At 39.6% G+C, this 71,109-nt stretch overlaps 6 protein-coding genes across 11 annotated transcripts; 4 read left to right on the forward strand and 2 right to left on the reverse strand.

Moving 5' to 3' along the window:
• Positions 1-15,576: 15,576 nt before the first annotated feature.
• LOC147177055 (chromodomain Y-like protein 2) lies at positions 15,577-32,627 on the forward strand. The gene is made up of 7 exons (XM_086071290.1): positions 15,577-15,879; positions 21,060-21,630; positions 25,654-25,871; positions 27,729-27,901; positions 29,359-29,569; positions 29,665-29,808; positions 29,885-32,627. Exons 1-7 carry the CDS (start codon positions 15,856-15,858, stop codon positions 30,041-30,043), a joined length of 1,500 nt encoding a protein of 499 aa, XP_085927416.1. The 5' UTR covers positions 15,577-15,855; the 3' UTR covers positions 30,044-32,627.
• Positions 32,628-35,545: 2,918 nt separating this feature from the next.
• cmc2 (C-x(9)-C motif containing 2) lies at positions 35,546-37,246 on the reverse strand. Its single transcript, XM_086071291.1, has 4 exons — positions 36,995-37,246; positions 36,666-36,778; positions 36,514-36,585; positions 35,546-36,428 (listed from the first exon to the last, which is right to left on the reverse strand). The coding sequence occupies exons 2-4, from the start codon at positions 36,744-36,746 to the stop codon at positions 36,318-36,320; spliced, it is 264 nt and encodes an 87-aa protein (XP_085927417.1). The 5' UTR covers positions 36,747-36,778; positions 36,995-37,246; the 3' UTR covers positions 35,546-36,317.
• A 628-nt stretch (positions 37,247-37,874) lies between these two features.
• cenpn (centromere protein N) lies at positions 37,875-43,615 on the forward strand. Its single transcript, XM_086071625.1, has 10 exons — positions 37,875-38,166; positions 39,294-39,339; positions 39,429-39,488; positions 40,224-40,297; positions 40,403-40,576; positions 40,656-40,757; positions 40,964-41,018; positions 41,133-41,242; positions 42,370-42,493; positions 43,384-43,615. The coding sequence occupies exons 1-10, from the start codon at positions 37,996-37,998 to the stop codon at positions 43,503-43,505; spliced, it is 1,038 nt and encodes a 345-aa protein (XP_085927751.1). The 5' UTR covers positions 37,875-37,995; the 3' UTR covers positions 43,506-43,615.
• An 834-nt stretch (positions 43,616-44,449) lies between these two features.
• Positions 44,450-52,726, forward strand: atmin (ATM interactor). Of its 3 annotated transcripts, none has more exons than XM_086071562.1 (4): positions 44,450-44,754; positions 47,096-47,221; positions 48,981-49,180; positions 49,254-52,726. In XM_086071562.1, exons 1-4 carry the CDS (start codon positions 44,521-44,523, stop codon positions 51,025-51,027), a joined length of 2,334 nt encoding a protein of 777 aa, XP_085927688.1. In that variant the 5' UTR covers positions 44,450-44,520; the 3' UTR covers positions 51,028-52,726. The 3 variants fall into 3 exon arrangements, with proteins under 3 accessions (XP_085927688.1, XP_085927686.1, XP_085927687.1); XM_086071560.1 differs by lacking the exon at positions 44,450-44,754 and adding an exon at positions 44,767-45,403; XM_086071561.1 differs by lacking the exon at positions 44,450-44,754 and adding an exon at positions 44,767-45,315.
• A 244-nt stretch (positions 52,727-52,970) lies between these two features.
• LOC147177059 (uncharacterized) lies at positions 52,971-59,529 on the reverse strand. 4 transcript variants are annotated; one of them, XM_086071565.1, is made up of 4 exons: positions 58,164-59,529; positions 57,805-58,064; positions 53,795-53,974; positions 52,971-53,700 (listed from the first exon to the last, which is right to left on the reverse strand). In XM_086071565.1, exons 3-4 carry the CDS (start codon positions 53,960-53,962, stop codon positions 53,263-53,265), a joined length of 606 nt encoding a protein of 201 aa, XP_085927691.1. In that variant the 5' UTR covers positions 53,963-53,974; positions 57,805-58,064; positions 58,164-59,529; the 3' UTR covers positions 52,971-53,262. The 4 variants fall into 4 exon arrangements, with proteins under 4 accessions (XP_085927691.1, XP_085927692.1, XP_085927694.1 ...); XM_086071566.1 differs by having other exon boundaries at positions 57,805-59,529; XM_086071568.1 differs by lacking the exons at positions 57,805-58,064; positions 58,164-59,529 and adding an exon at positions 54,690-57,784.
• LOC147177060 (protein phosphatase 1 regulatory subunit 3E) lies at positions 58,041-59,620 on the forward strand. The gene has a single exon (XM_086071564.1). It carries the CDS (start codon positions 58,602-58,604, stop codon positions 59,523-59,525), a length of 924 nt encoding a protein of 307 aa, XP_085927690.1. The 5' UTR covers positions 58,041-58,601; the 3' UTR covers positions 59,526-59,620.
• Positions 59,621-71,109: the final 11,489 nt, after the last annotated feature.

Consider the following 71,109-nt stretch of genomic DNA (forward strand, 5'->3'; position numbering starts at 1 on the left):
TAATTGGTTCCACAGCGAACCATAACACACACCCCACCTAAGTCTGCCCGCCCTGATTTTTTTTTTTTTTACAGGACTCTTTAACGAGTGTTTTGCAAACAAAATAAAGGGGTTGATAAGAGGTCGGGTAGGCAATTGATGTGGTTACTAAGTGGTTAATTTGCATTCTTTGAGAATATTCAACAAGGGGAGATGGTGGGTAATTTGGACAGTGCTTAGGGAATTATGGTCATAAATGAAAACATAAACTCAGAAACACTTTTATTAAAGGTTGGGTGTTTGGCTACATTTGGCATATGTTACAGTTTAGGTTTTTACTTGGTTCATATATGCCAAAATATTAGCTATTAAAAGTTTTAAAAATGTTGTATCTTAAATTATGTTCATGAATGCAGAGAAACAAAACATTCCATGGAAAAAAAAAATTGGGGGGGGGGGGTATAAATAATAATAATAATAAATAATTTTGTTAATTAATCTTGTTGACTGGAAAAGGTGAAAAGCATCTGAGTTGATAATTTAGTGATATGATTTGCTGCAGGGCGGGATTTCACTGCAAAATACAAGTATACAACATATTAAGCCATGCACTGCTTGGATAAAAACTTCCTTGGCGCTCTTAAGATAAAATTAAGATGAAGTTGCTGAGCCTCCCATATGTAGCTGAATCTCAAGAAAATCAAAACCATCTATTAGTGTAGCAGCCACTCAACTTATCAAACTCATCCTGCCGCCTCGCCATTACATGATTCAAGCCAAAGCACACTGTCAGTCTACACAAAGAGATCAGATCCATCAATCAAGGATCTATAGCAGAAATGAAGCAACATTTGCTGCCCCAGCTGGCCGCCAAATTATTATTGGAGCTTTTGCCTTGTGGGTAGGTGCTCGACTTTCAGTGCACTTTGCATTATTTTGAACAGCCCTAACTTGAATGGATTCACACTATGCATTTTTTTCACTATTTAAAACCAATTATTTTATTTTTTTAAGAGCTCAGTATTGTTCATTCGGTAATATCATCATCATTGCTCTCTTTTTTTTTAATTATTATTATTATTTTGTATGTGGGTGAGTATGTGTATGTGCGTGCGTGCGTGTTAGTGTGTGTGTATTCGTTAGTTCACCAAAAACCTATTAAAAAATCCCATACCGTTCACCTAAACACCGCCGTCAGGAGACCCGAGGAAGGACCAAAGAAAAGAAAAGAAAGTGAAATCCAGCACCGACCAGACACCACCCACCGAGCCACCAACCAGAGTTCTTCACCAACCCCAGAAACATCTAAATTCCAACAAATCAGGGAGACCTCAAGAGACCAAAGGAGAGACTGAGGAAAGGAAGGAAGGACAGACGAAGCAGAGTGAGATCCACAGACACCAGCCTCCACCGATTCAACGACCAGAGGAAGAAGCAGATTGTGTCTGAGTTTCGATAGATGCTGGTGTGGTGGATCTGGCATGCATGAAAATCTCCACCAAAGAGGGGAGCCGTCGACCCCTGCCAGGACAGAGCAAGCGCAACACCTCAGGGCCCCCCAGGCCGCGGCAGCGCCAAAGGACGACCCCCGGGCCCCGCCGGGGCCACCGGCCGGAGAGCAAACCCAGGAGCAGGAGCGCCCCTCACCCAAATTGAACATGATAAGCCTGTTGCAAAATGCTGCCCCTCTTTTTTGTCTGTTTCTCACTGATCTCACTGGTGATTCTTTGCTCCGCTTGTCATTTGAAGAGCCAACAGCTAAATCCCTGTCAGAAGTGAATGAGTGATTCCTACACAGACTCCCGTCCCCTGTGGCAAATTTCCTAAAACATAAATATAATTCAGGAGATAATTCTCATCCGATGTCTCCCTGGGGGAAAATTATGCTATAATATCATTAGTTGCAAGCATGAAAGTGCAGTCGGTAGTCTGGTTTTAAAAATGTAGCATGATATGTTGATGTAAATGATTGATAGTAGCGTGTGCCCGCTTCTTTTTCATAGTTTTACATCATATCAAATTAGAGCATGCAAAGCGTTCTGAAGGTACACCGGCAGGGTAAGTAAATTATTGACAGACACTATGAAAGCATAGAACCGCTAATGCGGAGTAAACATTTCTGACTGGCTAATAGGTTTGAACATATTTGCAAATAAACATATTTAAATGTGTTCAAACGTATTTGCAAGCACATCCGAACGTACTTCTAGGCTAAATGCTAAAAACTTTTTTTTTACCATAATGCCACAGCTTACTGACATGCACATGTGCAATTTTTTTAATGCTTTTATTTTTATAGCATTTGAACTACATTTTATCAATACGTCCAAAAATTCAGAAAAGTAAACATTGTTAATGCATAACTTTTAGGATTTATTATTGTGTCTGCAGTGCATGATTGCCATTAGGCATTTTTCCCATAATGCAACTGGGTATGCGCATGCACATGTTAACACTCTGCTGCATTGTGGGAAAATGCTATGTTTTTAGCATGTAGCCTACTAGTCACAACATTTGCAAATACGTTTGAATGTATTTAAATATGTTTAATCGTATTTGCAAATACAGTCAAACATATTTTAAACACATTCAAACATATTTGCAAATACGTTCAAACGTACTTAAATAAGTGTCAACGTATTTACAAATGTTTTCGATCCTAGGCTTTTTGCCAGTCAAAAATATTTACTGACGCTTCCGTACTGCATATGTACTGTATATGTGTTCTCTCCAGTGGCCTGGAATTAAACTTCCCAACTGGAGGAGGAGCCTGTTGGGGAAAAAAAAAAAGTTATTCCTAAACGCTACTTTAAAAGAGAACATGGGGACAAGTTAGAAAGTGGCGTAACGGGACATTCGAAGCAAAAGACAAAACGGTCACATTACGACGTACAGTACAGCCTCGTTCCAGCCGCAACCTCTGAGATTTGGTAATTTTGGAGCCACTTGTGTATTGTTTAATCAGCAGCGTTATCATCACCACTAGTCCTCCTCCCCTCCACAGCAAAAGTGCTGAAGCAGGTGAATTACTAGGCAGAACTTCACGGTCCTCTGGTGCATCTGTCAATTGTGCTACTCGGCTGAATCCACAACCCCTCGGTAACCTTTTATGACCACCTCGACCGCAATATTGCCCCTAAAAATACATGTACCTTGCAAACGCAGCTCTGCCATCGGTATTTATTTTGGATGCCTCATATATTGAACCCTAATTCTGGAATTAATTATGTTTATTGCTTTTGCATGGCTGTGATGTGAGACCATGTTGGTGGTTGGCGAATCATTCAGGGCAATAGCCGCATCTAATGGGGCTATAATGCAGGCTTGATTGGCTCTATCTGTTGAGGGAAATGATGGCCCCCTCCGCGGCCCCTCAGGCCACCGCCTCAGGTTTATTTCGGAGAATGCGTTGCATCATTTCCGCTTGTTTTGCATCGCCGACCTACAGGATGATGTCTTTATTGCTGCTGATTTGACAACCCAGATTATATCATGTGTTCTGATCCTTAAAATCATCCCCCTGCTTCTAATGGAGGAAAAATGGACAGTTATCTTGTAATTCATGTATGCATGTGACTAGTGTATTACAAAACTACTCAGGCAGACATGATCAGGGGGAAAAGGCAGCAAAATCCCCACTGTGTAAAGTGATGTTCCATCGACAGTGCACTTAACCCTCGAGCAGTGTAGATAAACATGAAATGGCTCCTTTATTTCATTTTGTTTTATTCCTTTATTCGTGCGCCGCTCTCAGAGGAGCGCTGGCATCGATTGCTGATTTAATGAAAGCGGTCGGCCCTTCCTCTCCGCCATTCCTCACTCAGGTCTGCTTAAAATGCCTCCGTTAATCAGATTTCTGTTAAAAGCCGTAAATAGAATCAGAGCGTGGTGGTGAGACAAATTCGCTCTCACTGTTCTTCACGGTCTTCATTCTGTTTTCTTTTGTGTGTGTGTGTGGGGGTGCGTGTGTGTGTGTGGGGGGGGGGGGGGGGGGGCGTGTGTGTGCATTTGTGCGTGTGCGTGTGTTTATAGTGGGATTCCCCTTTTAAAAGTAACAATAGAAATTAAATGAATAGCCATTTACAGTATCCTGAGGGATACTCTTTCAACTTTGTGTATCAGACAGTGTGTTGTTGTTTGTTTATTTTGGGACATGCTGAATTAAATGTGGCATACACTCCAGTTAATATGTAATAGATTTGTATTTAGAATAATTATGTATAAAATCTCTGGATTTTTGATATCACACTCTAAAACCAGTTGGGTCAAAAAATAAACCAACTATGGGTAAAAAAATGGACTTTGAGTCAAGAAATGGGTCTTTTAGTGTAAAACAACTCTTAAATATTGGTCAGATCCTTTACTTGGGTCAAAAAATATGGTAATTTTGTATAAAGCAACCTCAAAAGTTGGGTCAAATTTTGATCCATAACTTTTGACCCAATTGTTTTTAGAGTGCACTTTTTTTTCAGACTGATACCAGAACGAGTACTCAACTCTTGAATAGTCACCGATAAAAAAATATATATATTTAAAAGGCATTTTCCCTTCAAATTAGATTAAATTAAAACCCGTATTATTCTTATTTCCTGATACCTTTAAATAATATAGCCCAATACTGATACCTACTATCCCTAATATTATCAATTTAGTAGCACTCACATTAATGCTCAATTTTAAGCAACTTAATACGTATTACTGCCTATACAGTATAATCAAATACTGCGCTGTGTCATAAATTCTGCCTTTAAAAAGATAATAACGCTCAGCAGTGTCTGCCACTGTCAGAGAGGTATTTAACAACATATTTAACAATGATTGTGGCTCCAGTATTCACTGGTATAAAATTGCACAATATATTTCTATTGTTTACATTCAAGCATAATTTATGCAAAATAATGTAATTAAATTTTTAGATAAGGCAGTGTTTTGTTTCCAGTACATAAGCAGCTCTTCCTTTTTTTTTTATATATATATATATAGGACTAATCATCACATCTTTTCTGATGAATAGCCAGGCAAAATGACCATGCACTACATTACAAAAACTCTTAATTAGCAAGCGCTTCCTCAATCAAGTATCTAAATTACATTTGTACAGTCCAGTGATTACTGACCAAGGCGGCTTCTTAAGCTGCATAGAATAGGCAAGGCCAATAAATGGTCCCATCGAATGAGTGACCACTCAGTGAATGAATCATGTCCTAATAATTAAATTGTATGGCATAGTAGAGTGTTAAGTTTAGTGGATGAGCATTGAGCTGCTCTGACTTCTCAATTGGCTTTTAAAGAAATTAAGGGATGGATCTGGACAATAATTACTCTTTGCCGGATCATTTATTCCATCCAACGCCACCACTCTTCTTCTTTTGCCTCTTCCGGAGCCACTACAGACTTTAATCACTTTGAAACACTCACATTGTGTCTGAACCAGCCATTCACTCAGTAACTTGATAACGTCAGCAACAACAAATGCAACGGTTCTGTTTGTTTCTTTATTGTATATCGCCGCTGTCCTGTGAAAAACACTTATGGCCATTTTTGTCATTTTTTAAAAACATTTTTTTATGTTTATGAGATGAAACTGGATGCAGACATACAGAAAATGTCAAATAAATAAATAATGGACATAAGTGTTTTTTTCACAGGACAGCGACGATAATATAGTCTATTATAGTACTTAAAATGTCAAAATAGTTTTCATTGTTTGTTGGCAGGATAGCGCAAAACCTACTTAATTGATCTCCACAGAAGTCTATACAGTGGTGCAGGGCATGAGCCAAGGAAAGAACATTACATTTTGGTGAGGATCCAGGAGTGTCTCAGTAAATAATACATTCATCTTAATTAGAAAATTCCACATGCACATCTTTACTCTTTTGCTTTTCTAACAATTTCTGCATTTACAATTTGGATTGATTTTATGGAATCTCTCTGGTCAATCAGTCCCCCAAAGAAGACTACCTTCTTTGTTGAGTGCAGATTTTTCCCAAGCACTCTGCAGTCCAAAATTACTCATAAATACTGCTTGGGAGAAGAAGAAAAAAAAACAGTGCCTTCCACTCCTCAATACAGTACATATCATCAAAAATTAGACTTCCCCAAGTCAAGCAGCCTTATGATAGACGAGCACCTCTTTGCACGAGGCCGCCGTATTGTGCATGCTGTGAAGTTTATTTTATAGTGTCCATGATAGATGTTGTTTAGAGCGATTTAAGCGGCCCTTATGCTGGTGTCAGCATCTGACCCCTCCGCAGTGATAAAGCTATCAGTAAGAGAGAGCCCAACCAGAAGTGAAATATGGAGGGAGGGACAAGCGTGCCAGATAATCTCCTGCATACTGGGCACACGCCAATTGTGGGACGGGAAAGCATTCGCTCTTATCTGCATAAAACTTGGGGAGTCAGGGGGGTGGGGATAGGGTGGAGGGAGCAGTTAAATATCCTCTAGAGATGTATTAAAAGGAGGTGTACAGTATTTAAAAAAAAAGACTAAGCACAAACCAAGTCCTCAACATTGCCAGCTGATGTTTAAGACAGAATGTTTGTTGTACCGATTCAATAATAGCAAATGTAGCATAGCTATCGGTGCTCACAAAAGTTACCTCATAAATAAGGATGTTCAATTCCACTTTTTTCACCGACACCAGTATGTGTACTGTACTCAACTATAGAGTAGTTACTGATACCAAGTACACACCACTAGTACTTTGATGCACATAATTTCCCCCCCCCCCCAAAAAATGACAGATCATTTTAAAGAAAGATCTATATATCCCATTATAGCCTCTTTTTTTTTTAATTGGATGAAATTAATGGCAATTTTCTATTCTTCTAATTTGCCGCTCCTGATCATAAATCAATCATCCTTGCTCATTAGCTTAGAAAATATATATAGTGCTACCCGAAAAAGACTGTACATACATTAAATACAGACCATAATATTGAATGTAACATGTTCATATTGTACACAGAAAATATGGTATATATTTTTAATAAAGAGCATGATGGTGAATGTAAATTGGGAACAATATGACCTGAAGTAAAACAATTAATAGCAATCAAAGCAATGACAGTAATTGATCATATTAAAAATGCGTATCAATTACACCAGGAATTTTTTAATGATTCATTTTACCAAATATTAAAAGATGTAAATAGATCTATTAATCTTCAGACCTCACTTTTTGTGTTAACCAGTGATGCATAGATCATCCTGACAAACAAAAATTTGTTTCATTTCAGATCAATATAAGAATTGGTTGGCACAAAACAATTAAAACATTTTTCTGATAGGAAAGCAACTGTACACACCATGTAACATATACTGTCAAATGTAGAAATAAGTCGACTACTTTAAAATTAGGTTTATTTTTCTCCCAAAATGTACCCTTATACTCACAGTAGATACGATTTGAGCAGAGGATGTCCAAAACTGTAAAGGCTATATAAGCGCAAGGGGTCTTACAAACCCAGCGGGACACAAAGGCTACCAACTCAATCTCTCCTGCAAGATCTATAATACAGACACTGCCCCAAATGAGTTGTTGGTGCTGTTGTGTGAAATTGAGACTTATTGGTTGTAATCAGGAAATGCGACAGGCCAGCTTCTCCTTAGGGGGCAGGTCACCTCTAATCCCCTACACTCTTCCTCTACTCATACTTTTGTGTTTTATTTCACATTTCTGTTCGCCCCCCACAAGACTTGTCATTTGTCAACCAACTGAATGATCACTGAATACACTGGTCGACCAAATCTCCTGCCACCTGACATTATTGCGTGTCTTTATCACAACCATCAATACTGTTGGGCAATATACAGTATCAAGATAACCTTAGATTTTGCCTACATATCTGTAACACACATTACATACTGTAATTCAGGAATGGACCACTTAGCATTTTACACTATGCATTTTAGGTTCTTGTAAAGAAAAAAAATGCAGTTATTTTTGTACTTTCTGGACCCTTTTTGACATGCAATGCTTAACTTTGACCTAATGTTGCCCATCCTTGCCGTAACTGTAGTAGTTGAATGGCAGCTTTACTTTGCTTAGCATTATGAGGCATTGATTTACTAGCCTCTCTCGTCTATGAATCATTTCAATCACACTCACCCCATGCCTATCAAGCTTCATCAATATGTTTCACAGAAAGAAGAGCACAGGTGGGAAATCAAAAGATCTTTCAAATGGAAAATAAGGTCTTGATACTACTGATTATTAGAATGTAGCAGAATATTGTACCATACGTACAAAAAAGAATGAAGAATTCCACAGTATATATATATATATATTAGGGGTGTTAGAAAAAATCGATTCGGCAATATATCGCGATATTACAGCGCGCAATTCTCTAATCGATTCAATATGCGGCTGAATCGATTTTTAAACATACTTTTTTATGGGAATATTCAACAAAACGTCTTACTTAGGGTTAGGATTTACACATTAAGCATGGAAGAATGTTATATTATTGGAACATTAAGCCTTAATATTTGATTTCAGTGCTGTTCAAGCATGAAACAGACTGCAACCTGAATTTTCAGATAAATACATTTTCATACAAATCTTACAGTGTACATGTACAAGTTTACTGATTAGTATTTTCTAAATTTGACTTTAAAAAAATCGCAATAATCAATTTATAGATTCGTATCGGTATCAAATCGAATCGTGACCTATGAATCGTGATACGAATTGAATCGGCAGGTACTAGGCAATTCACACCCCTAATATATATATATATATATATATATATATATAAATGCTACATCGGCTACATGCTAGTAAAATAACCCATAAGTGTATTGGTCTGAAATTATAGACAAGCACAAGTGCCAAGACATAGAAATGAACCCAATAATTCAATGTGTGTTGAAACAAGAGTTGCTCGTTCATGACTGTTTAAGATTTCCAGAGTTATTTCAATTGACTTCAAACACACTGAAATAATCTCCAGTGACAGAACAAGTCAGCAAACACGCAGTGTGTGTTGCTTAGAAAGGCCATTTTAAACATGGGAGGGAGGTGTCAGTCTCACCACAGGCCTCCTCAATGTCAGAGGATCACTGCACTGGAGGAAGTCACTGTTGACACACTAATTGTAGCTGAATTATTCATATGTACTTGCACCTTTAAAATGAGCTCAATGTGGCAAGTTGAACTCCAGACTAACTCGTGAGGATCATTTTCTTTTATTATTATTGGACAATAATGACTTATTCCTATTCAAGTCACATTTTCAGAGACAGTTGGTGCAATTAGGCTGTCAAGACTACAGAATACTGATTAAAAACAAAAACAATTTGAATTCAACTAAAAGGGAAGTGATCAGCATAGAAAGCCCTATTACTTGGCCAGGATAATGTAGTGTGCAGTTGTGTGAGGGTGAAGGATTGTCATAATATTTACAGTACTTTTGTGCCCTCTACTGGACAGGGAGTTAGGTTAAAGCTTGGCCTGCTCCTCGAGCGGCGCACTTATCGCTTTCTCTCTTCTATTTTGAGTGTTTCATTAAATTACAATTGATACTAAATGTAAATATTATTAAATTGGATTATTTGACTTTATGGCCTGTGAACTCTGGATGCGGATGAGGCTGAACAACACCAGCATGTGGATTTCCATTGAGCAAATCAGGGTGCCTTTGCAAGAAATCTGCTTGTCGATCTGTATTGTGCATGGATGGAAATAAATAACTATGGCAAATAGTTGTCCCCTCTTCGTTATATCAATATTGGACTATCTTTGAACTGAAAGGCCAGCAAGGAGGCTTATGAGTCCAGTGTTTCATAAGACAACGTTGCCATCTAGTGAAAGGAACTGCAATTTCCTCAGCCAGTCAGTCACCTGTGATCAAAAGGGCTCTGCATTGGGGGCTGAGATCAATCACCATTAGAAAAAAATACTTATGTTTGAGATTTGTCATATTCTCAAACGTTTCCTGCTCTCCTGAAAAGTGATGATATTGAAGGTACAGGGATTTACCAGTCACTGCTGTAATGTAATGTAATACTTTTAAAGGGACTATTTTCAAAAACTGTGTATATGTATTTTTGGGTCAAGATAATGAAACTAGCTTATATCAATTTGTTGTGGAGAAATCAGTAAATAACTATTCTACAAAAACCTCCATTTCCTCTGCAATATGGAGTCAGCGGCGGAACCGGACACAATTTGTCCATCAAAGTCACTGTACGTAGGCTACATCACTTATTGCATACATATAATTCAATGTGTTTTTATGTGAGGGTTGCTAGTTCATTAACATGTTCTACTATGTCTGTTTAAGTAAGAGTTACAGAATGGAAGAAATTCCAATTGACTTGTAACAAAAATAAATCATCTGAAGTGACAGAAAGGGTCAGTAAACATACAGAATGTGTGCGTTTGTTCAAAAGCCCAATTTAAACATGAGGGAGGAGTCAGTCTCACCACAGGCCTCCTCAATGTCAGAGGATCACTGCACTGGAGGAAGTCACAGTTCACACACTAATTATAGCTGAATTATTCATACGTACTGGTCTGGTACTTGCACCTTTAAAATGAGCTCAATGTGGCAAAAAACTGAAGACAAACAAGTGAGGATCCTTTTTTGATTGAAAAATCACCTATTCGGATCACATTTTTAGAGACAGTGCAATTAGGCTGTCAATATCGATCAATAGGAAAGTGATCAGCATAGAACACGCTGCTACTTTGCCAGGGTAATGTAGTGTGTTACTGTAGTTTTGTAAGGTTGAAGGATTCTTATAATACTTTGTGCTTGAGTTCCCTCTACTGGAGAGTAAGTCGAACTTGGCCTGCTGCTCTTCCAGTGATGTAACTGACACTTTTGGCTCCAATTTTGGGTATATATTTGTTTATGTTACTCAAAAATGTTTGTCATGTCTAGTCTTCTCTCTGAATTTTTGACAACACAACAGCATGCCCAAAATGTGATCAAGGTACTTAACGCACCCGCCCTTAACTGGCAGCTTTCGACTGGGCCGTGTGTGCGTGCATGGATGTTTCCCCCAGGTGGATGCCCACTTGACCATTCTCCTCTTCATGCCCCAGCTTGTATTACTTATAATTTAGGCCTTACAAACAGAGTAAGGATAATAACGGATTCCTATATATTAGGGGTGTCAAAATTTGTGTGTTAGTTTTGAGTTAATTTAAAGTTCCTTTATTGCCACAAATTTTTAACGCGCAATTAATGACCGCCCCTTACTTGGACACTCGATAACATGGCACAGTTTGCACAATCCTCACCTCAAGTATCAATTGCTCGGGACAATTTGCCACATCTGAACACTCCCTTATCAGCATTAGACTACGACTTTCCTTCTTTACACGCCGATGTAAATTACACATCACCTTGTTGTCAAAGCAGGAGACTTGATGTGGTCTAATTCCTCCTGTGAAGGGGGAAGAGGGGGTTGGGGGTGTTTCAGGCAAACGTGTAACCTTTTGACTTTTTTTTTTTTTTACATACATTTTTATTAGAAATGCCTGTGCATTGAAAGACTGTAAATAAAACAATGATTTGTTGCATACTTTTTATATTTTTTTTATGCTTGAAGAAGTGGGACAACACACCCATTTTCTAAAAGGAATAATCGGTCATTCTCATGAGACATTGCCACTCACATTGTGAGTTGCATTTTTTATAATTGGCTTTTCAATTTTGCTCTGTGTTTTGAAAAACATGTGTTACGAACTGTGAAAAACTGTAATATGAAAAGAAAAATGCACTGAACTGTCACCAACGTCTTACAAATGCAGTTATGCCATCTAGTGGCAGAAAATTACCTCAGCACGAATCAATATCACACTTGCTTTCCACCGTACAGTACATCGTTTTAATTTTAACTCAAATTTATGAATTATTATGAAATTACTGCATCAGTGACTAAAAGATGCAGCCATATTTTTTATTAGTTTAATGTTTTTTGCACTTTTAGGTTAAGATTATATGAAAACTTAGAAAAAATATTTTATTATACATTTTAGTGTACATTTAGAAGAGATATAAAATTTGTGATTAATCGTGAGTTAACTATTGAAGTCAATCGATTAATTACGATTAGAAATTCTAATCGCCTGACACCCCTACTATATATACAGTTTGGTCTTCAGTCTATTTTATAATAGTACAGTATTTGCTTGGGTGTTCCTTCCCTATAAGTCTTTTTTTGTTCAAATCAGAGGAATGAGTTACTAAAAATAATGATAAAACAAATTGTTATTTTTTCATTCAATCTAGACCATAATGGACAACGCTAGCTAACTATTCCCATACACTTGTAACCACTTCCTGCTCAGAGGTCGTGCCATAATGTGGGCCTGTGCCTCATCCTGGAACACATCAAGGCCTCCCACAGGCAGGACACAGCAGGTGAAGCTGAGGGAGGCCACCTCATCCACACGCAACCATAAACACCAGAACCCCCCCAGGGACGTGTCCTCTCCCCACTCCTCTCTTTAGGCAAACATATGTACCTCAGCACATCCACCTTTTAATTCTACACAGAAGTCTTCAAATCAGTTCTGTTCTCATCCATCACAACTGGTTTGGTGCTGCTACAAAGATGAACAAAAGTTGAGTGTAAGTGCTCAGCGTCATATCCAGGTCGTCGTTGGAAACTAGACCAACGAGTGCTGCCAGCATTGCAGAGGTTGAAGGGGTGGGGGAGTCAGCCTCTCAATTCTTAGGCCATATGCCGCACACTAGTCTGCATGGCTGTCGTCCCAGAAGGAAGCGCAGATAGACGAGAGAATCCAAAATGGAGCCAGCATTGAAAACAACATTAGAAACAGACAACAGTAGATACAAACATAAAAGTTTTAGCTATAATATGACCAGAATAAAGGTGATAATATTTAAAGGTACAATACAATATAACACAGAGCAGCCCACACTAGCCAAGATCACAACCTGTGAGAAAAGAAAGAGATAAGTGGCTGCAAATGTGCTCACCCCACCAAAGTCCAGGAAATGTAGTGCCCAAAGCCACCTCATTAGGAGACAGACACTCAAGAGGCAACAGTGGGTCTTGAACTGTGATTACTGTACACACAGCAAAAATAAAATCAACCTGACTTGACTTTTCCTGAGAGCATAAAAAAATTTGTCCTTTTTGGGAGGATGACCTTTTTTGTGCCATTATTATTATGGCAAATGTTGCATTGACTTAACTCAGGTACAAATATATCATTATTATGTCATTATTATTTTTTTAATAAAAAAAATAAAAAATCTTGACCATAATATGTTCTATGCAGTTTTATCAATATCAGAAGGCGGACATTTTGCCATTTGCGGTCGAGTGAAAACGACATCACAGTTTCTCAGATCTCAGGTAACAACCAATCACAGCTCAGCTTCAGAAAGCAGGTGAGCTGTGATTGGTCGTTGCCTGAGACCTGAGCAACTGTGATGTCATCTTCAGTCGACAGCAAGTGGCAAAATGCCCGCCCCCTCGGATGGATAGAAATGGCTGGATTTTGCTTCATAACTCATATTGCACAAATGTAATTTTGATCAGAATGTCATGTTTAGACTAGTGAGGTCACATATAACATATTATTGTCAAGAAATGTTTCAGGTTGACTTCACCTTTCACAAATAAGTCATGCAAAAAAACTTTTCCAAAATCAAATATGTGTAATTGTAAGCACAATACATGGTACACCGTATATCATTACCTCATAACTAGTTTTATATCCACAGAGTCAGTGTTGAGAAGAACTGATTCGAATGCACTTTTAAGATATTTAATAATTGGCCTTGAACGATCGGTGCAAAAATAGCAAAGTGGACACACCTAAGAATGACACACCCAGACTGTGTGCACAATAGATGTGATTTCTTTCACTACCTAGCGAGGGAATGCCTTGCAATGTAACCACAGGAATCCAATCTGCGTCCTCCAGAGAAGTCAGAACACGTGGGAGGAATACTACTGCCCAAGTGTGAAGCCCAGTGACAACAAGGGGCAAGGAGAGTGCGGAGGAGTGTTTAAAGCCAGAGAGGGATTGTGGGATGTAAAGTAGCCCTATATATGTTTTTTAGTTTTTAGTTTTTTTTCCTTTACAGTGGAAACATTTTCTAAATCTATTTCAAATCAACATAACTCAATCCACAAATAAAAATGTATACTAAAATGGGTGTGTCCAAAAAGTTCCTGGACAAGTTTTACATAATCTATATTTCAAATCCAAACTGCAAATTTTTCCCTTCCAAGTAATCCCCCTGGAGTCTAAAGGACTTTCAAAGGGAAAATAAATCACACGGAATCAGCTCAGATGAGTAGGGAGGTTGATTCAGACGGCCATTGTTCTTCTCTGCCAGGAAGTGTAGGATGCTCAGGGCATTGTGAACAAGCACGTAGTCATGGTGAAGCAGTCACAAATTGTTTTGCAGCAGCTCTTGCCACTGCTCGCTCACTGAGCATGCAAAGGATCTCTTAGCAGACGTGTGGGTTGTAAATATACATACTGTACACACTTAGCGTAGGAACCAAGACCCGCTGCAAATAGCCCCCTCGAATAGCCCACTAAAAATATTTATAAGTGCCTATATTAATAGCTTAAAATGTAAATATACATCAAACTGCGATTCCAAAGCGCTCTGCCATTTCAAACTAATCGAAAACATTAACCATAAAAATAAATGGCTAACAGATCATTTGATGGGGGAAAAAAATGCATATTGCTGGTGTCAGGCCGAAATTTTTTATCTCACAATTTGGTAAATAACACATTTCAAAAATGTATTCTGGTGGTCTACGCATATAGGTGTTAATTTTACAAATTATTGACTGATCTAAAGTGTTGAAATTGGCTTCCGCATTTTGATGATGCAATGAAGAAACATGCTATTTTGGGGTCTCCTGAAAAACTACTATTTTGTAGGTCCAAGGTTTCGGCCAGACGCCAGAAATAGGCTATAATTTAGCATAATGACATAACTTCCTCTCCAACCCAGATCAAACTTAGCTCCTCAATGTATGATGTCAGTTGAGATGAATCATTTCAACACACTTCCTTGGCACCAATTACTATAAGCCAGGGCTTTGGCACGATCTAAGTTGTGGTATTTTAATGTGTTTGATAGATAGATGAAAATAAAATGCCAGTCAGTGAGTTTTCCAGCAAATGCTGTAGATCAGCAGGTTCCGCAGATAAAAACAAAACTTGAAAACGAAGTTGTGAACAACGTAGGGCTAAAATAACTTCCATTGTATAATAATATTATTATTATGTATTGGGTGTTGATGGAGTTAAAACAAAAATAAACATTTCTATCTATGACAGGGTTTGTTTTGTATTGGATCCATTCGATTGTTTAAGTAGCCTATAGTTAGCCATTTTATTTTGTACACAAAAATATATTGATGCAGTATAGGCTGAATCAAAGCAACAAATTGGATTAATCAGTTTGCCCTCTAAACAATTTGATTCAAATAGTCTGTAAATATCGTGATTGTAAAAGGAGCGCTTTAAAATGTGTTATTTAGAACGCGTGTTCCTAAATCAGGTCTCGTGAACAGGTGGAGTGTATCTCGACGTGGCTCAGCGTCGTCACAAGACACTCCAGTAAGGCGAGGAGGAGGTGCACGTTCATCGGCCATGCTGGCCGTGTGTAAACTCATTTTCGCAGTCGGTTATCGGCTGAGTAAACAGCACCGCCCGGCGCTCGTTTGCTTCTAGCTCTTGAACGATCCATCGCAACGCGCCGGGCTCGATTGACGCTGTCTGCTGATCTGCGTGCTGACTGCCCATCGCTCGCAATAACAAGGCTGCTCGCTAATTCCCCGTCCAAAGAGCCTCCAAAAAAAGCCCTCGGGGCAGGCGAGAACAGCGTGTCGCCGTGCCAGCACCCCGCTATGGCTTCGGGAGACCTTTACGAGGTAGGTTGAAGCCACGTCCACGTTATGTTCTCTGTCATTTTAACGAATATTGGAATTAGGAAGTAAAGGGGAGGGCGTGTGTGAAAAAAAAAAAAACGGTGTCCTGAGCCCTTTTAAAGAAACGAAACTCGAGCTTTACTCGACTTTATGTCGCCCCTGGCACTGTTTCGCCCATTTTCAGAGGGTTGTTGCGAATAAGTGATGTGTATTGGACGGTGTCGAAGTGTTCGGGGTGTCGCCGAGTTGAAAGTGGTGGTAAAGTGACAGCGGACATGCTGAACGGCTGCTGAGGGGAGGGATGGTCGCGGAGGTGCGCGCACATGCCGGGAATGAGCTCCAAACATCACCGCAGTGGCAGGCCATGGATGGCACGGAAAGCCATATGAGTTTATTTTTATAGGGTACAGGTAGAAAAATACCTACGGTTTATGACTCCTACACTCGGGGAAAAGAACATGATTGTATCTTTTGGGGGGTGGTGCCGTCAATGTAGGATACTGTTAGAACCCTTCACATTTTGACTTTTGCTTGAGAAAACACCTGTATCCGTTTGCCCCCTGAAAAGAGTCACCTTTGCCCCCCTTTTTTCTTTCTTTTTATTTTGTACTTCCAATGTTTCTTTCACTTATATGGTTTAATGAGCAATAAATAAAATTGAGTCAATTAATTGACATTTCTTAAACTGAATAGTTGAAAATTAGCTAAATTGTGGTGCTGATAAATAATATACACTCTTGTCTTCTGGATTATTAAAAGCAGTTTTTCTTCAGTTCTGTTATATCCAAACCTTATTGTGAATTGTAATTTTGCACAGGTGGCAGAATGCTGAATGGGTGGTTTACAAGATGTGTTTACAATGGTTACTAACTACTTAATTGTGGCATTTAAGCAAGTTATGCATATGATATAAATAGCTATTTTTTGCACTAGTTGTGTTAAGTTTACGTTAAAACCTATTTAAAATCGGTATACTGTACACTATTGTTGTCTGAACATTCTGCACAGGCTTTATTTTATTTTACATTAATGTTTGTTGGGGTTACTACTTAAAATCGATTAAAAACATAATCATGGAGAATGGCTGAAAACAATCTAGATTTAATTTTTGGGCCCAGCCCTAGTTCCAGTTCAAGACTCCTGCACGCTTAGTAAAAAAAAGAAGTACAGCGGTGCCATGAGATTTAAGTGATTTGACTGAGATATGAGCCATCTTGGAATGGAAAAATGCCATTGCCATTTGAGATGCAGTGAGTGTTTTGTCTAACGCAGGGTTCACCGATTCCGGTCCCTGAGGTTTTAGATGTTTTCACTAGCATACCTGATTCATATCATCGGCTCATCAGCATGCCTTATAACAATCCCGATCTTTAGTATCACGTGTGTTGGTAGGCAGAAACATCTTAAACCTGTAGGACTCTGGACCTCGAGGACCGGAATTGGTGAACCATGGTCTAACGAGTGTGGGCAGTTGGGCACAAAATGAATTCAACTTGTATCGCAAGGCATCAATGTACATCATTGTACCTTTTGGGGCTCATCAATGTGGGTGGCTCCTTCTAATACTGCATGCTGTTTTTGTTCCTTCACACTTGACATTTTACAGCTTGGGAACACACCTGTACTTTTATTTTTTTTTAAAGAACCATTAATGTTTTTTTATATAAAGGGGACCAGTCAAGCAACATTCCAGGAAGAGCAACAGTAGAATCTACAGTATGGTTTATTTGTTTTTTTTGCTTTCGACATTGAAATAGTTTAAAGCTAGTCAGATCAGCACAATTGCAAGGATTCTTTGTCCCTGTTTTGTCATGTTTGCCTGGCCACCTGTCGCTGGGCAGAATTCATATTCCTCAATCATAACCGCTCCATAAGAAACTTCACCTTGACGTCACAGTACACATAGATCTGGGTGGCAAAATTCTGTTTTCCACGAAGGGGTGGTTTTAGTGTCAAACAAATCCTGTAAAACCCTTAGTTCATTGGTGGCTGCTCTGTGCATGATGTCATCATGTTCCTCATCATGGTAGTGACTAAGCAAGATGCACATCACATGATATTAAAAACTATTAGTCATGAAATATTTCAAGCAGCACTGGTTAAACTTCACCTTGACGTCACAGTACACATAGATCTGGGTGGTAAAATTCTGTTTTCCACGAAGGGGTGGTTTTAATGTCAAACAAATCCTGTAAAACCCTTAGTTCATTGGTGGCTGCTCTGTGCATGATGTCATCATGTTCCTCATCATGGTAGTGACTAAGCAAGATGCACATCACATGATATTAAAAACTATTAGTCATGGAATATTTCAAGCAGCACTGGTTAAACATGCCACGCATGTCAGAAACAAACTTCTAGATCCAGTTTGCATGTTCAAGTAGATAACGCTTATCTGGCTGGAGCAGTGACCCATGCTCTAAAAGAAGGTAGTTACTGGCATTTGTTTTTACAACTGCAGAAGAATTTCATGGATGTTATGTCAAATGTAAACATCATCAGTGTCAATTTGTCAAAAAGAGGATCAATCATTCGTAATATACTCCCCACTTTGTCTTGATTTGTGATGGTAGTAATTAGGGGTGGGAATCTTTGAATGTCTCACGATTCGATTCGATTCGATTCGATTCCGATTTTTGGGTGTGTGATTCGATTCAGAATCGATTTTCGAATAAGGATGATTTTTGATTCAAAATGATTTGATTGACAATGATTTTTGCTTCAATTTATAGATGTTCAAGGAATCGTTATGATCTACTCTACTGGTGATCTACAGTCTGACTCGCTAATGCTAATTAGTGCTCTACTCGTGGCACTTTTATCACTAAAAAGAACGGCTCCACGCTGAAAAAACAACAACTTTTATTGGAATGACTTAATCGGGACTTTTTCCTTCTACTCTCTAATGTGGCTACAACTTAACAGTGTATCAGACCGCGTGAAACCACACTGCCCCTAAGTGGCAAAATTGGGTACAACGTGAACGCTCCCAATAAAGGCACACACAAACAAAGGAAAGACAGTATAAAATAATTTAAATAAAATCGATTTTGGGACATTTAAAATCGATTCTGAATCGTACTAAATGAGAATCGCGATTCTTATGAGAATCGATTTTTTGGCACTCCCCTAGTAATACACTGAAGGGAAGATACAAGCTGATAGACGCAGTCGGAGTAAAAAAGTCAGGTCTCTTTGTACTCATCTGGGCATTGCTGGAACAGTGGAGCATGCATGATGTAGAAAAAAGTTTAATGTTATCTTTTTGAACTGCACAATGCACCTTTAAAGTATGTACAATAACTGGTGTACATTCTTCTTTTTGGAAAATTTACAGGTGCACGTCAAAAAATTTGAATATCATTGAAAAGTTGAATAATTTCCGTAATTCTATTCAAAAAGTCAAACTTTCAAAGATTATAGATTCAGGGCCCACAACGCAAGTGATTTCAAGTATTTATTAGTTAATTTTTTACATTTATTTGGGGCCTCCAGCTCAACCCATGAAAAGAGGATGTCAAAAAATTTGAATAATTTGAAGAAATCACCATGCAAACCTCCCAGTGTTTTGCATAGCAAAAAAAGATGGATGGATGGTATTTTCAAAACGATATGTCAATCTTCAATAACCAATGTCTCGATGCGCCGTGGCATTTCCTGGGGATCCTGGAAGCCCAGGCTTTCTTGATGCTTGCTGCCAGCTCTTTGTTTTTGGGTCTGATGGCCCTCGTTCTCCTCCTGTAAAACAGTAAGCCAATTATGCGCATGCGCGTTGTCAGATAAGCTGCTTTACTGCCCGCTTTTTTACCATTCAAAAGGCACACGAACAGAAACAACCTCTTGGGACTAACACAACTTGATTTCTCATTGCGCATGCGCGAAACAAGCTGTCGGCTTTTTAGCTCTCCGCAAGGAAAACTGGACAAATTACACAGGAATTTAAGACCAAAACAGTAGAACTAAGGTATTGTGTAGAGGACACTGACGGATAAATATTTTCAATGATTTTATTGAAGGGCTTGGGCATGCACTGCATTAATAGCTTATTATGACCGCTCGCCAGTGTAAAAAGTGATATTTGAAGGATGGTGGTCAACAGCAAGACTTTTTTTTTGTCATTAAAGAAACAAGTTTGCCAACAGTGTTGATATTTCCACTCAATCTCCAGTCTAACCATTTAAGATAAAAAAGAAAGGCTCTACTACAAGCCAGCATTATTGTTCAGCCTAGGGACTCTAATGAGGTCTCTTTTTTGGATGATCACCTAAATGTTTGGATCACTCATGAAAACCGTTTTAAACAAAAGTGTCAAAGGGCCTTTCTGTCTTAGTTTCAGGCTGTTCCTTTTTCCGAAATGTGAGACACTTTGGTGTGGGCAGCAACCGCGTTGAATCCATTCATTCTTGGGAATCAGGTTAAATGCATACAACAAATGTCACAAATTAAATGACCTTTACAAAATTATTTCATGGGTGTGGCTCTATTGATCACAGTTATTTAACAAACATTAAATAAACTGAATGTTCAAGTTCAACTTGTGTCTGTCACGAGAACAATGAGCCTCAAAAGAGGAAATAAATATCCAGCAACACATCTCTTTTTATCATTTATTGTTCTCGCAAAGAAGGCAGTGATTCATTATGTTGCCTGCAACGAACCTCGACCACAGATGGGGTTTGACAGGAGCAGCAATTAAAGGATCTTTGAACTGGGAGCATCAAGGAGTGACAAACAGCAGACCACAGAGGTCGGCTAACCACGCTGTGCATCATCAACAGGCCGCTTTCAGTTCAAAACCCACCGGCTCTGACTGTAATTTGCTAAACTTCCTGCTTGTCGTTCTAGTGCTACTAAATGCTAAATAAGCACTCAGCTGTTTTCTATTCTCTGGAGGGAAGCTCACTGTTTCACAGTTTGTCCAACTTTGAAAGCCCGTGAGAAAAGTCTAATATTTTCATCATGTGTTACTGTAGTGGGCTACTGTAGTAACAAGAGTGTATGTGGTTGTGTTTACTTTTTGTTGCTCTGTGGCTTCATTTGCCTTTATCAATACAACAGTCTCGCCTACAAATGCCATTATTTTTGTTTTTTCATTATCTCCCGCTTACCAGGAACGTACCTTCATATCTTAAACTTGACTTGTCACAATCTAATGTTCCTCTCCCTCTGTCTCCTGTTTTCAGGTGGAGCATATTGTAGACAAGAGGCGGAATAAGAAGGGAAAGTGGGAGTACCTAATCAGGTGGAAGGGCTATGGAAGTAAAGAGGACACTTGGGAGCCAGAGCACCACCTCCTGCATTGCGAAGAGTTCATTGATCACTTCAACAGCTTGCGACTGCATCCACACAAACAGCCCCGAATCCCCAAAAGTACGCCCAGTGGACAACCGGCAGAAAATGCCAAAGCTCGGTCTGAAGCACGAAAAAAGAAAAGCAATAGTCAGGCAGCTGTCGGGGTTCGAGGAGTAACTGTTCTAGGGGTTGGAAGTAGAGGGTCAGGACATGTTCATAAGCCGGGGAATGTTGGCATTGGGCCCGGCAAGCATGCTCTGCAGGACAAAATGGGCAAAGCCATGACGTTTAAAACTCCTCCAATAGGAGCCCCTCGATTTGTAGCCCAAGTGAGGGAACCTCATAACGGACTTTTGAATGGAGATGTGGAGCCACACATTTACAGGACAGTTTCAAGGTCGCACAGAGCATCCTCAAACAGAGTGGATGGAGGTCAGGATGAAACGGAAAGTACTGAATTGGGTAAGAGTTTATGAAATTCATCAGCGTGACATTTTTTTCTGGGGAAACATTTCTAATAAAAGAATATCTATTGAATGACTAGAAAATGTTGTACGGTATACAGTAATATGCACTGTACTGTCAATACAATCACACAAGCTTGATGCTACACAATTTTATGCTCCTTTCATCTCCTCTGTAGGTCTTTGTTTTGGTTCATGCTGATTGTGATTTTCCGTCATAATGGCTTTCTGTTTCTAAAAACAACTCCAACCCTGCACCAAGTGACAAAGCTGACACGACTGAAGGCTAATAAACACGCAAACAAATAATGCATCTATATCAAACAATATGTAAACGTACATTGTCATTTCTGGAGGTAGGGTACAGCTAAGTGCCCTTTTGGAAGCAATATAGTCAGTTTTAAGGATTTATGGTCTTGAGTTTGAGTTTTTGCGCATGGAACACAGATCACAAAGTTTGTGTGTAACTTTGTGACGACAATATCACGGGCCAACAGAGTCGCTTTCTTCAATTTTGATGAATAGGATTTTCTTTTTCTTTGATTCTAAGTCATTCCCAAAACAGAGCTTAATTGGAAGAGACACTGTAATTGGACCCTGATTTTTATTTTATTTTATTATTATTATTATTATTATTTCAATTGTCCCTATACAGGATCAGAAAGAATTGGATGCTGCCGGTGAGTGTCATTTGTGACTTTCTACGACCTTACCCCCATTAGCCTGTATTCTTTTTGCCCTTTGTCTTCAACTTGTCCTATTTCCTTTATTCAACACATTTGCGTGTGTAATGTGACAAAAACAGGAGGCTAGTCGCCTTGACTGTGGCTGCCTTGACTGAGGCTGGGCGACTTAACTGAGACGAAGATGACTTAACTGACGCGGGCGACGAGACCGAGACCAAGACAAAGACAACTTTACTGTGACGAGGGCTTAGCTTGATGCGACGAGAAACACAGACTTCCACACAGACTGGACAAACACTGGACTGAAAGCTTACTGTACACTCTTGTTCAAATACCAGATTTCACTTAAAATCTCCCAATCACGTGAAAGAAGTTTTGTAATGGTCCAATGTGCTATTGGCAGCATCATGGACAGGGGCAGGTTTAGTCAAGGTGGGGAGGATTATGAAACGTTCCAAATAGTAATCATGTTGGCACAGAACTTTCAGACTAGCCTACTAGAGCATCTGAACTGTATTTCAGGATGGATGGATGGATGGATGTTTTTTTTTACAGGTTACTTTAATGGTGGAAAAAGGTTTTAAACATTTAATCTTGGTCTAATTTTTATATCACAAAAATGGCATTTGAACACTGTCGTGTAGCCTATACTTTTTAAATCCACTGTTGAAGGATCCTACCATGGTTCTTTGCCACAGAAGCTGATAACGCCTTCGACGAGGACTACCAGGTCACAGTCCAGAGCCCTCATTGCCTTGGTTAATCATTTACAGTATATCATTTCATAATGCCATATCCAATTGAAAAGAGACAATTCAGACCATTAAACTGCCATGCATTCATATGCACCAGCTACGGCTGCTTGATGTCTATAATGAGAAGACTTTGCTGTTCACCACAACACAATGTGGTTAACAATAGATGGTTATTAGTTACATTGCTCAAATAGTGGCCCCCAATCGAATTGACATACTTTTTCAATTAATTGCCTAATATGGTATCCACATGAAACAAACAAGCACCTCAAATAGCTGGCTCCTTTTTACTATCCATCCAACCCACCTGACCCATTTTCTGCAGTAGAATTAAGACTTTGTTGGTACCTATTTTGCTAACCAAAATAGCAGTGCCTACCAAGATGTGAACATTCTCTCACACATTGTTTTAAAGCTCCACGGACAGTATTGATTCCTTCTGATATAAGGAGATGGTCATTAGTTCCCTTAACACACCAATCATTGTCCAATCTGCAAGAAATGCAGTACAGTAGCACTAGCATAATTTTGTTGTTTTAGAGGGCTTCATGTCACCATTCAGGCAAATTAGAATACATTTAAAAATCCAAGGAATGTGTCTGTACTGAGCATTTCTGAAACCTCTTCAGAAATCAGACATGTTTAAGAATCCCCAGCTACAAATTTAAGATGGTGGCTAGCACACTGGCAGCTATTATTGATGCTAATCTGCTAATCCTCGAAAGACTCTCAGCTCACCTCACTTAGTTCTCTCAGCGCCATCCATTATCCCGCTGCTGTGACAGTGCAGGCTAATAAGAGTGTCTCTGATTGTGCGCACACACATCCACAGTACACCTAAAAACCATAGGTTGTGTCTGTTATTAATTATTCCATAGGCAGGCTCTATGAAGCAGTGTATTAACATATATACTTTTATTTATTTAAATAAATAAATAAACCACATCTGAGCTGCTCTCAAGCTTCCTCTTTGGAGATCAACCTAACCAGATGTTTAATGTCAATCACGTCAGTGCTTTTTTTTTTTTTTAGGAGTGTAAAGTCCAATTAACTGTTTTTACACTTGGATTATTCAGAACAATGATTTATAAAGGCTTTTGAAATACAATGAAAATAAAATTACTTTTTTTTTTTTTTATTACATATTATAAATATTCATTTATTTGTCTTCGAACCCTTAGAAAATCCACACAAGCACAAGGCGATCATACAATCAGAAAGAGCTGACCACACCGTCCCAAATCTTGGCCGATTTTGATGATTTGGAGGGCGGGGATACTTTCTTTTTTTTAAACTAATATTCGTGTAAAGTTTACAAACATTGATTTTATTATATTAAAACAATTAATAGCCTCTGAAATTGTCACCAATAGTTGACTATTTCCACAACATTGGAGTTCATTATTAAATGAGCTTAATATTTATTTCAAAACACTATTACTTACTAAGTTTTTTTTTTCTTTTTAAACAAAAGAGCATGCAGGAGATTTCCTGAAATATTAACAACATATTGAGTTCTGTGTTGGTCTGCTCCTTCACTTCCTTTTCAAATTACATTGCAAACAACCATTTAAATCCAGTTAGGTACACTCAAAGAAAAGTACAGGCACATACGCATTTTTATTTATATACACATTTTTTTAGAAGATCCTCAGGGAGCCACTAAATATAGCCACATGTGACTTCAGAGCCGCAGGTTGCAGACCCCTGTCTTAAGACGAAAGCATTCAACTTCAATATTTGTTTAAATAAATTATTTAACTTGACAGTAATGTTATTTCTTTTCCTATTACAATTTAAAAATAAATGGTATAATCAACTTAGGTAGCAGGGTGGTTGCATTATGTTAAACAGTGGAGGAGCAGCTTGAGCATGGAGAGTTTGGAATTGACTGTTGATTGGATGGATTGGGAGATGGAGTCGCACCAACGATGCAAAAAATATATTTTTTTTCGATTTGACTCATGGAGACATGAGATAATTTGGGATGATTAAACCCCCTGATGGGCAGCAAACTTCGTAATGATTAAACTAAATAAAATGAAGTTCAAGTTAGAAGGAATCTTGGTTAGAAGAATTTTACAAGAAATATAGATTTTTGTAGTGTTCTACTAAGAAATGAAGGTAGTTCCCTAATGCAAAAAAAAGTTGTGTTCCCGGTTGAAGCATAAATAAACATTTTCGGCAAACCTATTTCCCCAAATATTTCATGAAAAACTTTGCTTCCGTTTTCTGCTTTATCTGGAATTGGGTCATGAAAGCAGGCTAAATAGTGTAAAACCCAAGTGTCCCATCTCCCAGGGAACACACTCTAGCACCAGCGTCTCCTGAGGGACCACTAGGCGTTCCCTGGCCAAACAAGCTCATATCTTCCCCGAGGTCTTCAACTATTTGGACATGCCCCCAAACACCTCCGGTGAAAGGCTGTCATCATCTAGGGCAATACTTTGTTTGTGGCCATCATCCAGTATGTTCGAAAAATATACAATATGAAGTGGTTTCATACAGCTTGTCGTTTTTTTATTTAGTATCATATGTGTACAAGATAATTTACCTGCTTTGCCATCTTCCCTCTGTCAGGCTCTCCTCTGGCCAATGGCAAGCTGCATCTGCACAGCTCAGTCAAACGCAAGCTGGCGGAGGAGAAGTGCTACGTGTTTGACAAGCGGCTCAGGTACAACGTGCGACAGAACGAGAGCAACTGTCGATTTCGGGACATCGTAGTCCGCAAGGAGGACGGCTTCACACATGTCCTCCTCTCCAGCCAAACAACAGACAACAACGCTCTGACGCCAGAGGTGGGAACGACACACAGGGAATGAGGACGTTAATGTTAACTTAACTTGTGCTTTGACATCTTCGTCACATTTTTTTCCAAGGCGGCAATCATAACTTGTTTTAGGTAAAAATATAATGAATAAAAAAAAATGTTTTGTATGTCTTTACCTAACTCCTGATATTTGAAGAAACCAATATTCTCTATTTGATCAAGCTTTCCATCTGTAGTAAGGGTTCAAAAGAACTTTGCTGTATATAACTCACTAAAACATGGGAGTGCTTTAGTGCTCAAACTTTGGAATTAAAAGTGTAGAGGAAGCTTGGAAACGCTTTCAAATTATTAAAAATGACTCAATTGAAAAAGTTCACTAAAAGTTGTGAGGTGATCCACTTGGAACTTTCTATATACTCTTGTGCTATACCAGTAGTTAAAAAAAAAAATTAACACTTTTTTTTTTTATCTAAGGCTTGAAGCGGGTCGGTACTTTCATTCAACTGAGTAGAATGCATTGTAAAATCCAGATCATGACTGGTGCAATGCATACATTACAAACAATGATGCCTTTCTTTACTTGAAATATTTTATTTAATACACTGAAATATTAGTCTTTTTATTTATTTATTTTTACATACTGTACGTCCATCTCTCTGTGTTTTGATTAAAAACTAAATCAGCATTCACTTCTGTCCTTCAAAGAACGCAAATAGCATTTGGCCATATTATTTGAGCAGGATTTGGATTCACCTGGACAGAACAAGCCATAAAAGCATATAACACCCAGTTAGGTTAAAACTGTGTGCAGATGATAGGCCCAATAAAGTATTGATATAGATGTTGCCTTATTAAGATGGTTTAATAATAATAATAAGCAAAAACAAGAACATATTTGAGGCCCTGTAATTAGCCCAATGCTATTAGTATTATTGAGTTAAATTAATATATTATATATAGTATTTACTTACCATATCTATAGTGTCTTCTTTAGTTTATTTTTATTTTTTTGATCTTCTGAATGTTTCTTTTTCTCTCTTTCTTCCTTAACGACTGTATGTTGAAAGTAGCACCAGGAATATATTGTGTGTGTGTGTACGTGTAGAGTAGGATAAGTGTACGTGTATATATCTGTAGGTTATGTGAATATGTATGTTTTTAACAACTAATAACATATGTTTTTAACTTCCTCCTACCCCTTTTGAACATATAAACTCTTTTCTATCTTTCTATTCTTGCTTTCTTTTTTACTTCAATTTATATTTTAGACTTGTAATGTGTTTTCTTTGTGTTTGTGTTCAATAAAGAACCAAAGTATCGTAAGTAACAAGTATATATATATATATATATATATATATATATATATATATATATATATACAGTGCTGTCAAAGTTAAAGCGTTAACTGATTAATTAATCACAAAAAATTATCGCATTAATCATGAATTATTGCAGAATAATCGCATTTTTAATTTTAAAAAAGTAAAGCATTTAATGAATGTTTGCGTATTACATTTAGAATATTTGTTTATGTCAAAATATCGGGGTCATTTCCATTTTAAATTAAGTAATTAACTGATTAGAGAAAGAGGAGGATGAGCGTGTGCAGTGGATAAAAAAATTCTGAAAACGTCCTCATGACATTAAATGTCAAAAGAATTAACACATAACCGGTGCTCTTGAAATTTGGCGGGGGGAAAATGTAGATTAAAAAAAGGCTTTTTTATTAAGCGATTAATCAAAATTCTAAGATGTGATTAATCTGATTAAAAATTGAATCGTTTGACAGCTCTAATATATATATATTAGGGATTTTTAGCTGTGGTTTAAGATGGTAACATGATTAGTATGCTTATTTCATACCTGTCCTTGCGTTGCTTTTCAGATAATGAAGGAGGTGTGTCGGGCTCTGGGTAACGCAGCGGCCGATGACAGTAAACTGTTATTGCTCAGCTCTGTGGGCAACGTCTTCTGCAGTGGGATAGAGCCATCCTACCTCATTGGCCGTCTGTCCACCGACCGCAGGAAAGAAAGCAGTCGCATTGCAGATGCCGTAAGGTAAGTTGGGGCTCCATTTCTACTGAAAATGGCTTTTCGCATATAGTAGCTGGAGACGTCATTTGGGTTAGTTGTTTATGAACACACCATACACAAAGTGTGCTGTGTTCTTAAGGTGCTTTCACTCCAGCACAACTTAATTCATTTTGGTCAAGTTAGTTTACAGATGGCATGTAAAAACATTCAACCGTTCATTGGCACATCTTTGGTTTAGCACGTCTGCTATTAGCTGATAGCTTCTTTTCACTGCACAAGGACAATGGACTTGAGTAGGGATTCTACTGTAATGTTTATCGTAGCCTGCTAGACTTTGATAGCCTGGTAAGCCACTTTCTCGAAAAAGAAAGTGGGTGTGGACAGGCGTTCATAGACGGCGATTCAGCACCCTGCCGAAAACAGCGAGACGTCGTTTCAACAGCGGCGAGCTTACTGATGAATCTTCAAGTTTTCCCCACAACAACGACATAAGTCATTCACTACTGTCTCTCTTTGGCTAGTAGCCATGTTGGATTTTTACTCCGTCTCCACACACACACACACACAAAAAAAAGACTTCGCTTTTCTGACGTCTCTTCGCTCATTGGTTCACTCCATTGTCTGTTAGCTCAGGTTTGCCCCGCCTCAGAAATGCGACTGATAGGGCGGTTGACCAGACTCACTTTCCGGCAAAGCCGCGAGTGAGTCTGGATTTCCAGGCTAAGATTTTCCAGGTAATTTTTAAAGTTGTCAACAAATGCCAGTTTTGCCTGATCTTGTGTTTGATTCTCTGACTGCTGCTTTATCACAGCTCTCTCGCTCCAAAAAGCAAAGTTTCATCCGGTATCATACCATTTACCTGTGTATGTTCTCATTCATCCTGGTCATTTCATTCATAAACATTTGGAATTTTATGTAGGTTTAAAAACGAGCCATTATTATTTACAAACACCGTAAGAGTCCGATAAAAAAAAAAAATAATAATTAAGATAGAGTAGCAAACTATATTTACCTTAAAAAACTTTAATTAAAAAAAAATATATATATATATATATATATATATATATATATATATATATATATATATATATATATATATATATTTACCTTAAATTAGCAGCCTGGTTTGAAAATAGCATGTTGGTTTCTGACCTGATGTTTGAGACAATATCTGCCGTTGGTCTTCTTTTATTATTAATTAGATCCTGTTTCAATTGGTAGTCCAGTTTTGGAAGATTTTTGAAGTCAGTTGTTCTCACAAAATCTCCTGAACCTCCCCAGTGACACCTCCTCAATTTGCCTGATTTTTATTCTATTCTATCTTTGGATTCCTTCATTTGACATTACAAGGCACTAATAGAATACAATCAGAAAAATTAAAGAGGTGTCACTTGGGGCGGTTCTGGCGATAAGATGTGCTAAGTCGAAATTGTCGTTGTGTAAACATGTCCTAAAATTTGACTGCTCTGTACCTCATCCAGAGACTTTGTGTTGGCGTTCATACGCTTCAAAAAGCCCATCGTGGTGGCAATCAACGGACCCGCCCTGGGCTTGGGGGCTTTCATCTTGCCCCTGTGTGATGTGGTGTGGGCCAGTGAGAGAGCCTGGTTCCAGACTCCTTGTGCGGCCCTCCACCTGACCCCCTCTGGCTGCTCCTCTTACACTTTCCCGCAAATCCTTGGTGTGGCTTTGGTGAGTCCAAGCAAATCTTATTGGCCCGACTCCAGTTTATGTTAAAACCTCCCACAAATATGACTTCTTTTTTTTTTTTCGTGTCCTAATGGCAGGCCAATGAGATGCTGTTCTGTGGTAGAAAGCTGACAGCACAAGAAGCGTGCAATCGAGGTCTGGTGTCGCAGGTATTCTGGCCAACCACATTTAATCAGGAAGTCATGCTACGTGTGAAGGAGATGGCGTCGTGCAATGCTGTGGTGCGTGCCAAGGCAGAGCCACAAGGTCTTTGTTTGTCTTAAATAACTGAACAAACCTCCTTTCTTTGCCCAATAGGTTCTAGAAGAATCCAAATGCCTGGTGAGGAGCATCCTCCTCCGTGTTCTGGAGGAAGTCAACGAGAAGGAGTGTCAGATGCTGAAACAGCTGTGGTGTTCCACCAAAGGACTCGAGGCGCTCTTCAGCTACCTACACAACAAAGCGTGTGAGAAGTGACCTCAAACGAAAGAAACCGTTGAAATGCTGGCCTTTGTTTCCGTCCATCAGCAGAGAAGAGGCCCGGGGTTGAGTTTACTCCCAACAAGTCCTTCTTGATCAGGTTTTTAAAAGACATTTTGAAATTGGAATGTCCAGATGTTGAGTCTATGTTCAAGAGGTCGAAAAGGACCAAAAGTGCATTAGTTTCACATGAACTGGATTCTCAAAGGAAGTACAGTTTGTTCCTGTACCAATGTGAGAATCAATACGGATTTAGTTGGGGGAAATTGATGTCTGATTGCACATAACAAAGTGATAATATATATGAATGTATATATACATATTTGCGTGCAAAAGTTAAGCTTTGTATATAAGATCTTTATTTTAGTTGCCTGGTGTTTTAAAGTGAAAACCAATGTTTGCATGAGTACACTGTTTATTTATCCTTAACTTGTACGTTCCTCTCAGGCTACCTAAATGTTCTTGTGGTCAGCGTATCGGTTCCAGCATCTACACTAAACGTGAGTTTTTGTCGGCGAAGTAATCGATCAATTGGTAATTGAGAATTCTGCTGATTGTGTGGAATCGGCACACCAGCTATGTGAAGTTAATAGCCTACTTTATTCACTTAAATTTCACTATTCAGTTAAAGTGGAGCAGATAAATGAATCGGTAAAATGGTGACAAGAGCACGACATTTGGTAGCTTTACCCTCACTCTTTTCAAAAATACCACATAAAATTACAAGATGTCCACCCAAAAATGTGTTTTCTCTGTATAACTCGGAAATGCCATAAATGTACTGACGCTGAATATTAAGTTGAGTATTGAGCAGTGACATGATATGCATGACTGGTGAGGCGCTGAGTCCTTTGGTGTCGGATAGAAAAAATATGAACCCAAAATAGAAGATTAGCCTATATCAATTATGACCTTAATTGAAATATTTGTTTTTCAAAAACCTTCTAATGATGCTTCAATTAATTTTACAGTGTTCAACAATGTAATAGTAAGAAAAACAAAATAATATTTCATGTAAGGTCAAGGTTGTTGTTGTTTTTATTAAATTCAAAAGCATTTGGCCATACCTTTATATTTAATGTTATGAAAGTCCCAATTTTAAATTTAATAACCCATGTGTCTGGTATCAGAACTACTTATTCATTGCATGTCTGTTGTTTCCTACAAACCAATCCGTGTCAAAATCGGTAAAGAATTTGACGAGTTATGATGAATTAATTTTACCAAAATGTACACAATAGCCATATAAATATTTGACTTTATTACATTTATATATCTCGAAAAATATCCAAAAATATTTTTTTTTTTTACTTTTGCATGACTCATAAACACTTTTTTTATTCTGTTAAAGTACTTATAAACTTTACCTGGATACAGTAATAGATACAGACATATACTTGGTACCAAAATATCCACAATGCCAAACTTACAATTTAACTTCAGCACATTTATGAGGCTTAAAATCAATATATTTCGATTTGAAAAGGAAATAAGTTTTTAGGCCGACATTCTGAACTTTGGGGCTGATTGTGTCACGTTTTGAACAATTCTTGCTCTCGGCATTGCAATTACCTGCTCTACAATTTTGGGTTATTTTCAGTCTCTACAAAACACACTAGAAATTGGTTCTTGTTCTGTCCATGTGTCTGTCAATGGCATAGACATAGAAAACACTGGAAGTCTAGCGAACGCTTTTGTCCACGCAGAGTGACGTAGTTGTAATTAATTTGCAGCCTGTTAGTGTAAGATCAAGAATGAAAGGATTTGCACTGGATTCCAAGGAAACATGTCCAAATCACATGGCTTCCAGGTTTAAACAGGTTTGAAACGTATGTACAATCATTATTTTTATTGAAAGTCTGTTATATTTTTTTAACTGATTATCAAGTAATCCATTTGTGGTTCTACTAATTGTCAGTGCTCCATGTTGTGAGTCGCTGAACAGAATTTCCGTATCAGCGCGTGATGACTGAAGAGAGGTTCTATTTTGATGTGTCATGGTTAAGATTTATTTAGTTATACCAAAAATATGAGCTATGTGGAAACTTTTGTGTAACAAAACAAAATGAAATGCAGTACTATAGATCTAGAACACGTAGGCTATCGTACTTGTAACTTGTTGCATGTGAGATACTGTAAATACTGTGAATGTGTGGCCTGTTTTTTCTGGGTATATTTTGTACCTGCCTTGTAAGTAGCATTTGAAGGTGTTGGTGGATGTTTATTTTTGTATTTATTCAAGAAAATGTGTGCTTTGCTCCTCACACACTCTAATTTGAAGTAACACGTTATTAATCATTTGAAATGAAATGTTTTGCAAAGTGGCTAAATAATTTAAAAGTCGCGCTATTCATTTTAGATCTGACTATAATTTCCGAGATTAAATGCTACTGTGCATATAATAATGTGATGTTCACCATTGAGATAAACAATCTTTTGTGAAGTTGTCAAGGCATGTCAACTCATTTCTTGTTGTGTTTTTGAGCAAATTATTAATTTATAAGGCAATTGCAGATGAATGTTATCAAGATATGCCCCTCACCCCAAAAACATAAATAAAATAAAAGCGCACTTGCACAAAGTTTTGGACTTGATTTAAGTTACTGTGTGTGGTTTGTAGTTTGACGTGGTGAGAAATGAGAGCCATAAAAATATTATGACCCTTGTCAGGTAGCAAGGCACAGTTTTTGATACAGTGCTGCTCACAAAAAGGTGTACCTAATAAAGTGGATAGTAAGTGTCCAGATATCTGGCAGTTTCATTATCATTTACATATTGTTGCTGCCAAGTATGAAGAATTAATACATTCACATCGACATTGCATTTGTCACACACAAAAAGGTTTTGTACTTGCATGGTTGGTGAGATTTGTCACTAGCTCATAATGCCCGTGAATGAGCCAGCCATTTTTATGTATGTATAAGCACGGTTGGGAGGGTTACTTTTCAAATGTAATCAATTACAGTTACAAGTTACCTGCTAAAAAATTTAGTTAGTAACATAATCCAAGTACCATAATATTAAAGTAATGTAACTGGATTACTTTTGGATTACTCCAATATTGAGTATGCCCATGAAGACAAAATAAAAATAAATATCACCACAATATACAGTACATTCTCCCAGTCGCAAGTTTAGCCGTGTATATGTTGTGTATGATGTCTAAATAGTGAATTGGTGAGAGGAAGATTTGTTTGGAAGGTGTAACTCGCATTATGGTTGTAGGCTAGCGGGCTAGCTAGCAAGGAGCTACAGCGCGTAGCATGCCGCTGGACTCTGTTTAAACTTTCGCTCCGAGCAAGTTCCACTGAATACCGGTCGCCATTTCCTCCTCCCGTCCGTGAACATTTTTCAAACTGCCCGCGTGTGGAGGACACGACTAGTCAGTTCGTTCGTTCCCACCTCCCTGACATGTAGCAACGGTCCCGTTCGCACGGGCGTGCACACGCTCTCTCTCGCTCTGTCGCTTTGTCCCTCTCTCTCTCATCGTAGAAATTGTAATCCCTCGAAGTAAACCCTATTTTTTAATAAATGTACCTGTAATCTAATTACATGTTTTTTCCTGTAACTGTAATGGAATACAGTTACATTTTTCTTGCAATTTGATTATGTAACGGCGGTACATGTATTCCGTTACTCCCCAAGCCAGTGTATAAGAAATACCGGTACTTCTCTGATGTAGTCGGTGCATCAGTGCAAAGAGAGTGTAATTACCATACTCATATTCCAACAAATCATTTTCTCAATGTTCCACACTTACTGGCGTAAGCATTATACTTTCAAAGCTTCACTTGGGATCTTCGGCAAATCCTATGATTATTATTAACGCGGGTTCTGAGTTGTGTGTGTTGTATGCTAAGGTTGCTTTCATTATGTGACGTTTAAATACCGAACACATTTATCAGGGTGTATTGGAAGACTGTGATGCTATGCATCCGTGAAGCTGGTTGTAAAGAAAACATATCCCATTGTCATTCTACAAACCCAATTCCCAAAAAGTTGGGACGCTATACAAATTGGTAATAAAAACGGAATGCAATTATGTGGAAGTACCAATTTTTTAATATTTAATTCAGAATAGAACATAGAGAACAGGTCAAAAGTTTAAACTGAGAAAATTTATCATTTTAAGGGAAAACTATGTGGATTTTAAATTCCATGGTGTCAACAAATCTCCCAAAAAGTTGGGACAAGGCCATTTTCACCACTGGGAGGCATCCCCTCCTCTTCTGCAAACATCTGGGGAGCGAGGAGACAAGTTTCTCAAGTTTACAAATAGGAATGCTGTCCCAATCTTGTCTAACACGCGTCTCTCCAACTGTTCAACTGTCTTAGGCTTTCTTTGTTGCACCTTCCCCCTTTATGATGCGCCAAATGTGCTCTAGAAGTGAAAGAAGTGGACTGCAGGCTGGCCATTTCTATACCCGAATCCTTTTCCGACGCAGCCATGATGTTGTAATTGGTGCTTCATGTGGTCTGGCATTAATTATCGTGTTGAGAAATGCAAGATCTTCTGTGAAAGCGATAATGTCTGGATGGGAGCATATATCGTTCTCCAATCGGAATATACCTTTCTGCATTGTGTGATTGAGCGCTGATAACAACTTGGGTTGTCCTTGTCCTCTTTAGTCAGTATGATATAGCGCCCCGGTTTTCCACAAAGAACTTGGAATCGTGATTGGTCTGACCACAAAACAGGTTTCCACTTTGCCACACTCTATTTTAATTAACCCCTGGCCCAGAGAAACGCCTGCGCTTCTTGGTCTGCTCTAGAAATGGCTTCTTCTTTGTACTGTCGAGTTTCATCTGGCAACGGCGGCCGGCACGATGGATCGTGTTCACCCACAATGTTTTCTGGATTTATTGCTGAGTCCTTTCTGCGATTTCCTTTACAGTAAGCATTCCTGTTTGCGGTGCAGTGCCGTTTAAGGGTCCGAAGATCACGAGCATCCAGTATGATTTTTCGGCCTTGATCCTTACACACAGAGATTATTCCAGATTCTCTGAATCTTTGGATGATGATATGCACTGTAGATGATAACTTCAACCTTTTTGCAATTTTTCGCTGGTAAACACCTTTCTGATATTTCTCCATCTTTCTGCGCAACATTGGAGGAATTGGTGATTGTCTACCCATCTTCGCTTTTGAGGGACACTGCCACTCCGAGCTCTTTTTATACTCCAATCAAGTCGCCAATGGACCTCATTAGTGGTATATGGTCTTCGAGCAGTTTTTTATTTTTGTAAGTGCAATTGACTTTTCCAGCCTCTTTTTTTTAGATTTGTTGGCACCATGAAATTTACAATCAACATATTTTCCCCTTAAAATTATACATTTTCTCAGTTTAAACTTTTGACAAAATATTGAAATTTGGCACTTACACATAATTGCATTTTGTTTTTATTCACAATTTGTATAGTGTCCCAACTTTTTGGGAGTTGGCTTTGTACTTACCTTTGTTATCCAGCATCAAATCACTCACCATAAATGTCATAAAGTTCCTTTAAATATGAACACACGCTTTATTTGAAATAAATACAATGTGATTCGCCATCCATAGATTTGAGAGCGGTACGGCTGCTAAAATACTTTGTGTCTAAATAAACCTACAAAAATAAATAGATGCACCACATGAAGAGGCGTTATTAACAATTTGCCCTCCATACTTAAAGCAAAATATTAGGTACAACTCTCAGTAGGATGCATTGCCGTTCTAGACCACATTTTGTTGTGGCTACTTGATTGTGCAGGTGAAACTAAATAAATGTCCCCTTTCCTTACAAAGGTGGAAATCAATTTGTGAATTCAAAAACAACGCAATGCGCTTGTTCTCATGCAAAATGTGGTCTTCCTTCAGGCATAACATTACCCCCTTTGTCCATATGGCGCCACCATAATCAACATAAACTGAAAGTTCCTTAGTGTTGCTTTAAGGCGTCCAGGTGATAATCTTATGACGGTCTTATCATGTGGGAGTAAAATGTCCATAATTACGGAATTTGCTTGGTATATGATGCAAACCTCCGCATCAGTCAAGAGTCCATCACCTGCACTTGATATATAAAGTCTACACACCCCTGATCAATGCCATTTTTTTTTTGTTGCAATAAGTAAAAGACCAGTGTGTCACCATTGTATGTCAGTGGTTTCTTTTCATTTCCTCTTCCAAAATATGTTTTTAATCTATTAAGTTTCTGTTGAGAATCTATCGTGCATATTTTTTTATATATCCATTGTATATGCCGCCCAGCCCCAAACAGCAAGGCATGCTTAGTTCGGCATCTCATCATCTATCTTTCGGAGCGGCTCCTTTTGTCTTTCTTTCAGTCTCTTTCTCATGGCTTGTACAGTCTGTTTGTTGCGCTGCTGCCTTTCCAGTCGCTATTGAATGACAACATAGCAACAAATTAATGAGTATGTCATGTCTAAATGTTTCCCATTTTACACATATAAATGCAATCCTCACCTCATTGTTGAGGCAGTGACGCATGGCGCGGTCAGGGTCGTTACACGTACCGAAGAACTTCAAGACGTTATGCTGCAGGCGAGGAAAATTAGTTTTTTTTATGTTGTGTTACTGTTTATGAGGAAAAATAAGGGAGTGAGCTCTTGACATACCTCGGAGTGGCACTGCTTCAGGAGCTTTATGAGCACATTACACTCATCTGTGTGCAGGTGGGGCGACAGGTCAGGGTGCATGCTGAATTAAGGTCCTACTGTGTACAGAAAAGCTACAAACAACAGTAGCACTCAGTTGAATTAAGCAATTGTGATGATATACCTACATCAAATATGGCCATAAAAATCCAATACTCTGCCTAATTTGACATTGAAATGCTGGATCCTGTACTAGACAATTTACCTGCACATACACGCAGACAAGTATTTAAAGTGAAATCGGTTTAGATTCATGACAACTCACACATTGTAGACCAATGAACCCTTACCAGCAGTAGACTGGAAAGAAACTCGACCCGTTGTGCTAGCTACAAACTAGCAAACGCAGCATAAACACCCTTAAAATTTGCCAAGTGTCGCTTGTACTGTAACGTCCTTTTGTCTTGTTCTTTTTGACTGTCAACACGGGGTACTGCAAATCAACACAATGCCTTCTTTCATTGTTTATGCTGCATAAATATGCAAGCAAATGGACAAACCGCTGACAGACATGACACTGGTTTGCGTAACTGAAGGGCAGACGTTTAAATGACAACCAGTAATAACCAATCAGTGACCACTTCTTCATCAATCCACCAATGGAGTTCCTTGTTTTTCGCAGGAGACCGGGCCTTCTGTGACAAAGCTGTTCAGGGGTTGTAAGATGGTTATCCCAAATACCACAAAAAAGTCACCGAACCCGAGAAATAGATATTGAGATGCTGTTACGTTTGTGAGGTTTATTTAATACGCTCAACAGTTTACTGGCTGTTGTAAACGCCAAATACTGCACACACACGAAGCTCTCGAAAAGTAATTTCACTTGGACCTCTCCTCTCGTCAACCTGCACACAAACAGACATGCCGGTCATGTGCAATGTGCCCTCAGCGACCCTCGGAATTAAGAAAACCAACATTACCCACGTACATCAATAACGGATTGATATTTCACGGCGCTTAAACGATTTATAAAATATCCATATATGATTAAATATAAACATATGTACCTAATTTATAGGAGTAGGGTCCAGTAGTGCACGTTTAAATTGTTCAATTCTAGGAAAACTACTATCACTCTGTTTTTTCCTGAATTACTCCAGCTCAATAGGGGGCGCTACATCAAGCGCGCTAACTATTTTGCCGTTACCTGATTGGTCAATTTGTTTGATTTTGAAGGCGGATTGTTTGTTTGAGAGGAGGTGGGCAAGTTCGCTGGAGCAGGATCTACATCGGTTAGCGTTTGTATTTTTTCATAAGAATGAGCTAGAAGTCGAATACCGTTTGAGGAACAATGGAGGACCAGGTGAAATATTTGTTGCGTCGGCTCGTTCGACGGATACCGACTCAAGTTCTAAAAGGGACGCTGGAAAAGTGGGGACGTTTGACGGTGGCTCAGCAACAAAACATCGATTTTACGCAAACGAAATGGGCGTTGGCGGACCAACTAATCACCATTAGTGAGGTACACTGATCGATATAAGAAATTGGTACTAAGTGAATATGTAATGTTTTATAAACGTGTGCTGCAAAATGCAAGTTTTTTTGGCAGTGAATATTTTTGCCGTGACCGGCAACTCTCCTGCTAACTCTGCTGTGTTGTTTCACTAAGTTTTCCTTTTGGTTTGCCATCGAAAATAGGCTGCTGTCGGCATTACCAGCACAGCCATGCCTCCGTTAAGCAAGGTTATCAGGCAGTAGGACACAATGTGGAACATTAACTGTTCCGTTCTTCAATAAACACGTTACACAAATCTGCTCATTTACAACTCCCGACTGGCTGCAAGAAATGGGGTAGATGCCACGGACTTCCGGGTTTTACACATCAGCGCCGTTTCCGGCCACTGCTGGCCGCGTTCCAACACTCGCACACTCCCACCTAAGCCTAAACGTAACTATAACACTAACCATAGGCATAGCCATGATCTTAACTCAAACCAACGTTAAGTAGTATTTTATTTGTAGTTTTGAGTATATTTCGCTGTTTTAAATAAGACGACTGTTGGCGCTTTCGTCCGACTGGAAACACGCGACGCTCCATTTGAACACCAAAGTTGTAGCGCAGCGCCACCGAATGTATCGTAATTGCAATACATCGTGTCTTATACGCTTCAGGTTGGATTGTCTAAACAACTAGGTCGATGGAATCAGATTTATTTTGTGATGGAAATATTAATTCAGAAAAGCGTTAGCCTCCGTGAATTCACGTAGTGCTGTACTAGACACATCAGCAAATTAAGTGAACCATGTCATGTTATGTACATTGCTGTAAAATTATAACTGTTGACTGAACATTGAGTGATGAAGAAGAGAGGAAAACAATGTCAACGTGACCCAGCATTTTCGGGGCAGCAGTTTTAACCACTATTGCACGGGCTGGTAAACATTTTGTGCATGTAGTTCTTGCGCGATTTACGGCAAAATAACGCTCGTAGGAGAGTTGCCGGTCACGGAAAATCCACTAATTTTTTTTCCTGGTCCCATAATAATTTAATTATTGTTCCCTTGCAGGAAATGGATGGACCGTTACATATATAGCCACTAAAATTGTGTTGTGGTTGTTTTTCTGCTATTTTGTTCCCTACCTTGCAGGAAAAGGGATGGACTGTTCAGCATATAGCGGAGTTAGAAATGATATGTAAGTCATTGTTACATTCAGGTTTTTTGCTCTACCATCCATCCATCCATTTCTGAGTGACCATAATATTGTTTTTCTTCATCTCTCAGATGTCATTGACAATCCAATCGAGCGGATGTGGCATGCGTTACAACTCGTGGACCCTGAATGTAAGAGCTTTGGTCTGGTAATAAACATTGTTTGGGTTTCGAGGTCATGAAGTTTGTTTTGGTTGGCTGGAAGCCTCAGTTGCAGCAGGTTCAACGTGTTTTTAATCCAAACTTTAGTTCCAAGTTGACTCTCTCTGAATTTGAAAATCGGGGTTATTCAGTTCAACAACTTTCAATCTGAATTATTTCAATCAAGTCAGCTCTAGATGGGCTACCAAGTAGCATCAGTGTTGTGGTGTTATAACCCTTTATGTCAGGGGTCCCCAACCACTGGTCTGCGGCCCAGGCTGCACAAAGACACTTTTTTTTCCCTCCAATTTAAGCCATGGTTTTCAGACTCAGGTCCTCGAGGGCCTCAGTCCTACATGTTTTAGAGGTTTCCCTCCTCCAACACACCTCAATCAAATCATCAGGATCATTACCAGCTTTCTGCAGAGCTTGGTGATGATCTGATCCTTTGAATCAGGTGTGTTGGAGGAGGGACATCTCTAAAACGTGCAGTATTGCAAGCCCTTCAGGACCGGAGTTTGAAATCTATCACAAACATTGGTCCTTCCCCACTCCAACAAATGTCTGATAACCTTCCAAAGTTATGAGTCAGCACCCCCCCACCCCCAGATATTTAAATAGTACTCATTAAATGACAGTATACAACCGGTAGACATCTCATGAAATCGTGGGACTTTGATTTGGTGCTGATCTAAATGTTGTCATCTTTCTCTTCACACTATCCAGCGGATGCTGCAGCTGTGGAATTGATGCAGTTCAAGAAACAATTCAAATCTCACCTCAAGGAACTTGTAAGGCATGTAAGTCATACGTACTTTAAATTTGACAGTGTTTGATTTTCTGTCATCATTGTGCCCCGAATATATTCAGAGTTTTTGACGTCACCTTCATGTTTGACATCCAAGGTGTCCGTCAAGATAAAGAAGCACACGGATGAAGCGGTTTGGATCCGCATTGCGTGGGGGGACAGATGCTCTCAGCCAAACAACATGAGGCCAACTTATGTTGTTCACTATCTTCAAACTCCTTACCTGTTTGTGACCGGACTGACGTCCAAGCGAAAACCACTGTTGTACCAGGTGGAGAAAATGAGCCACAAATGACATCGTGTGGGGACTGCGACTTGCTTTTGTCTCAAAATACAATTTTGTCTTCCAGGCTCTGATTATAGCCACCCGACATCAAACTATTAAGGATGCTAACCTCAGTGGACGAAAACTCTCAGCAATTCGGGACTTGCTCATGCAGCAGTATGAACAGGTTAAAAGTCCATGTTCTGTCATTTCATTGGTCACTTGTGACGAGGCTAGGGGTAAATCTATTGGTGGCTTGAATCTCATCAGTAAAAAAAATAAAATAAAATAAACCACATTGCAATAAAAGCTGCATATAGAATGGGGGAAAAGTAGCAGTGTGTACTGTACTTCACTTTATTGTCATTTCTAATGCTGTGATTTGTTGTGCAGGTGTTCTCTGCCAAGTATCCCAGCCATCTTGTAGAAAGGAGTCAAAAAGCCTCTCGTATGTACATTCATGTGATCGTCACTCTTTTTGTAGGCTTTCACACATAAAAAACCTTTATTGCATTTTTCAAATGCAATTCTTAATCATGGTCAACTAACTTTGGTTTGACAGACCCCCAAATAAAGCGAGAGCACGCCGAGGCTGAGGTCAACCGATTTCAGATGGCCTGTGAAGCGTTTGGCGGCGGCAAGTTACCCCAGCTGCAGTCTGCTGTTTACAAGGTAACCGAAATTTTGCAGAAAATCTTTCATTCCAGATCATCCGATTTGTAAAGTAGAAACATTAGATATTTTATTATTTATGTACATTTTTAAGCTTTAGTCTTAATACTATATCAGGGTTTCCGCAGGTCATTAAAAAGCACTAAGTCTTTAATATAGACTGCTACAATTAAGGTCTTACATGACATTAAAAAGCATTCAATAAAATGTCCATAGGAAAGGGCGTTAGCAATTTTAATACAATTAACGTAAAAATATTGTTCATGCTTTATTTTTGTTTTTTTATACAACATTGTGCAAATGAGTCACTATAACACCATTTAGCAATAATAAATGTGTTAAAACATATATGCATTTGTGGGGACTGGTGACTAGTTGTAATTAACAATGGCTTGGAATCCACGAGTTGCTTTATTTTGCAAATATCAGTTGCTCTGACGTTTTAAAGAAAAATGTACTGTTCATGTCACCTATGTGCAACATGAAACACTAAAGCCACCTAGTGGCAGTAAATTATAGTGTTGTTCCGATACTGGTTTTTGGCCCCCGATACCAATTCCAATACCCAGCTTTACAGTATCGGCCAATGCCGATACCATACCGATACCTAAGTTTTTTTTCTCACCATGAAAAAGCTGTCCTGGCTGTCCTGTTCAGAGCATTCACGGGCCAGTATGATATCTTAGCTCGGCATGCAGTGAACATGTCACACATCAGTGAATGTCGTGCATGAGCAAGACACAAGATGCTGCATCCAAAATCCTATATTAGCGTCAGAATTAATGGTATCGGCATGTTACTTGTTAGTACTCACCGATACCACTGTTTTAATGCAGTATCGGGGCTTCTGCCCATACCAGTATCGGTATTGGAACAACACTAGTCAATTACCTCATCACAAATCTATGACTCAACGTTTGACACTCCTTTTAAATGAGTGGGCATTCCTTAATGTTGATGTCTGTTGTTCATATGTGCACTCAGCTGGTCCGTGGTCAGCTAGCATAGCGTTAGCGTCACCATAAGTGAGTTTCAAGTGCGAAACATCACACCTCCACTGTTATGATTTTGTGAACTAACTGTCCTTGGACGGACATTAATTGTGTGATATGTTGACTTGTCGGCAGTTGGAGACAAAGTTCAAAGACCCAAAAAACCAGGTGATGGCAGAATCGGAGCAACCGTTCCGGTGTGTTGTCACGTTTGCTAGCACAGATCTGTTAGAATCATTACGGCACTGCGCTTCTTCAGGTAACAACACTTTTTTGGCCACACACACAAATATTTAGGAATACATTTACAGTAGTTATAAAAAGTCTACACACTCCTTTTAAATGCTAGAGTTTTGAAATGATACCAAGATAAATAATTTCAAAACTTTTCCCGCCATTAATGTGACCTGTAATCTGCACAAATCCATTGGACGGGAAAAAAATAAGTCTCTTTGAGTTTGAGTGTACAAGATTATCCTTGATTGTGACTGAAAAGATTTTCTCACCTCTGGAAATTTACATAATTAACATGTAACACATTACAGTATATTTATGCAACAGACTTGCATGTATTTTGTGTTGAACCAGTTGATACGAAAATATTAACTAAAATAAATTTTCAGTTCATCCACAAGAGGGCGGGCATGTACAAACTATTTGTGGGAGCGTTTGTATTTCCAATTTAACAGATTGCAGTGTAGCATTAACTTTTTACATATTTGTCCCCAAGCTTACCATACATACACACAAATGTATGCTATGGTGAAGTAATTGATTGTAATTTTGTCAACGTGACAGGGAGGTTATTAGTGTTACAGGTTCTCTACTGTCTGCAAAAACTTGGTTTTAATAAACAGTCAAAAGTATTGAAGTGACGTCTGACCTTAAGATCTTTTTGAAAAAAGGCTCAGAGCAAGTGACATGCTCTTACACAACAACTGCCTGGTAAGAAGAAATATTAGCAGACACAGATCACAAATATTTTTTGCCTTGTTTTTTTATATATATATATATATATATATATATATATATATATATATATATATATATATATATATATATATATATATAATGTTGGTTAGGTTTTAGGTTTTGCAGTGTAGTTTAATTTTCAGTAAAGCATATAATTTTTTTTTTTATACTTTCCAGGTATTTCGTCTACTCCTGTAACACCTCTGCTTTCTTCGATCCCTCGAAAGGGAAGAAATTATCTTGTCATCACAGACAAAGTCCCAGGATCTGACTCACAAATTAACCAAACTGCACATTGACCTTTTTTAAAATTATTATTTTTACCTTAACTGCATTCACTGAAATTTATGTTTTCTTTTTGTTTTAACTCTTGAATTAAAAAAAGAAAAACATCTGTCACAGCTTTAAAGGGTGTCATTGTTCATATGATTGCATCATGATGTTTTTTTACATGGTTTCTGAGGTTTTATATGCACCAATACGCTGGTAAATGACTTGTGTGTATGTTGTTCAGATTAAAGTATGTCTTTATTTTCAATTTTTTTTATTAGGTTTTATAGTATAAACACACACCAGCCACAACAAGACAAGTGAAAATAGAACAGCAATAACAATGAAAAATAATAAGACTACTATTACTACCACCAGCAATAATAGTAACTATTATAACAAACAGCCCCTGCAAATTAAGAACATAAAATTAACGTAACGCAAAACTCCAACATCACAGATAGTGGGTCAATCAGGGAACTTCTTCAGTGTTTCTAGATGGAAACTCTTGAGTAAAAGTAATTCATAAATGGTTGCCAAACCATATAGAACCTTTGGGTTTATTCCCTTGGGCGAATATTTCAACTTTTTAAGTTTTAAATGTGCCATCGCACCAGCAACCCAGTGGATATGTGGGAGGCCGAGCACATTACCAGTTAAGCAAAATGTATCATTTGGCCAGCAGTCATGAAAAGTCAATGGCATCTGATTGTGTACCAGATATCACCACTCGATTAGGGACCACCCCAAATATTGATATTTCAGGGGTAGGGCTTATATCTTGGTTACTGAATACTGATGTTTGAAAAAGTTTTAAAAGTCAAGGACCAAAATTGTGTCAATTTTAGGCATTCCCAAAACATCTGATGAAGGGTAGCTGTTGCTATTATTTTGAAAACCGGAAACGTGGTGCTTCTACCGGTCGTGCGTCACGTTCGCGTCCCTCCATTGGTCGAACAGGCTGTCAGTCAAAGCTTGCGGACGTTATGTCACGGCCCATTCAATCGTAGCGTTGACCACGGGAGTGACTGTCAACACAGAAACATGGCTACCTCTTCGGCGAGCCACAAGACTCGGAATGGCGGTAACGCAGCCAAATACAACCCAGGTTGTCACGAAGAGCCCGTGTCGCAGTCACGAGAGATCATTAAACCTTCCATACTGGAGCTGACCAAAGAAGTGAGGACGAACATCCTGTGCACCGTTGAAGGCTGTGGCAAGATCCTCCCCAACACACCTGCATTGAACATGCATCTTGTGAAGTCGCACAGAGTGAAGGTAAAATGGCTTGGAAACCACTGGAATGTTCTCAGGGTGCAGCGGTGAACCGGTGAACCGAGCTAACTTAGCTAGGACTCCTGGAAACAATGCAATAAAAAACGCAAGTCATCCATCCATGCGAACTTCGGCGTGTAGCTAAAATGTAGTGATGCTTCAGAGAGATGACGTGCTGCCGTTTGGTTAACCTTAGCAAGAAGTTCCAACATGCTTGACGCGAGCAAAGGGGCAAAACTTAAGTTTGCCAGAATGGTCATGTTGCTGTCTATGATCGAGTGACGATTTGGTGCACAACGTGGGTTTGGTCCGTGCGTTGTCCCCTGACTGATTTCTGAGTCCGTTCTTCGTCACTCCAAAGGCGTTATTCATTGTTTACCAGTGTGGAGGCAGTGAGTGTGGCGATCCACGATCAGAGGCTTATTCGTAGGAGGCAGTGATTCACTGTCTCTCCACCATTGAAGGAGGTTTGCGTATGCAAAGGATGCCTGTTGTTCTGCAACAGGCCAAAGAGCTCTTTGTTAAAACGGACTGAATGGGAATGGAAATTACGCCCATCAGAAGGTAGATTTTAAAAGGTTCTCATGAAGTGTGAAGAACACTAACTGGCAGATATAAATGAAGCCGTTTTCAAAATCAAGGAAGCATTAAGGTACCAGTCTTTAAATTTTGAAACTGATAGTTGCTCGGGCACTTATTTAATTTGGTTTGATATGCACTTAAGAAACAACACAATTGCTCAAACTACCTTCAATTCTAAAAAAAATTAAAATTCTTAGGAAGCATTGGACTTTGGATCGTTGTAATAGGATTATTTCGATTTCGATATATATTTTTATTATAATTTTACTTGTGTAGCTGGCTAGCTAGCTAGCTTGTTTTGTTTAGATGACTAATTGTTAGCCTCATAACAAAATATTGTGATGCAACCAACCATCATCTGGTGCCACCTTTGTAGAAAGCTTTCCATAATAGATGCATGTCCTAAATTATAGATGTCCTAGATTGTAGATAATAGTAAAATTGCAGCTGGTCCTAATTGATGATAAATATGATAAATATTTTGTGTTTTTGAATTGAATCATTATGGACTACTTTAAAAGAATATGCCTTTAAAACTGTGCATAATATCATGGTGACTTACAACAAAATTTAGGACTGAAACTTTGTTGTTGATAAAAGACAAGGTCCTCGTTTGCTACTGTATTAAATGTTGGTCATGGTGGTACTTGGAGAGCCAAGTATTTACAAGTATAGAGGTGCTACAAAGTGCAACAAGTTTGAGAGCCACTGTTTTAGAACTTTGGGATTTGGGCGTCTTTTAGTAATGTATTATTTAATGACAAAATTCAGGCATGAGAGGGAGTTTTTTTTTTATGAATGTTTACCATTCGATGCTGATTGAAATGGGTTTGTTAATCCTTGGTCAGGATTCTTGCTCGACTGAGTGGCATTCTAGGTTTATACTGTTTTTGTCATGAATTAGTGCAGTATTTTCCCCCCTAAATAAAATCAACTCACACATTGAGCGAGAGTACTGTTCCATGAGCACAACAGCCCAATTTGTACCTACTAAGAATGTCACATAATAAAGATGAAAATACTCCATCAGTATGCTGAATGTGAGGCAGATTGTGCTATATATAATCCACAATGAAGTGGCAGTTTTGTCAGATGCAGTAATTGTTCTCTGGTCGATTTGACTGAGCGCTTTTAGATGCTCAAATTACTCTGTATGCGTCGTGCGCATTATTCATGAGGTTCGACAGAGAAGGATGTGTGTTTTTTTTTTTTTTAATCATAACCCCTTTCATGCTGCATTTGCTCCACTGGATTATTGCATCATTGCATAACATCAACGTATCTGCTCATCTCTGCAATGGAACCCTTATTTAACATGACTCTGGCTTTTGCCTTCAAGCATGAGATTCTGTTCAAGGCGACGGCTAGAGCATTCATTAGATGAGATGTTGCTAACGCATCATGATAAACCTGAGGGTGAGTTTCAGCTTTTGCTTCTCTGCTCCCTCTGGCGTTGGAACAGATGGAGGTGACCTTGACCACATTCTGGCTGTAGCATTAACGGTGTTGTGAAGCCTCAATAATTGTCAATTTTCTTCTGTAATGAATATCACAGTGTTGCTCGTTTATCATTATATTATTGCCGTTCAGGAAAGAGAGGCCAAACTGCTGTCATCTGTTAGTTTGCTAGCTTCATATTGTTGGTCATACAATGCCTTAAAGCAGTAAATAGTCTCAGGTCACTCCAGCTGCAAGGTAAAGGTAGAAGGTATCACTATCTCTGTAAGAGAAGACTTGTCTCATGTGTCCTCTGTCTCTCCAGGATGGTATTGTCAACCCCACAGTCAGGAAGGACATGAAGGCGTCAAAAAAGCTTTACTGCTGTCCAATTGAAGGCTGTCCAAGAGGGCCGGGAAGACCCTTCTCCCAATTTTCCCTGGTGAAACAAGTAAGCCTTCACAAAGCCTAAATCTGCCCGTGAAAGCACATTTTTATTTGATAGAAACACTAACCGTGTTGCATTTCTTCAAATGCTCGTCTGACTTCAGCATGGGTATGGTTTCCACTCAACCTTGAACAGGATTAGTAGAATTTGAAAATTCATGTACACACACGTCTTATTTTCTCTGTCTTTGTACATTATATTAATAATGAATACTTTCTAGCTGGCTGTGCTAAGAAAATAGATACCTTAAACAGATCCAGTAGAAAGGAAACCTCATACAACACATTTCCTGTGTGAGTCAATTTGTCAAAGCTTCTTAATGGTTCCATCAATGAATGCACATGCTTACGCATGTGGGAAAAAAATGTTGGTTCTCCTATGTCAATAAAGGAAAAAAACACAATGGTGACTGAAATAATTTGAAAATTACAAAAGTAACAATAAATAAGTTTTTGTTGAAAATTACAAAAAGTAAAAATCAGCCATTACTTTTGAATTGTTGTTCAACAGAATTATTCAAACAAACAAACAAAACCCTAATGTTGCAGGTCATGGGTCTTCCCAACAAGATAATGGCCTAAAACACTCGAATGTCTAAGAGAAAATCATTGGACTTTTCTGATCTGGCCTTCTATGAGTTCAGATCTAAATCCCATTGTATATCTGTGGAAGGAGCCGAAACATGCCATCTGGAGAAGACACCCTTCAACTGGAGCAGTTGCCTTTTGACAGGTGCAGAAGTCTCATTAACAGTTACAGAAATTGTTTGCCTCAAAAGGTTGTGCAACAACAACAAAAATATTGTTTTCCATAATTCTGTTGAACGACAGTTCAAAAGTAAAGGCTGATTTTGATTGTTGAATTTTCAATCCCTTTTTAATTATTTTTGATGTGCACACGAAGCTAAAATATGAAAGACTCTTCTGGTTGTGTCTAATTACTTAGACGAAAGTCCCGCCTCCATTTTATCTTGGGACACCACTTCTTTGGCCAAAGTTGCTGTCAGATTCAGCCAACCTAGAACATTTAATAATCAACAAATATAAGAAGGAAGACGCCATTTAAATAATTTTTGCTCGCAAGGAGAACAGACTGCGAGTGGACCCAGATTAGAATCAGTTTTCCGCTCTGGACACACTTTGCTGCTCCCTCTCTTTTATTGTATTTTCACTAGTTGCATAGCAGTTGCTGTTCTAAAGGGGAGGGTGGACACTCAACAGCAACATCCAATCATTGTGCAGATAATAATGTAGACATGTTTTTCTTCAGCACAGAAAATTCAAAAATCAAAGCTTCAAAAGTTGAATTGCAAAATATTCCAGTCATCATCTTGCGATAAGACCACAGTTCTTGTTTTTGAAGATTAAGGAGCATGAGTCATATTCCCTTTCACAGAATAAATGCTTCACAATACTTCAATGTACATTAATCCTAACAGTTGCCCCCGTTTTTTTTGTTTTTGTTTACATTTTGTCTGGAGGGGTTCTGGAATTTGGTTTATATGTGCAGGATTGGGGATTCCAGGTCCAGAAAGTAAAAACCCTGAAACAGTTTGGCTTTAGTCACGGGTGCTTCTACTCAACAGGTGGATGGAGAAGAGCTCGTTTACCTGCCAGTTGAGTAGAAGCACCTGAGGCTAACGCTAATCTGTGGTGGGATTTTTACTTTCTGGACTTGGATTCCCCAACCCTGTATATGTGATATTTATTCAACTTAACTTTAACTTTGTTAGAAACATATTGGTGGTCCTTTGTTTTCCCAGCACTTTATGAAGATGCATGCAGAGAAGAAACACAAGTGCTCCAAATGCAACAATGGCTACAGCACTGAGTGGGACCTCAAGAGGCACACGGAGGACTGTGGAAAGACTTACGAGTGTACGTGTGGCTGCCCTTATGCCAGTCGGGCTGCGCTTCTGTCACACATCTTCAGGACGGGACATGAGATTCCTACTGAGCACAGGCATGAATTCACTCTATCTCCATTAAAGTGACAGAAATAGCGCTGTTATTAACTATCTTTGTTTTCATTTCAGAATTCCACCAGTAAAAAAGCGGAAGATGGAGAAACTGTCCACTAGTTCTGAAAAGGTCAAGATCACTGACTCTGTGATTATCCCCTCTACTCGTGAGCTAATAGAGGATTCTTCATCTTCTGACGTCATCATCCAAAGTCCAGACTCATCCAGTCAGATGTCCAGTCGCCATAAGAGCCTCCAGAAGCATCTTCTACCCAAACCCAACATGGCATTGGTCAGCGTGCCTGTAATGCAGCTGGCCCACCTCCCTGTTCTCCTTCCGTCCACAGAAAGCGGCGCTCTTAGGTCCGTGGTGTTGGCGGTCAACAGCCAAGGCTCTGTTAGCACCCTGCACCTTCTACCACAGGCCTCAGGAGCTGTGGTCCCCCAGCTGGTTGCTAAGAGCTTAGGATTCCAGGATAGCATGCCGACGTCTCGCTCTGGCCTGGGGCCCATCAGCACAGGGGTGCAGGTTGGACTTGACAGTCTGGTTACACACGACTCAGGCAGCATCCTGGGAGCACAGCGAGGACGGAGCACATCTACCAACATTCAGACCGACAAGTCCTACCTGTCAAAAATGCCTACGGGGCTTGCGGAGGGGATCGGATTGTGTTCTGTGGGCGAGTCCTCGGTGTCGTCCTGCTCCCAAACGGACATCAGCGTGAGTGCCCAAGTCCTCCTGCCAGTCAGTGTTCAAACCCAGACGTTCAACACCCGGGTTAGACCCACTTCCACTATAGGCGCTCAGACAGACAGCCAATCCTTGAACCAAAGTATTTGCCCCTCCTCTTCCTTAATTGCACCACCAAGCAAAACTAGGCAGACGCAGACCTACTTCACAATCCCGCAGTCGAATGACAAGACTCAGGATCAGGTCATCATGTGCTCTGACCTTTTCAGCAGCGATGCACTTAGTGTTTCTACCCAGACTGCTGTGCACGTAGAGGAGCCTCTGGCAGCCACAGAAAGCAGTTTGTACGAGGCAGCAAAGGTAGCTGGAGGCATGTGTTTCGGGGTTCAGACGGATTTGCTGAACTCCAACAACGTGGCAGACAACCAAACCCAAACCATGACCTTGTTAAATGACCTGGAGCACATTCTCTCTGGCAGCATGTCAGGCCATCAGGTGCTGACGGATGCCGCAGCTGGGTGCGGGTCGAACCTGGGTCCTGTTCAGGAGCAACACAGCGCCATTGACTTTGACTTTGAAGAGTTCCTCAGTTCTGTACACATTCAGACGCAGACAGAGGAAATCCATCTGGAGGGCCTGAACGGTGACACACCACTGGAGTCCTTAGACATCCAGACCCAGACCGACTTCTTCCTGATGGATGAACTGGAAGAAAGCGAGGGACCAAGTCGTACCCAAGCCAGTGACTTGGAGCTATTCGATACTCAGACTCAGACCGACCTCAACTTCCTTCTGAGCGCTGGGAGTCACATGCCCCTGAGCAGCATTCTGCGCCAATCGAGCTTTTCCATTAGCACAGAGTCTTCCGACACGGAAACACAAACCGACCTGCATTCATTTGCTCCCTGCCTCCCTGTTCAAACCGCTCTTGGTCAGGGGGAGCAGTCGAGGCTTATAAACAGCACAGAGACGCAAACCAGCCAGGCGGAAGGCTTCGGACACCTCTTCCTTACAAGCAACGAAACGCAAACGGTCATGGATGACTTCTTGTCGGCCGACTTGCTGTGGAACATGGATTCCCATTTCAGCTCAGTGGAGACGCAGACGTGCCAGGAGCTTTGCGCTCTCTTTGAACAGCCTGAGAAACCAAACAGTTGAAGTTCTTCTTAATGATGCGGCCTAATCTTTGCGACACGTTGCCTGTGTCCTCTATCATTGGAATGAGTGAAGGACGTCCTCCAGTGGCGCAGCAATGAAGGTGGACGAAGTCTGTGAAAATGTCTTTGAATCATTCCACTAGGGTCATCTTGTCGAGTCAAAATACGACTGCTTTGTGCACTTTATTAGCTTGATGGGCAGGATGTTTCAGCTCCTGACAGTTTACGGATTTATTTGCACATTCATGAAACATAATGTGTCTTGTCTGAAATGCTGTTTCTTATTTCAGTGTTAGCCAGTGTCATTTTGTCGTTTGTCCTGAAACCTGCAGATTCAAACCTAGCACATCCGTTCAAAATCTGCTGTTAATACAAATGACTGAATTTAGAGAAGCATTGTCTGCATGAAAAAAAATTAACTAGCTGTACAGTTAGCGCAGTGCAGTTGCATTTCATTTGTTTAAAGTGTGCATGAGCCTTCCAATTTGTGAACAGTAAATATTAAGTCAGATTTTGCGCATTTAATGGCTGCAGAGCCAGTCTAAAGTTTCGCACACAATTGCAGAGCCGTATGAGTGTTACGGTTTGCATCTCAAGCCTAAATAGGAGCCCAAATAAACAAGGAACTTTTTTTGGGGGGGGTTGCACAAGAAAAGAAAAAAAGTACTGTCTGTTGTACCTTTTTGGTAGAGAGGAAGCGTGGTCCTTGTTATAGAAAAGTCTTCAAATTGGCTGTCTTTGTCGTTTGACTTATTGATTAGCTTGGTGTAAATGTATACGCTGACAGTAATCCCGATTCATCACTTTTTAGATCTACTGCACAGAAACACAGCTGATTAACATTAGCTGCTATTTTGTTACAAAGTTAACACGTGTGTTCTAAGAAAGTTATCGGTTTCATTCCTTTAATCCTGAATTGAAAAATTTCTGAGTTTTTTTTTTTTTAGTCATTCAAAACCTGTTGATTTAGTTTTACTGGGTTGCACACGGTTACCTCCAGTTGACTTACCTCAAATTGCCGAGGCACACCAAGCAGCTAAAGCTGTACGTCGGGAACAGAGAGAGATTACATGTCATTTATTTTTACTTTTTTGTGCCTTAACCTGAAGTGTTTTTTTTTTTCTTCTGTTACACTTTATGTAAAGTGCGATAACTGCTTTGGAGGATCAACAGAAGATGATGATGATCGTTGCATGATTATATATTTTTTTATTATGGTTCAATGATGTTCCTCGTTTTCGTTCGAAGACTTGTGCTGTGTGACTTGAAAATGCAATCTAGCATTTTACTGAATTTCTTTGCTGCCGTCCCTATTTTCATGTTTGTAGAAGCTGATGTACAATATGGTCTCTTCACATCTAAATGTTTTGACAAAGGTGTGCTGTTGTTTTGACAAAGGTGTGCTGTGTTCATAATACTTTACAGATTCAATTATGAAATTTGACCGTTCAATACTCAGTTTGTGTTTCTTACAAAGCATAATTATGCTCATGTTTTGCTTTCAACTCCGCTACATGGAGATGTTTTTGTTTTTTTTTGTTCTGAACTACCAAGCATTATTTCCTTTGTTTGGAGATTGCATGTTTTCACGGCACCAAATGCTTTCCGTCGAGTATAACTGTAGAATTACATGTTGCCTTGATTACATGTTGCAGCTTAACTAGAAAAGTTCTTAATAAACTCTTGGAACTGGAACATAATTATTGCGTGCTCATTTTCTCATTAGAATACTTTCAAAGGGCCGTATGTGCTCTTCAACTAGTTGTTTAAAAAAAAAAATCAAGACATGCTGAAAGCTTTTGAAAAAAAAAAAGATGCCAATAATGAGAAAATTTTTGACTTAATAGACTTATGTGATGATATGGTGGGTTTACTTTTCCACTCAATTTGTGAGCGCTCGCATCCAATTTAACGTTGCTTAGTAACTACACTGAGAAAGCAGAGTAGCTGGTAATGAGAATCCCAAATCAGTCATAGTTTAATATGCGTGGGCAGTAATCAACAGGACAGGAAACATTTGTACTGCTAATTGTCATTCCAAATCAGCCTTCATATATTATAGCATGCATTTTGTGAAGTAAAAACTTAAAACATTGGCACATGAGTTCATTAAAAAAAAATGTTGCTGACATTATCTTTGGTTTGATTCGGAAGTCCACATTTCTTCTCGCAACCAGCAACAATATAAAATGTTCCAAGGCTATTCATGGCTTTTAGGTGAACTTTGGCTGCCTTGTCATTTTATTGGAGGTAAAAATGTGAAGTTTGTAATGGGCACAACTTTGCTTTTAGTTTGGCGTTTTGTGGGTTTGGCTGGTCTGCCCTTGTTTGTGGGTAAATGTAAGTGCAACGGAATAGCACTGAGATGCCCCCTCTCGTCATGTAACAGATGCGACGAATCTTCTTCCGCGCCATCCAGTGCGTTCAATTCTGTCGAGTCGGTCTCCAGTGTGGCCTTCTGGCTTGACGATGTGGATTTGGATTTGGAGTAATGAGGGCTTGACTGAGACTCGCTGCATTGCTCTCCACTCATGGCTAATGTGTCTCCATGATATGTTGTCTCTGCATGCAAGGAGGGTGGAATGTCTGTCTCTTTGCGCGGCTTTGCTTTCTTGTCTCTCTTTTGAGGAAGAAGAATGCAACTAACTGGAGCAACTCTGTCCCAGCCCCGCACCTACCGCAAAACAAACATTAACATAACATTTTGGATGTGACTGTCATCAGAACTACACTGTGTAAAAATCTCGTAATCATAAGAAAACACTTACGGCCTCTTCCCAACCACAGTAGCAATGATACTCATGTGGCTCCAGTTCTTTTAAAAAGGCCTCCTCACTCATCTCGAGCAGAACATCGACATGCATCCTTTGTGCTTTGTAAAGCTGCTCCTCAACAGCATCTTCCTGATCAGGAGTTGCTCCATCTGATCCATCCATTGCTGTGGGGTCCTTTTGTGGCATATAAAGGTTACAAAAATTAAGGTTTTTACTTATCACATGAATGTTTAAATTTGAACAAAACATCAAATGAATATGTGACTAACAAACATGGATAGATTTTTTTGTTGTTGCGTTTTTTATATTGCAAAAACAACAACACACACACACACACCATAAAACAATAGTTTAAGTAGACATTATGGAACACATGAGGGTCATTTCAGAATTGAAAAACATTGTTTGTACCACCTATAAAATGAATAAATAAATACAATTATTGTAAAAGATTTATTCAGCAATATTTTTCAAATGTTTTCAGGTGCTGGAATATCTAACAGGGTTGGCAAGAAACAGCAAAAATATATTTGACAAACATCTCATAAAAGAGTGCTACTGTGCTGTTGTTGAACTGAATGAGTCAAACTATATGGGTTTATACCGTTTTGTTAAGTTTTTCAAAACAGGACAACAAAATTACAAATGGCCCTTTTTTCAAATATGTTGGTGCCTAAATTATCCTCCAATTGTGGAATGAACTATGAAGGTAACTTTAACGAACTAGTTCCTCAATGAACGCAATGCACTAAAAACTAATGGCAACCTAATGATTAGAATACGCACAATGTTTTTAATTTGCAGCTCACGTGAACATTATCAGATGATAAGCACGCCCGAGTCTGTGCAGTTACCATTCATTCAGACATACACCTTGAACATTACATACAACTGCAGTAATACGTTATCACATCCATCCACTTCATGTTGACAAGAAGCCTTCCGTGCGACGGATGCGGACGTACAGGCAGACGTTCGTGGGTACCCAACGGCCGTGATGACGTACGGTTACTTTAAACGTTACGTAAAACGGCGTGTGACGTCACGACAAAAATTCGCGGGTGTTTGGCGCGCCGGCGTCGCGAAATATGGCGTAACCGGAAAACAAGGCCGCATGACAAAACTTTCGAGCAAAGAAGCTGTTGTTAGATAAGTTCCAAGTGGACTGTCTTTCAAAATGTTTCCCACCGCGAGATAGATTTAGTTAGGTCCATACGTGTTTTAGATAGAATGTCTGTTAAGGCCCAACTGTTTGGATAGCACGTTCTATACCTTTCCCATATAGTTGCTTGGAAGTGCACTCGTTCACATGCTGGTAAGTTCAGTTTCCATTTCATTCAAACAATGAAAATTCGTTTCAAGGCATTCGTCTTCAGATTATTATATCAAAAGCATTTTTTTTTTCATCATTTGCACACAATTTATGAAATAATTACAATTTGTGATTGCAAGTAAAGTAGGCTACTTGCACCAAGTGATACAAGATCCATTTAATGATGATTATAGTTTGAATACAATATTTTTTGTTAAAGTATTTTAAAATAGAACAATACTAAGATTTGATAGAAAGTATGAAAGGTATGAATTTACCGATATGTATTATTGTGCTCATAGTTTGTTAGTTTTAGTTTTCCGGAGTAGTGTAGATCAGTGTTTCTCAACCTTTACTGAACCAAGGCAGCCATTTTACAGCACCAAGCAAAACGTGTCAATTATGACATAATGATGATCTTGTCTCAGTTTACTTACTTGGTGTGTAACCTGGGCCTGTTTAATTGATCCCCATGTTGACAGACATGCCTGTTTGTATGAAGGACAGTATGTTAATTGTGCCTTCTACAATCTAATGGAAGATCATTATAATTGTTGACATTATACATCCCTTACCTAGGATGAGCAAAAATATATTTGTATTTAACAAATGATAATTTTCAGAAAATTTAGGTCAAATTGGATAATTTCCCACAGTACCTCTGATAATCTATTTAGAGGACATGAGCGTGCCACTGGTTCACAGTACGTGATGCATTGTAACCTTTTATTTGTTCTGAGTGGAGGAAATAAATCCCACAGCAAAGTGATACAAATGGGAGTATAGGGGTAGTGCAATTAAACGACATTGATATATCAATGGCAAATAACCTCCAAAGTGATTCTGATTTAGAATACTAATTTGTTAGTAAGAGTTCCCTAAATCAATAAAGCACTGCTTAGTTATTTTGTTCAAGTGGTCATAGTATTGTGCCAAGTTAGTGTACATGGAGACTGCTTCTTTGATAATTTCTCCCTAATTCTCACAGAAAAAAAGGGTGACAACAGCTGATGAGGAATGTTCAAACCAGGCCGAAGCAGAATCCGCCTACATAGATTATAAAGCAGTTGGAAAGATCGAAGCAGCTGAAGTTTAGCAAGGTGGAATGCAAGCAGAAGAAGGAGGTAAGTGGACATATTAGCAGGCTGAGGTGGGATATAACGTGAAATGACAACGAACGGAATGTCAGAGTGATTGTGCGAGAACAAGGAGCTGAGGTGTGAGCTGAACACTTGAGATAGGCGCATTAGAGCTTCTTGAGCGATAATGCAGTCGAGGGAAAGTGTTCTACATGGACGCCACATTTCTCCCATCGAAAGCAATATTCTAACTGGGCAATGTTAAGCCTTACCACTTTCAAAGAAGCTGACCCTGTTCCAAATGGTTTTATTGACTCCTTTCTTGTTTCTTTTCTGAGGGCTTTTAATCTTTCTTCCGGGCCAGCACTTCCCCCGTCTGTTTAATGTTTCATGTTGTGAAACTTTTTCCACTGCTTTAACTGACACCATAGAGACGTCTGTTAACCCTGTGGTGCCCTTGGCCCACCTTTTTATGAGTGAGAACCTTATTTAAGGACTGACAATGTGATGCTTTGTCACCTTTACTTTTAACCTACCAAGTGTAACACGGTTCATTGAGTACTGCTTAAATGGTTCCTGTTCTTTGTGTATGACTGAAGAGGTTTTATTTTCCTTGCATGTTTCAGCAACTACTTTACATTCACCTGAAGGTGAACAACAGTTGAAGACACGTCACGTGAACCTCTGATGAAGGAAAACGGTAGTTGCAGAAACATGTTGGGTAAATCCAAAAGTTTCTTTTCCGAAACAGAATTAGCTAGCACTGTGAAAATGACTAATCCACCTCTTGACTAAAAAGTGATCCATTTTGCCCTTTAAAAAACAATTAAGAGAAAAACAAAACCAGCTAAAGATAGTTAGTTTTGTGTTTGTCTTTATTATTATTTTTCTCAGACTGCTGAATGGTTGCATGCTGTGGCATTAGGACATTCAATACATATAAATTAACCACCACAGGCGTACATAGTCTTAGGCCTTAAATTGTTTTTATTTAATTTTTTTATTTAAAAAAAGAAACCCAAATAATACCATGACCATTGTGTTCCAATGTCCCAATTGTATTCAAAATTCAATGTTTTTGCAAGATATCATGGGTTTCCCAGGAATGTCGAGCCAACTCATAAATATTTCTCTCTCCCAGAACCTGCTTTCCTGGACACCATCGTGCATGAAAACATTAAATAAAAGTACAGGAACTAAACATTAGCTCTCATTTGGTTTATTAAGGTTTGCCGGATCTGATGCCAGTTGATTTTATAAATCAGACAAACCGTTCACACTCACACATTATGCTGTGCTCGACTCATTGAGGGATACAAACTCTCAGTCTCAGTCTTGGTTGAATTGAGTAATTTCACAGGAACAATACCAGACGAAGTGAAGTGCGGATTGTAGACTTTGTATGTTATGACAGAAATGTCAAATTTTCATGATGAATATTCTGATTAAAATGGCTTTAAGATTTTCTGCTTAATTCAAATTCCACAAACGCAATCTTAATCACAATGCCGTGTTTAGACCAGTCAGTACACACAGAACGTTCAAAGTCGAGACTTTACTTGACTTCCCCTTTTAAGACAATACACAATAAAGAAATAGTCATTGTAACTTACCCCCCTGGATGGACGTCTGCACTAGTACACAATCCTTGCGGCATACAGGTTGCAGTTCTCTTGTCAAACAGGTTTGTATTTACTATAATTTATACTCGCGTCAAACTGTCTTTGTCTGCTGAGCGAGTCGTTTCACTTTCAGTCCACTGTGCGGCGGAGTGACTGCTAGTCGGTAGCAACGCTGTGGCCATGGCAACCCCTCTTTTGCAGTCTGACGCAGCAAAATGGGCGGGGCGGAGGCTCCCCTGCTGCAGCTCGGTCTATAACAGACGGCAGAATGACAATTTATTTAACATTTAGTAGCACAGCAGTACACTTGAAAGCTTTAAGGATAAGTATGCTAACGATAAAAGTACTACCTCCCAGACTGCACGTGCACGATGACATTATATCCTAAAACGTGGGAACCATTTTGTCTCCTGCGAGGCAACGTTCAGATCTGCACGTAGACTTCACAGTTCACTCACGCCGCGTTCTGACGTCATATAAAACTATTACCACGCGAGAGGGCGGTCTTTACTTTCTCCTCGATGGAAATGCGTTGAATTTTGAAACATCAAGACTGAAGCCTTTTCTTATCAGCCGCCTCTTTATACATTTTAACGGACAGATCTGATGAGGCAAACAACGCTCAACAACAGCCGTGTCAATTGGTCCCGGACCCCGAAGCCGAAGTGACGCAGCCGCGGCGCCAATCCCCGAGTGGGATACTGACACCTGACGGTTTGCTTTCCCCAGTCGCCGGTCTCCACACGACCACCGAGCTCCTCTCTGCAGTGCAGGGGCTGCAGCGTTGTATGGAAGCAGAGCGCGCGCGCCCTACCGCGGACATGCTGCCCCCGAAGACCTGCCTGCCCAGGAACTACAGCTGCATCGCCGGACTGTTCGGCAGCCTGGCCGCGGCGAACCCGCGCCTCGACGATGGGGACGATTTTGACATCATGAACGGCACCTGCGAGCCCGCCGAGAGTCCCGTCGTGGACGAGAGGCCGCGGGGGCGGGAGACCTTCCTCAAGCCCCCGCAGAGTCCCAGCCTGCGCCGGAGGTGCAAGTCCCTACCCACTCCCACGGAGAGGGCCAAGTTGGAAATCTCCCGCAGCAGAAGTCCAACAAGTCAGAAAAAGGTGCGCTTCGCCGACTCTCTGGGTCTGGAGCTCATCTCCGTGAAACACTTCGACGACTCGGACGAGCCGGAGGTGCCGGAGCGCATTTTGGCCAAGTTACCCAAATCCACGGACTTTAATCACATGGCCGCTACGAAATTCCCACGCCCCCTCGGACAGTCTGTGTTCATGGAGCTGCAGTTTACCAACCCGGGCACCCTTCCCGGCTTCGAGGAGAAGGTGCGGGAGGTGAAAGTGCTGCTGGAGAACGTGGAGACGGACGAGTTCAGCCTGTCCGGCTTTGTGCGCGTTTTGAACCTGGCCTTCGAGAAGAGCGTCTCTCTGCGCTACTCCCTCAACAACTGGATCACCTTTATGGACAGTTTGGCGTCATACGTGCCCCACTCGAGCGACGGTGCCACCGATCGGTTCTCCTTCAAGGTGGTCATCCCTACCTACATGGAGAACGGCGGCACGTTGCAGTTCGCTATAAAATACACAGTCGACAGCGAGGAGTTTTGGGATAACAACGACGGGAATAACTACAAAGTGCGCCGTCACCGCTTCAAGATGTCTCCGCCGAAGGAATGGGAGAACGGATGGATCCACTTTATATAAGCTCAATCACACGCGTGCGTACTTTAATTGACCCCCGGGTACCTTTTTAAAATGACTAACGTGTATAAATGGGCGTTTTACTTCTGGTGTGTGTGTGTGTGTGGGGGGGGGGGGGGGGTACAAACTAACAAATGTACTTGTGAGCATTTGAGGTGCCCGGTGAGGGTAAATTTGCCTTGATGTCATGGCTCTGTACAGCTCGGTGCCCTTTGGGAGGGCACGTCCACATTATGTAACGTGAGAAGTGGAAACACGTGACAAGGGGAAAAACGTGCCGGGCCATTCCGACCTCGGGCATCATTGCTCTTTGCAGGAGATGCTGCAACGTTAATTGTTGTGGTGAGGTGTCTACTTTTTGCACGGGTGCAACAGTATTGCTCATACATAGGTAGGGAACACATATTGTGATGTCGCTGCCTTGAAAGCGTACTGTGCTTCGATTGGGCTGGGGTAATAGAGATTTATCTGACACTTCCAAAGTTAATAATACTGTCTCATTCATCTATTATGTGATGCCATTAAATGCCTTTGTAAAGCTTGGTATGGGAAGCAAGAGCATTTAGTTTTTTTTTTGCTCACTAAGTATATATTTTCAGTGATTACTACTTTCCCTCTAATACAGTATATTCATTTTGTCCATTCCATTGTAATCAGAGACAATAGCGTATTTTTAAAAACACAGATTAAATTGCCTCTTAACTCCCTTTTGAAAGTATTGTGAGAGGATAAGTAAACCTTCAAATTCCTCATCTTTTGAATTGTTGTATAGAACAGATTGTCTCCCCCAACAAACACCATTTAGTACATATTTCCACTTGAAAGCTATTTTTCACAGGTAATGTTCTTTGTAATGTTAGTCTATAGAAAAAAAATGAAGTCGCTGTCTAAAACTACTTTGTGTACTGTCGCTGTCGAAGTGCAGTGCTCTCAATATTGCCTGCACTGTCTGACATTTTTATCAGGTTCCCGAACTTTTCAGCTCACATTCCAAATGAGGAATATAGCTCCTCCTTTGACCCCAGTTGACATTTCATCACAAACGCTCTAGACACAAACTCATGATGGCAAAAATGTTCTTTTTATTACAACAGTTAGAATAAAATAAGCAATTGTCCAACAAATTGACTGCTTGATAATAAAAAATAGATTGCAGCAATTTAATTCTGGGTGACCCATTAAACATGTACTTTTGTCCATATTCATTTTGTTCCTACCAAAAGTTTGGTAAACTCTGATATTTATATTTTTTAAAGGAAAGATTTCTATTCACTCGTCTTCCGAGTTAGACTTCATATTATAAACTGTCTTTGCTCTCATACCGTATTGGTTTCTGTGTTGCTCACAGTTGATGTGTTGTTTGTGTGTGAAGCTAGCATAGTTATAAGTCAGAGCACTTTGGAATTATCACTTTGTTTACATTACAGCAGTCTCAAAAGGGAGCGCTTCATTTAATGATGCAAGCTGGCTGATGTGCACATAAACAAAAAAAAAAGTTTTCCGGTAAGCACTTAGCTTTTGGAGTACTTCCGCTGTGGAGCGCTCAGTCAATCTCGGAAACAAAATGTTTCACGATTCAGTATAGGACTGCTAAAATGAGAGCGAGGCTGTCTTGAGATGACATTTGCTTATATGTAATGTTATCTTGCACAGAGCGCTGTCATTTAAATATGAAAGTCGTCTGCGGGTTTTTTTTGTTACACACCTGTGTTTGCACATTGTTAATGTTTGTAGAAACTGTGCAACAGGATGCATCAGTGTAGCAACATGAGCGGCGATAACATACCGACTTAGCTCAAACACTTTATACGGTTCATATTTGACTAATTGGTGATATTGAGACGTGATTTCAACATGGCGTCATCCATGCTTGCCAGCTGTCGTTACTGGCGCATCCCTAATGAAGGGCCGTTGTCAGATTCAGCTTCTCATATAACTGTTTATGCAATGCTTGTCATCAGCGCTCACTGATAAATGTATATAGGTATGTACTGTATTGTAATTGTCAATGTCTCATATTGAATGTCTTCATATTACTGTTTGTGATGTGTAGAAAGCATCTTAAAAGGGAATTTGAGAGATGCAACTGGTTCACTTTTGTCCTGTGAAGTTGCAATACAAAAACCCAACTTAAAAGCACACAATCAGATCTTGAAATAATTCAAAGGAAAACATGAATTGTAATTAGACCTTTTGCAAATGTACGCCGCCTTACCCATCTAAGACTGGACTGTATAAAAGAGGTGGAAGCTTGTTAAGTGCTTGCGTGTGACGGAAATGTGATTGCAGATGGTTGGAAATATGTCTGGTGACAATCGCCAAATGACCTTTGGTCTTTGGTGAGGCATATGAGCGACTTATGATTGTAGCTATTACTGGATGAGTTCACTCGAAGCCACTTTATTGCACTTTGGAGGAGGACAAGGAAAGAGACAGGGTTGTACATGGGGAAATAGCTTTTCTTGTAAAAGTAAGTTTTGCAATATGGTCCCCTTATTCACTGCTGTTTTCTCTCACTAAGTAAAGCCTTGACATATATTTTTGGTCAAATATGGAATATTGTATGCTCGTGATTATTTTCCTATCAACCATTTTAATGTCATCTGCTTAACCTGTGCTGTCTTCTCTGAATGTTAATCATATTTGTGTGCATGCACAACTGAAACCTTTATTTTTCTGTTAGTTTAACCATAGAACCACTATTTTATTAAATAAATGCTCAATAAAAATGTTGAAACAAATACTCTTTGAGCGTTCTTTTTTTCCCCCCACCGTACTCATACTACATAATACACTGAAAAAGGTATAGTCGAATATTCTGTGCTAATGTTTGGAGTGCAAATGTGATCCTGTCTGGTCACCTGAGCACCTCATTTTCCAAAGCCGCCTGCTGGTTCCTTTCGGTAAAGCTGCACATGCTCTGCAGTGTGCTCTCGCCGTCGCCATTGCTGACATGGCTGCAGACATGTCCTTGAAATTATGCCGCACTGATGCTACCAAAATGGCTGATGACGTGTAGCCCTTTTTTTTACATAATTGCTCGTTGGAGCTGAAGAACAAATATTTAGAAAAGGTCTCAAGTGGAAGCTAGGTACACAGTTTCTGAGTAAACACTAAAAACTTTAGTCTCAAAGTAAAAGTTGAGCGTGTTGAGTGCAAACTTGTATATTTCAAACAATCCTACTTGTTTCTTTTGTAGAGTGCAATACATTTTGAGTCATGTAAAGTAGTAGCAAACGGATGAAAAATTCAGTGATGTCATGTCTTACTGAGTGAGAATGTTTCCATAAAAATAAATAAAAACAATGCTAATGGACATATGCACTTACAAAATAAGATATTGCCACTGAGGTGCAAATTATTTATAATATTAGGATGGTGATGTTTCTCATTGGAATAGTCAAATAATTTCCTGGTATGTTGTTGACCTGTGTCTTTAAAGATGGCACATTTTTAGTCTCTATCAAGTTGATGAATATCCACGTTCACTTAAGTGTTTGCAATTGGATGTGTAGCCAATCAGACATCAAAACACACCATGTAAAAGCATTTTGTGGAAAGCACTAAGCATTGTTGCTACGCAGCAGGTTAACAGCTGCATACACAACCTCTGTTTGTGGTTACAGGACGGTTCTATCCCCTGAGGGGTCCGCTGTCACACACATGCAAGTATGAAGCTTTTTTCTTTTTCCTTTTTTTTTTTAACATCTCCCTTCATCTTGCATATATGTCCTTCAATTTTAATGTCGCTCCCAAGTTGGTGCACGCGAGCTCTCATCATTTTACTTGAAATGATTCACATGAGGCATCCGGTGAATTTTCTGTTCCTTGCCTCAAACGGCAGCAGTGCTCATCCCCGCTGTGAGCACCGGACCTGAATGATTACATTGCAAATGGATCTTTTACAACCTTGGAACAGAAATTCTCTTTCTTTCCTTCACATGCTCTGAGATACATTTGAGGTGATGTTGTAGTCTGACTGAATCTTCCTCCTTTATACAACCCCGACCTTTAGGTGGAAAAGTACTTTAAATTATTTATTTATATTTTTTTGTACAATTGGGCAAAGTGATTCTAGCACCCCTCATTGCCCCCAAAAACAAAAACAAAAACCCAGACGTTGGATAAAAAAACACTTTTTTTTTTTACTTTTTTTTTATTGAAAGATTGAAATACTATAAAAATGAAAACAAAAACCTATAATTAAGGCTGCTTGTCGGACATCCCCACTGGGGAGATGATCAAATCCTGAAATGTAATTTTGTCGATGCGGTTTCCAGATGTGTTGTTTATTAACCAATGTTAGTCGTCTCTTGGGGCCCCCTACAAGCCACCCACCAGCAACAGCTGCATGGTAAGGGGCCGTATGCGGAGGATTCCCATGGTCTATTTTCTAAAACAGTGCCATTGTTTTGTTATTGATATATAGACCTTATCAGTCTGTCAGCCATCACTCTACCGCTCCGGGCCCAAGGCAAGGACATTGTTCCCACATTTACTTTTCAAAAAATTACCCCCAAGAGGTGAAATCCATGAAGTCGTTAGCTTTATTTATTTATTTATGTTTTAATACTGTAAAACCTCTTATTACACTTCTTTAAATGAACGAAAAGGCATATCGATCAATCAGCCCGACTTGACTTTAAAGCTACTGAGTGCAGACAATTCAATTTCGAATCGCTATGGTCACCTGTGGCCGAAAAATGAAACTGCACACACCCCATTTCACATGCACAATGCATACATGACGTCACATCCTCAGACAGAGGGCAGTAAATTCGAACCCGAGTCCAGTCTGAAAACTATTGGCCAGAGGCTTACAGGAGTACCCATTGTGAACAGCTAAGGTGTTAATCTCCTAATTAGAACACGTTTCAGTGGTCAATGGTTAAGATACTTTTGGGCAAATTGTTACAAAGAGCAGCGTTATAGCCGGCCATTTTAACTGTGTCTTTTGGAAGACATCCCATCGCCCTAATTTTGTAATTTTTTTGTAAAAATGTTACCTAAAATATTTTCCATTTTCCCTGATATGATAAAGGAACTAAATTAGATTTACTCGCCAGGAAACGCCTCCTTAACAAAACAATTACCATGGCATAAAACCAGGCGCACGTTATTGTGAGGATCACTTCTCCTGTATTCTGCAAGGGGGAAGGAAATGTAAGTGAAGCTTCTGACGTGATTGAGTGACCTCCCCGCGTCCTTGCATTCTTCAGACACAATGCGCAGGAAGTCGGACGATTTATGAGTTGCAGATACGTGACTTGTAAATTCACCAGATTTTTGCTCAGAGAGTCTTGATGCCCTCCCCAATAATACCTTAAAATATCCATCCGCTCATTTTGTATTGTGCTTGCCATAGTTTGGGTCAGTGAACTGGACATTACCTCAGCAGACTCTGGGCTGGTTTCCAGTAAATCACCAGTTACAGAGAGACCAAACAGGTTTTGCTCTCACATTCCCACTTCTGTGCAGATAGTAGAATTTCCAATGATGCATTTTTGCAATGCGGGGGAGGAAGCCGGAGTACCTGGAGAAGTACAGGGAGACCATTCAAACTCGACACAGAAAGGCCTGAGCAGAGTGTCAAACACAATATGCACCAGTTGCACCACACGGCCCTACTTTGAAGTAGACATAAGAAAACTAAGAGATTTCTCAATAATATTCATGAAAATTGGCATTCTTGAACAATCTGTCCCACCCAAACCACTACTCAATACTACAATCGTCTATAAAGGCCTGGTGCTAACAGAAATCATGAGATTAATAAAACTAATATGGATTTCCTGAAAATCAATCTGTTCTTTAAATGACTTTGTGTAGTGGCCCAAAAAATATCATTGCCCCCAATGCTATTTTGTATGCTGTTGATATGCTCCGGCTTCCCAGACCGGCCATTTGCAATAAAACCCAAAGGAAGGAGTTATTGCACTACAAAACCTTATGAATTAAACAAAAGGCGTAACATTACATATTCTTTCCCACTGTAAATTATTTATGGCCTTTCCCTGACTTTTTCACCTTCTCATCATGCCCTCTAATGGTTTGGAATAAATCACATGCTACTTTCGCCCATTGTTTACTCTGACCCGATTTTCTTTCTTCTCTGGTGTTGCAGCCACTTTGCTTTCAGGCTAAATGGAATTCCAATAATACAATGAACACTTTATTGCAGAATACATTCTGCACATTTCCACTATAATAACTCCTGGGCAATCTGCCTCCTTCCTGTCTTTTAATATCCTGCTGCTTTGCCTAAAATGGCAAAACAGAAAAAGGGAGCCTCATAACTTAGAAACAGGTGGAAAAACTGTTATGCAATAGGTCGTATCCAAGTGCATACACAGTGATCATGTGGTGAGAGATCATCAGTTCCCCGCTCACTGCATAGTTCTCTACTCATCTTTTTAACCTCGAAAATACATGTTTAAGTGCTAATGCTTGATCTCCCCACACCCCCACACACACAATTAGGGGGGAGCCAAGTTGACAATTTGTTTCAGAGACAAATTGTCTTAAAAGTCTATAGCAATGTATTTTGGTTAATTGTATTTTGCTAAAATTTAAATCTGTTTATATTAAGTTTTTCACAGAATTTCACAAACAGCAACTGTTAAAAATTGATCAAATTTTCTGCACCATATACAACCACCGTTATAATTGGGGGCTCAGAAAAACAGTTAGTACTGACTGGTTTTCTGGGTGCCCAGACCCCCCAAATAAAACAAAATTGCACCTTTCAGAGTGGCCTTTTATTGTGGGAAGTCTAAGGCACACCTGTGCACTAATCAACATCTTGATATGGCACACCAGGTAGGATGATTATCTCGGCAAAGGAGAAGTGCTCAGTATCACAGATTTACATTGGTTTGTGAACAATATTTGAGTGAAATGGTGAACTTGTATATGTGGAAGAAGTTTTAGATCTTTTAGTTCATCTCAAAAATGGGAACAAAAACAAAAGTGTTGCTTCTATATTTTTGTTGAATAATAGATCTCCCTGTACTTAAGGGTGTACCCCAAGGTTCCGTGCTGAGACTGCTACCTTTTCCATTTATATAAATGATCTTGGCAACAACCTATCAAATGCCATTTCTTTGCTGATGTCAATGATGCTCATCTGGTTGGATAAAGTATTTCAAATCAAAATGAAAAAAATCATGGATTGAATTGAAAGCAGGGGGACTGAGTTTACGCAAAGCAAGAGTAGCCACTCCAAACGTATGAAACCACTTCCTGATGGGGTGGGGGCTATTTGGAGTTGTACCAAAGCCTGAAATATCTGCTGTACAGCACTAATATTTCCATTAGACCCATACAGGCGCAGAGAAAAGACGTAGAAGCAAACAACAATGTGCACACAGGAAAATAAATGAAGGGACCAGAGCCAAGGGGTGTGTCTCAGAGGATGATATAATATTGGCTGAACCTTTGCTAAGCCTTTTAAAATATTAGATGTCACAATATATTGAGCTGTTGTTATGAGTTTCTTTAAGGTAAAAGCTCTAAATGCACTGCGGCTCAGTCTTCAGTCACCTTGGGCCCAATAAGTGATGTAAATACAGTTGACCCTCTCCAGTTGAACGCAGTCTATTCCAGGAATCCGATCGACCTCCGATTTGCTCAATATTTGGAAATGTTTTCCTATAGCGATAATGGGAAAAGTTTCAAACTTTCACCATCAACAAACTTTTAGTCGGTGTTAAGTGAAGATAAATGTCTTGTACAATTGCACGACCACAGGGAAGAGTGTCATTAACAATCCTGCCATTTTGAACGATGACAAAAGTCATGAGGTTTTAAAGTCATGAAAAATTGAAGTTGAATGTGCTGAAACCACGCCCCGCTCAACTGTCAATCAAACACCACTCCATAGCGTTTTTCGTATGCCTACTCACCACTACAAGGTTGAGCCGCGAAAATAATCTGTTTAAAGCCTTTGGTGGCTGTAATACTGTACAGGGTACATCCCACCGAGTCGTCGTGTCGCTGGCCAGCATTTAGCCCGCTAGCTAAGTGATGGATAGGTCGTTAGGTTGTCGGTGGTGCCACCTCCTTGCTTGGTGTTGTCGGGGTCACGGTGTGGATCCACATAAGACGTTTCTGGGAACGTTTTTACACTATACAGCCTCGACAGACATATGACCACTTCCTCTTAGTTATATAACCACAATGCTTTGCGTTCCAATGTATTATGGTCAAAAATCAATAACACTTGGGAATTTTAATAATGACGAGCTACTCTGTAAATTGTGGCATCCAGGGAAGATTAATTTTCAGGTTGTGAGCGTGGTTTGCTAGCTGACTGCATGCTGTAGTGGTAGAAATGGGCTAAGTAATAAGTAGCTCGTAATTGTGCCAGACAACTGCTAATGCAACCAAACGCCCAAGAAAAGCAATTTGTTATATGTCCATAATTCAGTACTAAATAGTTCTCAGTCTTTGCACAGCAATTATCTTAAACGTGTAATATATTTGGGATACATATCTTGAATTCACTTTACACACTTTAAATTCTCAGTTCGAGCCTGATGTGGTGACATTTCACATGATCATCAACCATAGGTTTTGTTTCCTCTCACAAGGAATAAGGGTGGCACAAATGAGCTATTCTAGGTTCAACTCATCAGAAAACATCATGAAAAGAAGAGTTTTAAAACTGCAAGCAAGATTTGAAAGCAGGCTCAATTCTGTCGAAAGCCTCCCCTTACAGTATTGTAGCCCAATTTTCAAACATGGCCATTCATAATGGCACGTGATAATCGTGACTAGTAGTCACAGAGACTGTATACAGGTATCCAGCTTCAACAAAATAGCAGCGGTAGCATTAAGCTAGCATAACTAAGCTAGTGTTGGCACTGTAAAGAAGTCAACGTTAGCCATGGCTGCTACATTGGTAGCATGAATTATTTGTAATAGTGTTACCATAACAATAAATGGTATTGGCTTGAGGTTTTATTCTATGAAGTGTACAATTAATCAGAGGTGATAAACTTTCTGTCCTTGGGGTGAGAAAACGTTCTCTCTTGGGAGGACATTTGGGGGGACAGACCATTTTGCCGGGGCAAGTGTCCTCTTTTTTTTGGGAAATGGGAATTTGGGCACCCTACTTTATGCCCTTATTCTTGCAAATAGAGAGGACTTTTCATTTCCCATGGGTCATGTACTACTGTCAAGTCATCGTGACAGTATTAGCAAGTGTTTAAAAAAAAAAGAAGAAAAAAAAGTGGGTTTTTTATGACAGTTGTAAACTCCCATAATTGTACAGCCAGTTTTCAATGTAACATTTTTAATAGTCTTTACTGCCAACTTTGTGAATGAATATGCTGGTATTAGTTAAACGTAAGTGTAAAACTATTCATATTTTTGGGTAAATTAGGGAGGGAGAAGCAACTTTTTAAGCCACTGCTGTGATGCGAGGTTGTTTTTCAGTTCCTCCAAGGCATGCCTGACACTATTCTTTTGTTTCATGCCGTGCATCCGAGTTGGCTCCATTTGAGGATTTAAGCACCCCCTGCCTTTCCCTCCTCGTCACCGTCGACCCTCCTGGGGCGCCGTTGGTCCTTTTTCATAGGGAATGATGTCATTATATCCCACGCCCACCCTCATCTCCAAATCAAATCCAGTCTGCTCTTCATAAGCAAGGCTGTGCACGTGAATGATTCAGCAAAACGTGACTGCCGACCACATTTGTCGGCTTGTTTAACGTCTGTGTCCTCCGCCAGGCGAGTGTGAAATGAGTCAGGCACGACAGCACTCATGCGAGCTGATGAGAGTTTGCATGCACGTGTTTTTCCTTCATGCAAGATTGAGGCTTGCTTCCTGCGTTTTATATCATGGTTCATTTCGTCACTCTCAAGGATGTGTCAAGGATGAGAGCAGACAACATCTCACAACAGGTCTCATTAAATAATAATGCTGCTGCACACTCGCGCACCTCTCTGTGTATATGGCCTCTATCCCATTGCTCTCCTCCGTCTCTTAGAGACTTTATCTACAATGGGCGATCACATGGCGGGTGCTTGTGACTGGCTGTGTTGCCCCCTCCCCCCATCTCTCTCTCTCTCTCTGTTCTTATTTGTGCTATTAATTTGGGATGACTAATCAATAGTCACAGTACTGTTGATATATATATCTCCACAATTGTTGCAGTGCACAGGTGCAAGAGAAACCATCTGTATTTGATTAGCAGGGACTTAATGCATGTGTGCACCAGGAGTGCATTGGGTGCATCATGCAAGTGCTAGCTCATAGTCATTGGGTTAGATGTACCATTGACTAGGGGTAGGGGGCATTTCAGATTCTTAGATGTATCGCGATTCAGGCATGGACGAGTCTGAATCGAGCCACAAACGTCCACATGTCAATTATTAAAATATGTTAATAAAGGTATACAGAATGTTCAAATAAATTGCGGCGCTCAAAAGCGCTGTACCCGTCATCTTTGGGACACTTGGAAATGCACACACGCAGCAGTGCGCAGACGACATCACGCCATCCTCATTTTCTTCACAAAACATTTTTCCCTATCAAATAAAAACATTCATCTCAAAATGTCAAATATGGCTTGTGTTCATACATTCTAAATGGACATATTTGACACTTGATATTTGAGTTGACTCTTGTTATTTAATGGGAACAAGTGTTTTATAAAATAAAAGGAAGACAAAGTTCTATTCATCTCTTTTTCTTTAGCTGATCCGAAAAATGATCTGATCTGCCATTCAAATCCGTAATCTGATCGGAACCGTGAGCTTTCTGATCCATTGCACCAAGTATAAATACTTAGTGAGACAAATATTGTAAAAAAAAAATTTTTTTTTAAAAAAAGTGCATCAATGTGCATAAATTAAAAATGAATCAATAATCGTTTTGTAATCGAATCGTGAGGTGTCCAAAGATTTCCACCCTTAACCATAACAACATAACACTTGATTCTATCTTCTTGGCTCCAATATTTGTTTACAACTGACTCTCTGCTGCCACCTCCTGACTAATCGTGTTACAGCAATTATTATTATTTTTTCCTCAGCTTCCAGTCTATCTGAGGAACATTAATGACGGCTCTGAAGGCTAATCCATTTGACACATTAAGGCTTAATTGTGTGCAGTGATTCGACATTGACAATTTATGTACCTCCAAACGTCACACATTTTAGCGCCTTTTAAAATGGTGTGGCATCTATTGCAAGTTGTGTTAATTATTGAGGCACCGGTTTGGTGCTTCATCTGAAAGCATATGTTTTTTTTCTCTCTCTCTCACAACCTTCTAAATTTGTCCCATCTGCCCAGATGCTCCACAGGTTAGCAGATCAAGCAGAACAAAAGCCCAAATATGTGCATGCTGCCAGAAAGACACGGCCATTTGGCCCCCGTCTCTTGGGTCCCGTCATCAGGGATGGCATCAGTGCCTCCATCTGCCTGACTTCTCTTTTAACGCTCTTACTGCCCATCTGGTCTCGAGCTTGAGGATGTGTTGTGGTAAACTGTTGCCAACACTGTCGGTCACTTCAAACAGAAGCTTCAATTCATTTGTTTCTTTCTATATCCAATGTGGACAACTGTTTGATCAATTGGTGTT

Source organism: Leptonotus elevatus, chromosome 3 (assembly GCF_054856555.1).
Source record: "Leptonotus elevatus isolate MCC_2025b chromosome 3, RoL_Lele_1.0, whole genome shotgun sequence".
Taxonomy (NCBI): domain Eukaryota; kingdom Metazoa; phylum Chordata; class Actinopteri; order Syngnathiformes; family Syngnathidae; genus Leptonotus; species Leptonotus elevatus.

Bases quoted from the DNA above. Each gene is read 5' to 3' on its own strand.
- LOC147177055 (XM_086071290.1), top strand. From the start codon at position 15,856: ATGGCTTCGGGAGACCTTTACGAG. The intron at 25,872-27,728 runs GTGGGAACGACA...GTTGCTTTTCAG, and splicing joins ACAACGCTCTGACGCCAGAG to ATAATGAAGGAGGTGTGTCG. The intron at 29,570-29,664 runs GTGAGTCCAAGC...TCCTAATGGCAG, and splicing joins AAATCCTTGGTGTGGCTTTG to GCCAATGAGATGCTGTTCTG.
- cmc2 (XM_086071291.1), bottom strand. From the start codon at position 36,746: ATGCACCCTGACCTGTCGCCCCACCTGCACACAGATGAGTGTAATGTG. The intron at 36,586-36,665 runs GTATGTCAAGAG...CCTCGCCTGCAG, and splicing joins TGAAGCAGTGCCACTCCGAG to CATAACGTCTTGAAGTTCTT. The intron at 36,429-36,513 runs GTGAGGATTGCA...GTCATTCAATAG, and splicing joins GTCACTGCCTCAACAATGAG to CGACTGGAAAGGCAGCAGCG.
- cenpn (XM_086071625.1), top strand. From the start codon at position 37,996: ATGGAGGACCAGGTGAAATATTTGTTGCGTCGGCTCGTTCGACGGATA. The intron at 40,577-40,655 runs GTGGAGAAAATG...TTTGTCTTCCAG, and splicing joins GAAAACCACTGTTGTACCAG to GCTCTGATTATAGCCACCCG. The intron at 42,494-43,383 runs GTAACAACACTT...TATACTTTCCAG, and splicing joins ACGGCACTGCGCTTCTTCAG to GTATTTCGTCTACTCCTGTA.
- atmin (XM_086071562.1), top strand. From the start codon at position 44,521: ATGGCTACCTCTTCGGCGAGCCACAAGACTCGGAATGGCGGTAACGCA. The intron at 47,222-48,980 runs GTAAGCCTTCAC...TTGTTTTCCCAG, and splicing joins AATTTTCCCTGGTGAAACAA to CACTTTATGAAGATGCATGC. The intron at 49,181-49,253 runs GCATGAATTCAC...TTTTCATTTCAG, and splicing joins GAGATTCCTACTGAGCACAG to AATTCCACCAGTAAAAAAGC.
- LOC147177059 (XM_086071565.1), bottom strand. From the start codon at position 53,962: ATGGATGGATCAGATGGAGCAACTCCTGATCAGGAAGATGCTGTTGAG. The intron at 53,701-53,794 runs GTAAGTGTTTTC...GTTTTGCGGTAG, and splicing joins ACTGTGGTTGGGAAGAGGCC to GTGCGGGGCTGGGACAGAGT.
- LOC147177060 (XM_086071564.1), top strand. From the start codon at position 58,602: ATGGAAGCAGAGCGCGCGCGCCCTACCGCGGACATGCTGCCCCCGAAG.